We start from the raw sequence: 72,089 nt of genomic DNA on the forward strand, positions 1-72,089 counted from the left end.
TTCTATATCCCTTTCTGCATGATTGTTGCTTCCATCACTAAAAGAAAAAGCTATTTTTAAAAGAGTGAATGATCTTAAAGCTAGAAATATTTCAGCTCACTCAAATGACTCTTAAAAGAAAGAAAATGTAATTGCTTTTGAAAGAAATTGAGCTTCAAATGAATTATTTTCTGATTAATATTTTAGTACATTTTCTCAAAGATTAAGAGAAAGCATAACTTGTTCTTGAAAGATGAAAAAGAGTGATTGCTATAAATTTTGAAAAATTCTAGATCATTTTACATTCTTGATATCATAGAATTTCAGTTTTACTCACGCTTATCATTAAAATCTGAAATTCAACGAAAAGAAAAGAATGATTAAAGAAGAATACATATTTTGAGGGAAAGCTTTAGACATATCAATCTCTCTAAATTTTGCATTTTATTCAAAAGTCACCATCATATCATGCATACCTTGAATATTTTATGAATTGATTTTGATGAACCTCCTTGTGCTGCCATTACTTGTCTTAGTTATATATAGCATATACTTTGAGTTTAATTCTCTAGAGCGTTTATTATCTCAAATGAATATGATTTGATACTTACAAATATGCTCTCAATGGGTTAAGTTGAAAATATGCTGAAATTTGTAGAAAATATATTTTTAAGATTAATAATTTGAATATTTTATTGAAAATTATCTTCAATTCTAAACTCTTAAATGGAATGCTCAATTAAGGAGGAGAAAGTGAATTTCAGAGGAAGAGATCATATGGAACTTAATCGCATAAATCCATAACTAAAGGAGAGAGAAAGAATACTAAATAAGAAGTGATCCTAATACTCTCCAATATGTATCATCTAAAATTTAAATCTGAAAATCTTTATGATACACCTTGAGGCTTACTATTTGGTTAATATATTTTATGCATCAATCATGAACCAAATTGCAATTCAAACAATTGATCTTAAGAACCTCTAGTTTAATGAAAAAGGGGGAGAATAATGTGTTGAGTTTCCTTGAGTATCTCTTGTGAACACAAATTTAAAAATAGCTGCTACATATGTGTTGACCCCCTAATGGATTTTGATGAATACAAAACACTAGAGTATAATTTCATTTATCTTAACAATTTAATTGAGAAATTCATGTGTTTTATTAAGAATATTGTTAAGAAATGTCTAGGCAAGTTTCCATAATTTTTATGAATTTATTGAAGAATTTTTTGAGATGAAAGAAAAAGTTCAGGGACAGCCGAGACGTCTCCTGATAGTCTCAGAGACGTCTCTGGCACAAACAGGAAGAACTGGCACGTCTGGAGACGTCCCCGGCACCTGCCGAGTCGTCCCCGCGATAGCGGAGTCGACTCTCTCAGTGGCGGCAGAAAGGCAGTTTTCAAGAGATATGCGCGAGACGTCCCCACCATACGCGGAGTCGTCCCCGCAAGTAAAAAGCAGATCTCCGGAGTCGTCTCCTAGATAGCGGAGACGGCTCTCTCAGGGTTTTCCAGAGAATTATTTTTTTCGGTGATAAGGCAGCGGAGACGTCCCCTGAAAGAGCGGAGTCGACTCTCTCAGGAAATTCCAGAAGACATGTTTTTCGAAGTTATAACGGCGGAGTCGTCCCCGAAGCAGCGGAGTCGTCCCCATGCAAAAAGCACAGACAAGCCGAGACGTCCCCGTAAAGTGCAGAGACGACTCTCTCAAAAAAATAGAAAAACAAGGATTCAAACCATTCATCATCGGAGTCGCCCCCGTAAAGCGCCGAGTCGACCCCAAACAACGTCAAAAGTAAAATCTTGTAGCCGAGACGTCTCGCGTTGAAGCGGAGACGTCTCCGGAGCACCTGGGACGCGACTGACAACTTTTTCAGGTTTGGTTTGAATTTTAAATCTCCTTTACTTTATCTCTAATGGCTATATTTGCTTTTTGGGCTATAAAAGGGAGCTCTTAAGTGCTTCTCTACAACTCTTCACCAACCCAAAGCAAAATCATTCAAGAGAGAAGAAAGAAAAAGAGGTTCAAGGGAGTTAGTGCATTCAAGTGAAGAAATCAAGTGCTTTCAAGCTTCTCAAGTGATTTCAAGCTCAACTACTCTCTTCCGCTCGTGCATTCAAAGCTCACACTCAAACCTACGCGATCCACATCGGAAGAATCACCATTTCCCACGCTTCCAACGGCAAAAGGATTCTTCCGGGTTATATTGTTTATCATTGTCATATTTGCTTATTTAGAGCTTTCCAATTGTTTGTAAAACTCTTCTAACATTGTGCTTGTTCCAGTCAAGGGACTTGGAACAAGGGAAAGGCGTCCCAAGCCTAGGTTAAATTGGGGGTTTTAGGGTTTGTTGTGAGCCCGGTGTAAAACAACGAGTTGGGTAGTGAACTCGCAAAACTACCGTACTGTAATCGTGGATTATAGTGAAAATTTCCAAAGGTGCTTTGGGGAGTGGATGTAGGAGCAGTGGAGGCTCCGAACCACTATAAAAGCCTGTGTTTGCGATTGGTTGTCTTCATAGCTTTATTCTTGCTTTAGCTCTTATATTTGTGTGTTTTACTTTTAAATAGTCAAAAAGTTTTTAAGACACCCAATTCACCCCCCTCTTGGGTGACCATCTCTGGGCAACAAGTGGTATCAGAGCAGGTGCTCTGTGTATTTCTTGAAAGACCTAACCGTCTTAGCCAAAGATCTAGATGGCAACATCCTTTAACAATGTTCCTGCCGAGGGGCAAGCAACCAATAGACCTCCACTCTTCAATGGGACAAATTATACCTATTGGAAGACTAGAATGAGAATCTTCATTCAAGCACAAGACTATGCCTTGTGGAGGGTTATAGTCAAGGGACCACAAGAACCATCACACATGGTTAATGGCATTCGAGTTCCCAAACCTGAGGAGGATTGGGATGAGAATGATGATAGGATGGTTCAACTCAATTCTAGAGCCATGAACTCATTATTTTGTTCTTTAGATGCAAATGAGTTTAATAGAGTCTCCACATGTAGTTCCGCTAAGAAAATATGGGATAGGCTTGAAGTTACCCACGAGGGTATAAATCAAGTCAAGGAGTCCAAAGTGAACATTCTAGTTCACAAATATGAGTTGTTTAAGATGGAACCCAATGAAACCATCACATGCATGTTTACACGCTTTACCGATATAATTAATGGTCTAAAAAGTTTGGGTAAATCTTATACTAACCCGGAACTTGTGAGTAAAATTCTCAGGTCTTTGCCAAAAGCATGGGAAGCAAAGGTCACGGCGATCGTAGAAGCCAAAGACCTCAACACCTTGGGGCTAGAACAACTTTTGGGCTCATTAATGACGCATGAGCTCACGATGAAGCAACATGAAGATGATTTGCCAAAGAAGAAGACAATTGCACTCAAGGCTACTTCGAGTGTGTGTGAAGAAGAAAGTAGTGAGAGTGAGGAAGAAAGTGAGGACGAGGACTTGGGTTTGATAGTTAGGAAGTTTAAAAAATTCATGAGGAAAAAGAAACCCTTCCCTAGGAAAAAGTTTGGAGGGAGAAATGATTGGGAAAAGGAAAAAGAAAAAGAAAGAGACCCAATCATATGCTATGATTGCAAGAGACCGGGACACATTCGTTCCGAATGCCCTCAACAAAAGAGGTACTTTGGAAAGAAGAAGAAGAAGGCATTGAAGGCAACATGGGATGATAGTGACACATCATCCTCCGAGGAAGAGAAGGAAAAGACCGCCAATTTATGCTTCATGGCGTTCGAAGACGACGAGGTATGTCAAAATCCAACTATAAATTTTACTTTAGAAGAATTGTATGAAGCTTTTCAAGAACTTATGGGTGATTGTAGTATGTTAGGAGCAAAGAATAAAGAATTAAAAGTCTCCAATCAAAAACTGAAGGAAGATATTGAGAACCTATTGATTGAAAAAGAGAGCATTAAAAATATTAACACTATTGACCTAGAAATCAAAAATTCAAAACTTAGCATTGAAAATGAAAAGGCAAAAACACTAAATAAGGAATTAAATCTAAAAATAAAATCCCTACTCAATAATAATACCTCACTTGCACAAAATGTTGAATCTCTTAAACAGGATAAGGAAGAACTAGTTAAAGAAAATTTGAATCTTAAGAACGAGGTACATAAGTACAAACCAATTGTTAAAAAATTTACACAAAGCTCTGAAAAACTAAATCTTATTCTTTCAAATCAAAGAGTTGTTTTCAATAAAGCCGGATTAGGATATAAAACTAACAAACAACAAAAGTATCTAAAGAATTTCTTCATAAAAGCACAAGATGTAAAAACTGAAAAACCTACATGCTTTCATTGTGGAAAGAATGGACATAAAGCCTACTCTTGTATTCAAAGAAAGATCCAAACTAACAAGAGTACATTTGTGAAAGCCAAAAACATAACTAAAGTATGGGTGCCTAAGGGAACCAACCACACTAACCACGAAGGACCCAAGAAAACTTGGGTACCTAAGAGCTTCACATGATCATTTTGCAGGTATGCCTTGCAGCCGAAAATAAAAAGAGAATGTGGTATCTTGATAGCGGTTGCTCAAGGCATATGACCAGTGACAAGAGTCTCTTCGTCACCTTGCAATCAAAAGAAGGAGGAGTAGTCACATTTGGAGACAATGCTAAAGGCCGAATCATTGGTGTTGGTAAAATCTCCATATCACCCTCCTCATTTATTGATAATGTATTGTTAGTTAATGGACTAAAACATAATTTATTAAGTATAAGTCAATTTTGTGACAAGGGATTTAAAGTATCATTTGAATCATCACTATGCATAATTAGTAGTCCAATTGATAATGAGATCATACTCACAGGACATAGGCATGGAAATGTTTACATGGTAGATCTTGATGATCTCACCATGAAGGATGGCCAATGTCTTGTAGCCATGAATCCCAAAGTCAATGAGACTAGTTGGTTATGGCATCGTAGGTTAGGGCATGCTAGCATGGATTTAATCTCTAAATTAATTACAAAGGATCTAGTCAAAGGACTACCAAAAATAGACTTTGAAAAGAATAAAATTTGTGCTGCATGTCAATTAGGAAAATAAACAAGAAGTTCTTTCAAGTCTAAGAATATAGTCTCAACATCAAAATCCTTAGAACTAATTCAAATGGATTTGTTTGGACCCACTAGAACTCTAGTCTAGGGGGTAAGAAATTTGGTCTTGTAATCGTTGATGATTTTTCACGTTTTACATGGGTTTCATTTCTTGCACACAAAGATGAGTCCTTTCCCGCTTTTATCAAGTTTCATAATAGGGTTTCAAATGAACTCAATCTTAAACTAAAAGCAATTAGGAGTGATCATGGTACCGAGTTTGAAAATCAGTATTTTGAAAAATTTTGTGAAGAAAATGGTATCAATCACAACTTCTCGGCACCTAGGACACCCCAACAAAATGGGGTGGTAGAAAGGAAGAATCGCACACTAGCAGATATGGCTCGTACCATGTTGTGAGAATCGGATCTACCAAAGTATTTTTGGGCTGAAGCAATAAATACTTCATGTCATATTTTGAATCGTGCTTTAGTTAGATCCATCTTGAAGAAAACACCTTATGAGCTAATAAAAGGTAAGAAACCAAATATAAGCTATTTTCATGTTTTCGGTTGTCGATGCTTTATTTTAAATAATGGAAAGGACAATCTAAGCAAATTTAGTGCTAAATCAGATGAGGAGATCTTCTTAGGTTATTCCTCATCTAGTAGAGCATACAGGGTCTTCAACAAGAGAACTCTCGTTGTTGAAGAATCCATTCATGTTGTTTTTGATGAAGCTAATGGAGATTCTTCTAGAAAAGAAGAAGATGGTGATGCAGGTATACTTGAAAACCGAATGAAGAAATTCTCCATTCAAGACAAACAACATGAGGATGAGATCAAAGAAGATACAAATCAGCAAGGTGAAGAAGATCAACCTCCATCAAGAAATCAAGATCTTCCTAAGGAATGGAGGTATGCACATAGTCATCCAAAGGATCTAATCCTTGGTGATCCTTCACAAGGTATAAGAACTAGATCCTCTCTAAGAAATACTAGTAATTATCTTGCTTTCGTTTCTCAAATAGAGCCTAAATCACTAGAAGAAGCTGAAAAAGATGACAATTGGATGAATGCTATGCAAGAGGAATTAAATCAATTTGAAAGAAATGAAGTTTGGACTCTAATGAAAAGACCCCCTAATGTTTCAATTATAGGCACCAAATGGGTATATAGAAATAAACTAGATGAAGATGGGATAGTAATAAGAAACAAAGCTAGGCTAGTGGCCAAAGGATATAATCAGGAGGAAGGAATAGATTTTGATGAAACTTTTGCTCCTGTTGCTAGATTAGAAGCTATTAGATTACTTTTGGCATATGCATGCTTCATGGATTTTAAACTTTATCAAATGGATGTAAAATGTGCATTTCTAAATGGTTATATAATGGAGGAAGTTTATGTAGGACAACCTCCAGGTTTTGAAAATCACTTACATCCAGATTATGTGTATAAATTGCATAAAGCATTATATGGACTTAAGCAAGCTCCTAGGGCATGGTATGAAAGGTTAAGTTATTTTCTAATTGAAAACAAATTTAAGAGAGGAAATGTAGACAAAACCCTCTTTATCAAAAGAAAAGGAAATGACTTATTGCTTGTGCAAATTTATGTGGATGATATAATTTTTGGTGCTACTAATGATAATCTTTGTCAAGAGTTTGCCAAGCTTATGCAGGGAGAATTTGAAATGAGCATGATGGGTGAGCTCAACTTCTTCCTTGGGCTACAAATAAAACAATCAGAGGAAGGCATCTTCATCAGTCAATCCAAATACATCAAGGAAATGTTGGAAAAATTCAAGATGAAGGATGCAAAGGAAATCAGCACACCCATGGGGTCAAGTTGCAAGCTTGACAAAGATGAAAAAGGTAAAAGTATAGACTGCAAATTGTACAGAGGTATGATAGGCTCCTTACTTTACCTTACTGCTAGTAGACCAGATATATTATTCAGTGTTTGTATGTGTGCTAGATACCAAGCATGTCCTAAGGAATCACACTTGCAAGCTGTTAAGAGAATTTTTAGATATCTAGTAGGGACATCTAATGTAGGCTTATGGTATTCTAAACAATCTGACATAAATTTAATTGCTTATTCCGATGCTGATTTTGCCGGGTGCAAACTCGACAGAAAAAGCACAAGTGGCACATGTCAATTCTTGGGTGCTAATTTGGTTTCTTGGTTTAGCAAGAAACAAAATTCAGTTGCCTTGTCCACAGCTGAGGCTGAGTACATAGCAGCTGGAAGCTGTTGTGCCCAAGTTCTTTGGATTAAGCAACAACTTGAAGACTTCGGTATCAAAATGGATAATATACCAATTAAGTGTGATAATACAAGTGCAATTAATTTAACAAAAAATCCTGTTCAACACTCTAAGTCAAAGCATATAGAGATTAGGCATCATTTTATTAGGGATCATGTGCTGAAAAATGATGTGATGATTGAATATGTATGCACTGAAAATCAATTGGCCGATATCTTTACAAAGCCCCCTTTGTAAAGATAGATTCAACTTCTTAAGGAATGCTTTGAGCTTGTATGATCCTAGTAAATGAATTGAACTTGTATTGCATTGCTTTGCTTCTCAAACTAGTAATCCACCTCAAAGTAAACATAAGTGAAAACATGAATTCATCTAAGCTAAATGACGAACTGTTTGACTTTCCGGAGGATGGTTACCCTCCCTTGGACTCTTCATGGAGATATTTTCAGAGCCTATTTCATAGGTATTCGAAATTTGGTCAAACATTCCTCATTTCAATATTAATAATTCAAAAATCATTATCAAATTATTATAGGATGTATTATTAAGGGGGAGGATCACAAACAAATTCACTCTGAGTTTATCAAAAGAGATCATGTTGATTAGGGTGATTAAACAAAAATTGAGAAAAGATAGAGTTCAGTCTGAAATTTTTTCAGTGCCGGAGACGTCTCTGGCAAATCGCAGAGACGTCCCCCCCAGGCGAGACGTCTCGTCTTAGTCGCGGAGACGTCTCGGGGACCGAACTAGGTTTTTTTTTAATAAGTGAAACAGCTCGAGCCGACCCGAGCTATCTTCTCTCATTCCCGACCAAAACCAAAAACCCTAGCCTTCGCTTGTTCTCCATCACAAACCCTAGCCTCCTTCTCCACATTTCCTTAGGATTTCCACTCAATGGCACCCAAAAGAGCTAGGACGACCCGTGGAAGGCGACCTAGGGCAGCGGCCGACGGTGAGGAACGGAGGGAAGAACCTTCCGCGCCGTCTCCTCCGGTTGCTCCGCCAACCACAACCATCTCCTGTGCAAATCGCACAGTCACGACCGGTAGGTATATAGATTTTTCATTTTTAGATAATGAGGGGTTCTCTATTGGAGAGAGACTCCGAGCCCAAGGGTGGGAGCACCTTTGTACCCTTAATACCTCGACCTACCCCGGCCTAGTTAGAGAACTTTTTAGCAATATGGCCTTAGGGGACCTAGGGTACACTGCATATGTCCGGGGGACATTAGTAGAAGTCAATGAAGATGTCCTATCCACTGTCTTGCAAATCCCTAAGGACGGTGAGGCTCCAACCTCACATCCCCAAAGGGAGTCAGCCCTAAATTTACTTTTAGGATGAGAGGACTGCGGCCCTCTTGATGTTGTCAACTCCCAAGACCTAAACGCCGAAATGAGATTACTTTTAGTATTGTCAACCGGGTCTTGTTTCCCAAAACCGGTCGCTTCGATTTTGTTTCGGAGCGAGATTTAGTTATAATGCACCATATCCTACTAGGGATTCCTCTAAACCTCCCTAGACTCATGCTAAACTACATTGCCCTATGTCATAGGTATTCTAGGTTTAGTTTACCCTATGGCATGATCTTTACCTTAGTTTTCAAACACTTTAAGGTTCACATTCCCGAAAATGAACCTGCAAAGCCCTTGAGAAACACCGACTACTATAATGAGGGCACAATGAGAAGAATGGAGTTTCATAAGATAGATGGATCTTGGGTCAAGGTTCCAAAAAGAAAAGCACAAACCCTAGAGCCTGAGATCCCACATCACGAGTCTGACCATCACTCTCCTCCACCTAGCCACACGGATATCCCTGATATACCCTCCAGCTCAGCTGGACCTTCCACATCCATGCCACCACCTCCTCCAGTCAGTGGGCCTTCCTTCCTATCAGAGGATCAGATGCGCACCTTAGCATCTGTCATTTGCCAGCAGATGAGGGAGGAGATGAGATCCATGATCTCCACTGAGTTGGCCCCCATCAGAGCTTCACATGAAGGGCTTCTACAAGAGCTGAAGGAAGTTAGAGCTCAAATTGAAGCTATAACGCAAGAAATGATTGGTGTGGGTGCCACCCAAACCTGCAGGTCAATTGAGCTCAAAGACAGCTTGAAGACCATTTCCAAGAGTCTCAAAGAATTGACAAGCCCAGGAGGAAATGTGGGCACTTTAGTTGCCCAACTTAGAGGGAGGATTGAAATGGCAACTGAAGAATTTGAAGCACTTGTGGCAGCCTTCCACAAGTCACAGGGAGATCAATTTAAGACCCTAATGGATTCAATCAATGCTTTTATAGATGCAGCTTGTAGGGTTTATGAGCAACGTCGCCGATAAGGGACGTTTTGTAAACATCTAGGGATCTTCTTTTTGTAAATCCTAGGCTATTTTGAAACACTTTTTGTATTAGAAATCAATACTTGTAATGATTTCTTCTTTTGACTATGTACTGACTTCAAAGGTTTACAATGACATATGAATGACATACAATTTCTTTTGAAACCCTGTGTACATTTCTAACTCTGTGTATGTGATTGTGTATGTGATTTTGTGATGTGCCATAAAAATCTTATCACATACCTTGAGTGTTCAAATTTGATACAAAGAAACAATGCATATAAAACAGAGGGAGCACATCTTGTGATAACTATACTAAACAAAAAGATGAGTCTCAAATGAATTCCAAAACAAAGGGGGAGTGATATGAATGATTGAATTCATTAATAGAAATGACTTGGACAGGGGGAGCACAACTTGAATATTCTTGAGTGGTTCATGGAAATATACTGAATCTTACTAGGAAGTATGCTTTAAGCACCTACAGATAATTTGTCCCCTTCATTGTTGATGACAAAAAGGGGGAGTAGAACCATAGAACCAATATGGATAAGGGGAGTAGAACCAATATGGATACATTGGAATGCAAAATACAAAATTCATGCTTAAAAGTTGAATTAGAAGAGATAAAATTGAAGGATATTGGCTTTAAGATAATTGCCCTTCTGGAAAAGAAAGGGGGAGTCAAAAAGAACTTAGCTTTCAATTATCTTTAGCATCAATATTTCATTTCACATTGTATCTAGTTCTAATCAAAACATTATACCTGTACATCTGAGCAAATACTGTGTATATGTTTAAATTTCGAATTTTGCATATACTCAGTGTTTTGTCATCATCAAAAAGGGGGAGATTGTTGACCCCCTAATGGATTTTGATGAATACAAAACACTAGAGTATAATTCCATTTATCTTAACAATTTAATTGAGAAATTCATGTGTTTTATTAAGAATATTGTTAAGAAATGTCTAGGCAAGTTTCCATAATTTTTATGAATTTATTGAAGAATTTTTTGAGATGAAAGAAAAAGTTTAGGGACAGCCGAGACGTCTCCTGATAGTCTCAGAGACGTCTCTGGCACAAACAGGAAGAACTGGCACGTCTGGAGACGTCCCCGGCACCTGCCGAGTCGTCCCCGCGATAGCGGAGTCGACTCTCTCAGTAGCGGAGTCGACTCTCTCAGTGGCGGCAGAAAGGCAGTTTTCAAGAGATATGCGCGAGACGTCCCCACCATACGCGGAGTCGTTCCCGCAAGTAAAAAGCAGATCTCCGGAGTCGTCCCCTAGATAGCGGAGACGGCTCTCTCAGGGTTTTCCAGAGAATGATTTTTTTCGGTGATAAGGCAGCGGAGACGTCCCATGAAAGAGCGGAGTCGACTCTCTCAGGAAATTCCAGAAGACATGTTTTTCGGAGTTATAACGGCGGAGTCGTCCCCGAAGCAGCGGAGTCGTCCCCATGCAAAAAGCGCAGACAAGCCGAGACGTCCCCGTAAAGTGCAGAGACGACTCTCTCAAAAAAACAGAAAAACAAGGATTCAAACCATTCATCATCGGAGTCGCCCCCGTAAAGCGTCGAGTCGACCCCAAACAACGTCAAAAGTAAAATCTTGTAGCCGAGACGTCTCGTGTTGAAGCGGAGACGTCTCCAGAGCACCTGGGACGCGACTGACAACTTTTCCAGGTTTGGTTTGAATTTCAAATCTCCTTTACTTTATCTCTAACGGCTATATTTGCTTTTTGGGCTATAAAATGGAGCTCTTAAGTGCTTCTCTACAACTCTTCACCAACCCAAAGCAAAATCATTCAAGAGAGAAGAAAGAAAAAGAGGTTCAAGGGAGTTAGTGCATTCAAGTGAAGAAATCAAGTGCTTTCAAGCTTCTCAAGTGATTTCAAGCTCAACTACTCTCTTCCGCTCGTGCATTCAAAGCTCACACTCAAACCTACGCGATCCACATCGGAAGAATCACCATTTCCCACGCTTCCAACGGCAAAAGGATTCTTCCGGGTTCTATTGTTTATCATTGTCATATTTGCTTATTTAGAGCTTTCCAATTGTTTGTAAAACTCTTCTAACATTGTGCTTGTTCCAGTCAAGGGACTTGGAACAAGGGAAAGGCGTCCCAAGCCTAGGTTAAATTGGGGATTTTAGAGTTTGTTGTGAGCCCGGTGTAAAACAACGAGTTGGGTAGTGAACTCGCAAAACTACCGTACTGTAATCGTGGATTATAGTGGAAATTCCCAAAGGTGCTTTGGGGAGTGGATGTAGGAGCAGTGGAGGCTCCGAACCACTATAAAAGCCTGTGTTTGCGATTGGTTGTCTTCATAGCTTTATTCTTGCTTTAGCTCTTATATTTGTGTGTTTTACTTTTAAATAATCAAAAAGTTTTTAAGACACCCAATTCACCCCCCTCTTGGGTGACCATCTCTGGGCAACAACATGGAAGAGCAGAATAAAGAAATAATCTTATGTATCATATAGATGTATATCATGCAAACAACATTTTCATTATGCTCAAGGATTCATAGCTTCTCACAAGTTATTTTAAATCAAAATTTTAAGCATAAACTTGTGTATTTCATGATTATGACATAAGCAAAGATATATTTTAGTTTGGGCAAACCATGAAATAATTTTTAAAAGCATAAGTCAATCAATACATATATAGACATCATATCAAGAAATTAATAATTAAAGACTTTAATCATGCCACAATAAGATTTAAGTTATTGACTTTGCTCAGCTAATTTATGAGAGAGCTATCTAAAATTACCGATTCATTCTGTATTCTTCAAGTCAAATACCTACTAGATTTCTTATGTGTAAACTTTTGGCTGAAGAAGATTTCCTTTCTTGTTTGCATGTGAATATTTATTGTATCTTACATGGAGGTGTCCTTCAAGTTGAAATCTCTCATTTTCTTGCTTAAGGATCCTGCATTATTAACAAAATCTTTTTCTCTCTTAAGGATTCATACAACATATTTCTTAACTAGATGACTCAACATAAGATATGACAATAATTGAATATTGAGTCACTTTACTCAAGAGATTACCTAAATATAAGCAAGCACATGTCACTTGAACTAAAGAGATAGTTTCATTAACCAAGATGGTTCAAGGACAAGCATGTGAGATAGTAGGAAGATTCATCAAGGTCAAATCAATTTCTTATTTTCAAAATCAATTTAGCTTAGATTCTATTTGCTTAAGATAATTATCAATAAGACATGCTAGCTAAGTTTTAATCAAATTATCTTAAACAGTTGTTCTATCAAAATTCAGATTATGATTCATTTGTTATCAATAAAATATGATTCGTTAGAGTTAGATTGAAGTCTTGCACAAGGGCACATAATAAGCATACAATCTGGTCTACTAGCTGTATGATAAAATAATTATTCTATCATGCTTCAATACAGCTTTAAGCCATAGATCTACCTTGCTCATCCTTTTCAAATTCTACAAGATGAGGTCATAGACATACCCTCTTCATGCCAATCTTCTATAAGAGTTTTCTTGTGAACTAACTTTGGTCAATGAAGATTCCTTTCTTGTTTGTCTTAATTTGGAGTTCAAGAAAAAATGTTAATTCATTCATCATACATATTTCAAACTCATCTTGCATGAGCTTAGTAAAATCTTCATATAAATTTTTATTAGTAGAACCAAAAATGATGTCATCAATGTATACTTTGAGCAAATAAGATATCACAAATTCTTCTTTTTGATGCATAGTTTTATCATTATTACTTTCTATGAAAAAGTTACTCAAGCTTTTATATCATGCTTTTGGTACTTGTTCCAAATCACATATTGCTTTATCATATTTGTAATGAGTAATTTCAAATAAGATGGTTATTTTACATAGATCTTCTTTAATGAAATAACCACAGGAGTGCATTCTACTCATTCATTTGACAAAATATAAAGCTCATAAAGCAGGCAAATGATAATGGTGATCTTTACTTCTAATCATGCAAGAATTTTATCAAGATCTATTTCATCTTTTCTTGATTGAATCTTTTAGTAGTTACCAATTTTTCTTCATTAAGTGCATTTCTGAAAAACTCAATTTGGTTCTAATTATTAACAAGTTTTCAGATTTTATTGGCAAGATTTCAAATTTTATCTCTTTCAAAAATAATTTAGTTTAACTTGACCAATTATAATCTTGTTCATTCTTCTTAAGGTATTTTAGTTTCAGATTGTTATATGTAAGAAAAAAGATTAACCATATACATATATAATTTGATTTTAGTGTCTTGATGAAAGATCATTAGTCTCAGAGGGAATAAAATGAATTGATATTTCTACAACTAGGATCTTTTCATTGAATATTCTATATGCATTGCTTGATGAATGATATCCAAAAATAGGAATATCTTTATCAGATTTAGCATTATTTTCATAAGAACATATCAAGCATAACATGTATGACTAAAAAATATGAAAGATATACAATAGTTTATTTTCTATTTTTCACAAAAATAGATCTAATAGAAACCATATGTATGACAAGCAGTGATGATAGCTTTTAACAAAGATCATTTAAGTAGATGACTATCATATCACATTGTCTTTTTTATTTCTTCAAGGATTCTATTAATCCTATTTTACTTATGGTGTTCTTGGTGCAGGAACAATTGTATTCAATATTATTTTCTGTGTAAAACTTAATAAAAAATTGGTTTTCAAAACTGTGCCATGATACTTCTTTATTTTCACAGTTTGCAAACCTTTTTCATTTGAACCCTTTTGTGAGTTTGTGCCAATGCAGAAAATATTTCAATTTAAGTATCAAGAACAAAACCAACGTTAGCTTTGACAAATCATCCACAATTACAAAATCAAGAAACTTATCTCCTAGGTTCACAATTCTAGAGATCCAAATAAGTTCTTGTGGAGAATTTCAAGGACTATGAGGTGGAAACGATGTTTTCAGATTTAGAAATGATTCTAGTTTGTTTTCCTAGATGACATGCATAGAAAATTTTGACCTTGCAGAAATTAATCTAAGTAAACCAATGACAAGGTCTTTTGAGATTAAGTCCATACTAGTATGAGTTGATTTTATATGCCAAAACTAGTTTCTTTAATCTTGGTATTCATAATGCATATATCTAAAAATATACCAAGTACATATTCTTATGCCTAAGATCAATAAAAGATAATGCCATGGTTATAAAAACTTTCAATCAAGCATATAGAGAATTCATAGATTTATTCTTAATAAATTAATTAATCATTTAGCAACTTATCCAACAGTAAGTAAAGCATACTATAAAATAAAGTGATTTGATTATATTTTTAAAAAATATTACCTATATTACAAAATTGATTAATACCTGCAATTCATGTTTTAATTAGATACTAAGGCAAAGAAAATGATGAGATGCAAGGATTACTAATTTCATTATTCTGTTCATTTCAATTACTTTTCTTAAGTATATTTTAAGTTTCATTCTTTAATATATGTCTAGAGCACCCAATGTCCAAATTAACATCTTTTGTTGGAAACTTGAGTGCTAGACATACCTGCCGAAAAATAATTAGATTTTCAATTTAGGAACCCAAGCTCTTTTGGGTTTTTGCAGGTTAGCTATAATTGTTCCTTTTGGAATCCATATTTGTTTAATAGTAATAGCTTTACCATTTAATTTATGTGTGTTGGAATTATAGGTAAAGTAATTATGCCCATTCTTTTCATATTTGAAATAAGTTATCTTATTTGATGGTTTGCTTGGTGAATTGATAATCTTTTTCTCTAGGAAATTATTGTTAAGCAAGGGAGTCAAGCCAAATTTTGATTTATCAAAAACAGCATGTTGGTTTTCAAACATCATTTTTAATCTTTCTGAACTTACAGTGAATTTATTAATAAGAGATTTCAGTTGGTCAAGTTCTTCACTTAAGTTTTGATTTTTTTTTTAATTAAGCTATGATTTTTCTGAATCAATTCTTCTGAATTTAATCTTAAGCTTTCATTTTCAGAATTTAGTTTGTCTTGTATTTCAGCAATAGAATTTCTTTCTTTTGAAATTTCTAGATTTAGCTTTTTAAAATTTTTATTTTTCATAGCTAATTTTCTACATTCACCATACAAATCATGAAAAGCATTTAATAGTTCATCATAAGAATATTCTTCATGAAATTCATTTGGTGTAAAATTAGATTCAGATTCTACTTTATCTTCTTGTGCCATAAAACACAAGTTAGTTACCTCTTGTAGTTCATTGTTGCTCCTAGCTTTCAATTTCTTGCTTGACTCTCTCTTGGTCAAGGCTTTCTTGCTTTTAATTTCTTTCTTTCTTTCTTCTTGCTTCCTCTTCTTCTTTGTCTTTAGGAAGCTTTTGAATTTCTTAGGGATTGATGATAGGTCTTTGTCTTCATCCTCAATATTTTCTTTTTCTGAACTTTCTTCCTGATTTAGAGTATTTCCTACATGCTCAATGTTAGTCTTGCAATTATCCTCAAGTAATCTAACATGGGGTTCCTCGGAAATATCATAAGTTGCTTCAAGAGAATCCCATATTTGTTTGGCAGATGAACATATACAAATTTGGTTGAAAATATTTTCATTAAATGCACAGTAGAGAAGGTTCATGGCCTTAGCATTTAGTTCAGCCAAATTTTTATCGAACATACTTTCAATCAATTTTGTGGGTGTGTGTAGGCCATTTGTTATGACATTCCATAACTCATAGTTTTGTGATTGAGTAAAGATTTTCATTCTAGCTTTCCATTAAATATAGTTAGATCCATCAAATAGTGGAGGTCTGTTTGTGGAAAGTCCCTCAGCAAATAATATGTTATGTGGGATTGTCATAATCTTTGGCTCTAGTCGGTTAAGACTACAAATAATATGAAAGCACCTGCTCTGATACCACTTGTTGCCTAAGGTGACAACCCAAAGGGGGGTGAATTGGGTTTTCTAAAAAATTATGTTCCCTAATTTACTTTGAATTGAATGCAGCGGAATGATAAGATGTTATTTACTTAAGCTCTAGGCAATTACGAGTAAAGTAGTGGAAGATTAAGCTAGAGCAATTATAATCTATGTGAATGGTAAGGATTGAGTGGAAGCTAAGCAAGTTCTAAACAATCACTTATAAATCAATAGGAAACAAAGCTAGCGATATTACACAATCAAGTATGAATGTAAGGTATGAACCACAAGAGATAAGGCATCACAAACACAAAGATGTATAGTGGTTCGGTGCACCCCAGCATCTACATCCACTCCCCAAGACCTCTTGGAAATTTTACTATAATCTCTCAGATTACAGCCGGTTGTTTTACAAGCTCACAACCTAACTTGTTGTTTTCACGAGATCACAATGAACTCAGTCGATTTTCACAGGCTCATCGACTAGAACCAACCAATTATTTTTTCGAGTTCACAATAAAATCCAGTTGGTTTTTCTCGGTTCACCAACCACAACCTTACACCGCTGGTTTTCCCTTTGGCTCACCAACAAACCTTAACCCCTTGATTCAATCCCTTGATTGAATCAAGTTACAAGATATTAGAACAAGAATTTAAAGCAAATACAAGCTTCTTAAACAAGCAGATATAGCAAATATAAACAAGTAGAGTAAAGAGAAGAAGCCCTCAAACAAATTTTGTAGATGAAGAAACTCAGCTTCTTCTTTACTTGATCCTCTTCTGATTTCACACGAGGTAGAGGATCACTGAGGCAGCACACAGTTGGAGAAGAAGTTTTGAGATTCATTCGGATGCTCTTCTTCTCTCTCTCTTTTGCTTTGAATGGTGCTTTTGTGCTTTTAGGAGGTTTCTCTTGAAATCTCTTTGAAATCTCTTTCCTATGTATTCTCTCCCACTTTCTTAACTTCTTCCCTAGCTCTTCTCTTGATTTTATAGCTTTGGATGGTGTGGAAATAAAGATCTAACCATTAGAGACAAAAATAGAGCCGTTGGAGTTGAGAAAAAACTAGCCATTATGCCTCCCAGCATGCTCAAGTCGACTCGGCTGAAGCAGGAGTCGACTCGTGAATAGAAGTCTGCCGGCACTGTAGCTGGGAGTCGACTCGGCTGTAGCTGGAGTCGACTCGAGCACTGTAGCGCTGAAAATCAACTCTCTGTCTTTTTGTCTGTTCTCAATCGGAGTCGACTCGTAGAGTTCCGGAGTCGACTCGAGCACTGTTCCTTGAAACTCCAGAGTGCCAGAGTCGACTCTGAACTTCCAAAAGTCGACTCGAGGACTATTCTTTTAAATCTTTCTTTGAATTTGCTCCTCCAATTTGAATTCTTTGAACTTGAAACTTGGGCCAATGAAGTATAGCTTTCTTTCAACTTTTTGAGAGCTTTTGAGGTCTTCTTCTATTCTTCCAACTTATTATGTTCCTTGCAAAATAAATATCTTTCATCTTGCAACACAAATATTAGTAATTATACTTCAAGATTTTGTAATTATCAAAATCAATCTTTGGGTCAGCAAGCTTCAGGTGCACTCCCCAAATGAAGTTCCTCTTCTAGACCCATAACTTTCATCACCATGGTTCTATCTTGCTCACCATGTTCATAACCAACATCTATTGATCTGGATGCTTCTGCTGCACTTGTACTTACAGGAGGTATTTCCCCAAGTAACTCCCCATGTGCAAACCATGTTGAATACCCCAGTGTAAACCCCTTTCTCAATAGATGAACATTGATCGTATCACAGTCAAGGAATTTTTGGTTGTCACATCTTATACAAGGGCATCTAATCTTATCCCCACTACAATACTCTAACTGAGTAAATGCAAACTCAAGGAACCCTTTAACTCCATCACAGAACTCAGCTCTTATGTAACCATTTTCACAAAGTCGGTGGTACATCCAATTACGATCAAATGGCATAGTTCCTCTAAAAATCAAATGACAATCAAGAAGAAAGTGAACCTAACAAAGATAGACAATAAGCCTCTTCAACAAAGATGATATAAAATGATATTAAAATAGAGTACACTATTTCAGCAAAGATGTGCATGAACCTAACAAAGATAGACAATAAACCTCTTCAGTTTAATATAATTCTTGAATGAAAGCATAGAAAAGTAATCACTCTAAAAAAAGGGCCCATAAAACTGATTAGATAACTGAGATAATGCGGCAATACTGTTTACCATGTCAAGCAAGAGCACAATAGGAAAAGGTTATCCCATGGCACCTCATGGTAAAGCTAAAGAAAAGAATTTGTCCAGAAAGGGACCTCTCTATGAGAGAAAGTAGGGGCATTATGAGAATTTCACACCATCTAATTAATAAAAGTCCCATCACACCATTTCCCCTTCGAGCGAGTACCCAAGCAGCAACTGCAACATCACAGCACAGCAGCCATTGAACCCCCTCCCTCCTTTTCTCTCACAGCCAACCAAATTCCTCCTCTCTCTTTCTCCCCCAAAACAAAACTACTGTTCCCATCTTCCCAAATTGCCTCTCGGCAGGTCAGGAAACTCTCCACCTCCCTTCCATCAAGGGGGAAGACTCGTAGCCAGCTCCTGTTCCCGTTTTATATGGGGCCTTTGCTTCCCTTTGGTCACAGACAGAAAAGAGGCAAGGAACCTCTCTCCCTCCCTTCTCTCCTTCGCCTCTCTCTCCCTCTCTCTCTCTCCCCTCTCTCTCTCCCTCTCCCCCTCTCTCTCCCTCCCTCTCTCCCTTGTTGGATTACCTTGTCGCCTGCTCGGATCAAAGCATCCAAGAAAACCAGAAAAGAAAGGAACGATGCTCAGATCTAGGGCATTAAAAGAAATCTCCTATTGTGCTGGACGAAGCAAAAACCGATGAAGAAACGAAATAGGAATAGATTTAAACCTATACGGAGATATCAAACAGATAAAAAAAAAACTTACAGGGATTAGGAGACGAGAAGAGGAGATCTTTGCTTCGGACGACAGCGGGGAGGAAGAGCGGGGAATATCAAGAAGCGGTGATCTTTCTTTTCTTGGATCGGGGAATATTAGAAAGCGGTGATCTTTCCCTGGAGCAGGAAATATTAGGGCATGGGCTGGGTTTTTTTTTTTTTGCTGGAGGCAAAGGGTTTTTCCGACTGGGATTTGGGCTATTGAAAGGATTTGGGCGGGGCAATGGGTTTGATTTTGGATTCCATCTTTTTATTTTTTTAATTTATAATTATTCAAAAATAATATTTTTTAATATTTTTAGAATTAAAAATTAAATTTGGTGATGGAAATTTCTGTCAATAATCCGTCACTGTCAAAAATAATTTTTTAAAAATTTATAAACACTTGGGTTACGATTTTTGTGACGGTTAAATTTGTCACTGTTTGGTTGCAATTTTGGTTATCAGTTTTGTGACAGATACCCCGTCACTACGGTGATCACTAAATTTTGGCACCCACCCTACCTGCGTATTATATAACCGGTCTGTCACTAATCTATCACTAAGTTCATATCACGATGACCAAATTTTTGTCTGTCACTAATCCGTCACAAATAGTGACTGATAACGGGCCGTCACTAGTTTTCCGTCACTATACGCTTGTTTTCTGGTAGTGTTAGAGCCTAGGATTTAGGATCCTTAGGATTTGTCGAAAAGTTTGAGAGTTGTTGAAATCAGAATGCAAACTAATTATGCCCATACCTAAAGTGTGAATAAGCTATTTTGATAGTTTTCTTGGAGCAGTATGTATTTTAAGCTATGATTAATTGAGTTTGACTAAATTAAGTGAAAGAGTATTAGTCATGGAGTATTATCATGCAATGTAATTATTTTGAAAGTTTAACTTAATATAAAGTATTGTGGATATTGCTTCTAGTTTGAAGTTAATTATTTTGATGATAAGTTAAGGTTCGTTCATGAGAAGTTGTTTAATGTTTGAACTAGAAAATATCTTATGATATTTATTAAAATATTCTTCGAGGTTAAAATCTGTATGTGGATCATTCATGAAATTATTATATGTAAGAAAAATATATTTGGGGATGAAACTCAAGAGTTCTTCTTTGGCTCTACTTGAAACTTGAAATTTTAAATCTTTTCAATTTACAATGAAGATTGAAATTTTAATAGGAGGTCAATTAGTAAATCTTGATAATGTTGGTGAGTAAAAATATTTTTGGGCTGGTCAGAAATAGTATCTCTTTGATTTGGAAAATTTTTTGATGGTTTTTCTTGTTAAAAAAACAAAGAAAAAAAATTCTTGTCAAAGGAAAAGATAATATTTTTGATTCTTGCTTAATATGGATATCATTATGTTATTTTTATTAGTAAGTTCACTTATCTTCTGTAAAAAAAAAAAAGAAGAAGAGAAATTTGGCATTAGTGAAGGATTAATAGAATGCTGGAACCTGCATTAGCTGATCTTGGATTTGGAATGTTTTAGTATAGATCTCTTTTCTATTAGATTTGTAGCTTATACTTTTAAAAGAATTTGAAAATAATTATCAATCTTGACGAATATTTTACGCGCAAATGTTCTACTATAGATAAAGTAGAGTAGCTTATGATCATGTGATAGATCAACATTAGTTGATGTTTTTACAAAAAAAGGATATATATATATATATATATAATATTGCAAATTATGGATGTGATTTAGAATTGGAGAAATTGGATCAATTTAGTTGTATTGAGAATGAAAAAAAATAGCTAAAAAGAAAAGAGAGGCTATTATTAAAAGGTTGAAATAGTTAATAAAATTATAATATTTTGAGTAGATCTTCTAAGTTAAGGTTGATTGGTTTCTTTGTTTCAGATAGTCTAGTGGACTTACAAAATCATTAATGTTTGCAATATTGCAAATAAAAATATTTTTCTTATTGGTGGAATTGATCTCAATATAAAATCATAGAGGTTATATCTTAGTGAAATTTTCTTTAAATCTTTGAACCATATTATTAGATTTTTGTAAAAAAAATATTATAAATTAAGGCCATGAGTTGATCATGGATTTTGTATCACCATAGAAGAAATGCAAGTGAAATTTCATTGGAGGCCCCAATGAGTTTAATCTTGAAGAAAAGATTCAAGGTGGTTGAATATGCTAATAAGTAAGTTAATCAGGAATTTTTCAATAGAGCATAAAATTAATATTCCTAACAGAGAGAGATCAATATCAAATTGAATAAAAGAATTGTCAAAGAAATCCATAGTTGGCTTATTTTAAATTGAATCTAGAATATGATTACTTGATCATACAATAGTACAAATATAGCAATTATCTTGAGGGTTAATTGTGATATAGTGTACTAGGAAAGTAAGGATAAAATTTTGCTTGGATTTTATTAAGAAAAAAAAATGATGATGATCTGGGATTGTTAATAAATTTTGAAGAATATTGATCAGAGTTGCACAGCAAAAGTATGGTGGACCGAGTCATTTTAAATTGGTCAAAAATATTGGCTATATTTTGTAATATGTTATGATGGAAGACCAGATTTTTTTCAATAAAGAAGGTTTTTGTTAATAAGAAAAGGTGAATACTATTGATTCTCAGGTTAATCATGATATGACTATGTTATCTCTCTAATAGATTTTCTATGGTTGATATGCTATAGAAAATTTTAAGCATTTCATGACTGGGGTGAGTTGATCATTGATATATGATTTATTTTTTTTTTAAGAAACCAAATAAGTCATGTGTTAATTGTCCCCTCTTTATGATTTATAAAATTAAGCTAAATTTAAAGCCTTATGACATATCGAATCATGGTATCAATATTTTGCTTTCTCGAACTTGCTCTGTGATTTGATGCCAATTATTTTCGAGATAGACTGTTGTTGTCTAATGACCATCATTACATGTTCATTTTGTGAATCACATTCTTTATGATATGATGAATTGACTCTAATTAAGGTTGGTCATTATTTATGGATCAACACCCTACCATAATGTATGTATTGAATCAATTTTATTTCAAGTTCAATCTCAAATACAATTAATTTTAATCGGTCTTGTTGTGAATTGATCCCAATCCGATCTAAAGTTGTCATGCCCCAGCCTGCACAGGGCACATGACGCACCCAGTGCCCATGTGGGGGCCACATGAGGGGGCAACACAGGGCTCTCCTGCTAAATATTATCTGGTTCTGGAGCCCGCATGTGCACGCACGCCCCGCTCAGACCTCTTTTCAGTTTTATTTTTCACCCAAAATGTGTCTGTAGGATTTGGAGACATCTGCCTCATATGCCCAGGCTTTCAAACGAGTTTAGCCGATGTGGGATCTTTCAAAAGTAAACTTACATCACGATGATAATTTCAATCTTAGATCTTTGTTAGTTACTTCTCTAGTGCTAATCATGCTAGTTTATAATTGATCCAAAGTTATCTATCACACTGATTTTGATTGAGGAGAATGAGATCTTGGATATATGTTACTCAATAGAATGAGCACCTCTAAATTTGGAAGGCCTAGATTCTTCAAATTTCGAGGACAAAATTTTTTTAGGGGGAGAATGTGAGAATAGGGCCTAAATGGGCTTAAGTCAGCAGAACCAGCCGACTTCAACCCTTGGCCCAAAAGAGAAGCAGAACATGGGATTGTGATCGCGATCCCCTGCTCCACCTTCCTCAAGCGAGATGGGGCGGAGGCATCACGGCCGTTTCACGGCCGGTAGGAACGGTCGCCAGTCATGCTCAACCGCCGCAGGAATCGCAGCGGTGAACGAGCTACAACCCCATTCGGAAACCACTATAAATCTTCCTTTTCCCTTGCATCGGACCACCACCGAGTCTCTCCTCCCTCTCCTCCTTCCTTATCCTCTTTCTTTGGTGGCCGGCATGCTGCCCCGGCCAAGCTTCATCCGAAGTTCTTCTCGTGGCTCCATTTGTTCTCTATTCTGATATCGGTTTCGAGCCGCCGCCGCCATGAGATCCACCGCCACAGTCGTTTGCCGGAGAGTTCCCCCACCTTGACTTCTTCTTCATTGGCTGAGGAAACCACCTCTAAGGCAGCTAGGGTGGCGTAGCCCCCTTTCTTTACCCTCCTTTGTTTCTTCTGTGTTAAAGGTCGCTCCTCTATTCCGAGCCAAGTAGTTGGTCCCTTTCTCGCCGGCCGCACCACCTCGCCGCCGACCGTGCCTCCGCAAGCTGCTAGCCAAGCCACCGCCAGGCCATCGGCCACCCCTTCCACTCCTCTCCTCTCCTTCCTCTCTTCCTTCGTCCTCCATGTTCAACGAGATGAAGAAATTTATATTGGACCGTGTTCATGTACTTGGGCCAACTTCATCCATTTGGGTCGTGTTGGGCCGTGTTGGGTCATGTTCATCTACTTGGGCCAAGTTCATCCATTTGGGCCGTGTTGGGTCGTATTCATGTTGGGCCTGGTTCATTCATTTTGGGCTCTATTGGGACGTGCCTATTGTGGGCCAAATTTAGGCCCAGTTTAGTCATTTTGGGCCATGTTGGGCCATGCCCATTGTGGGCCAAATTTGGGCCCAGTTCAGTGATTTTGGGCCCTGTTGGGGCATGCCCATGGTGGGCCAAATTTGGGCCTAGTTCAGCCATCTTATACCCTATTGGGTCATGCCCATTGTGGGCCAAATTTGGACCCAATTCAGTCATTTTGGGCCTTGTTGGCCTGTGCCTATTATGGGCCAAATTTAGGCCCAATTCGGTCCTTTTGGGCCCATTAGGCCATATCCATCATGGGCTAAGTTTGAGCCCTGTTCATCCTGTTGGGTGGTGTCTATTGTGGGTCGTATCTTGCTGATTCAAAGATTGATTTTGATGATCATAAAATCTTGAAGTATAATTACTAATGTTTGTGTTGCAAGAAGAAAGATAATTTATTTTGCAAGGAACATAGCAAGTTAAAAAAATACAAGAAGGCCTCAAAAGCTCTCAAAAAAAGTTGGAAGAAAGCCACACTGCATTGACCTAAGGTTCAAGTTCAAAGGATTCAAGTTGGAGAAGCAAATTCTAAGAAAAATTCAAAAGAACAGTCCTCGAATCGACTCCTGAAAGTTCAGAGTCGATTCTGGCACTCTGGAGCTTCAAGAAACAGTGCTCGAGTCGACTCCTACTATTCACGAGCCGACTCCTGTAGAAAAAGATAGAGAACTGATTTTCAATGAACAGTGCTTGAGCCGACTCCTACTATTCATGAGCCGACTCCAGCTACAGTGCCGAGTCGACTCCTACTTCATTCGAGCCGTCTCTCTCAGTCAGGACAGAAAGTAGTTTTCAGCGCTATATTTCTCGAGCTGACTCCAGCTACAGTGCGAGCCGACTCTAGCTACAGTGCTGAGCAGACTCCTAATCACGAGCCGACTCCTGCTTCAGCCGAGTCGACTCAAGGTCTGCACGAGTCGAATCGAGCATGCTGGAAGGCATAACGGCTAGTTTTTTTTCTCGACTTCAACGGCTTTATTTTTGTCTCTAATGGCTAGATCTTTGTTCCCATGCCATCCAAAGCTATAAAATCAAGGGAGAGTAAGGGAAGAAGTCAAGAAAGTGGGAGAGAACACATAGGAAAGAGATTTCAAAGGAATTTTAAGAGAAACTTTTCAAAAGCACAAAAGGGCCATTAAAAGCAAAAGTGAGAGAAGAAGAGCATCTAAGTGAATCCCAAAGCTTTCTCTCCAACTGTGTGCTGCCTTAGTGATCCTCTACCTCGCGCGAAATCAGAAGAATGTCAAGTAAAGAAGAAGCCAAGTTCTTTCATCTGCAAAACTTATTTGAGGGCTTCTTCTCTTTACTCTATTTGTTTATATTGTTATATCTGCTTGTTTGAGAAGTTTGTATCTATTTAAACTCCTATTTTGACATCTTGTAACTTGATTCAATCAAAGAATTAAATCAAAGGGTTAAGGGTTGTTGGTGAGCCAGTGAAAACCAACGTTGTAGGTTGTAGTTGGTAATCCGGAGAAAACCAACTGGGTTGGATTGTGAGCCCGTGAAAATAGTCGGATTGGTTCTAGTCGGTGAGCCTGTGAAAACCGACTGAGTTCGTTGTAATCTCGTGAAAATAACAAGTTAGGTTGTGAGCTTGTAAAGCAACCTGCTGTAATCTGAGGGATTATAGTGAAATTTTCAAGAAGTCTTGGGGAGTGGATGTAGGTGCTGGGGTGCACCGAACCACTATACATCTTTGTGTTTGTGATGCCTTATCTCTTGTGCTGCATGCCTTACATTCATACTTGATTGTGTAATATCTCCAGCTTTGATTCCTATTGATTTATATGTGATTGATTAGAGCTTGCTTAGCTTCCACTCCATTCATATCATTTACATAGATTAAAATTGATGTTACAACTATAAATTAATTTTAGATCAATTGCACCTTAAAGCCATAGTGTAGTTGCTCTAGCTTAATTTTCACTGCCTTACTTGTAATTGCCTAGAGCTTAAGTAAGATAACATCTAATCATTCTGCTACATTCAATTCAAGTTAATTAGGGAACATAATTTTTAGAAAACCCAATTCACCCTTCCTCTTGGGTTGTCACCTTGGACAACAAGTGGTATCAGAGCAGGTGCTCTAAGGTTAATTGTTTATCTCACGATTAAGAGCCAAAGATCATGACAACTCAAATAGATAGTTTTCTAGGAGAGGGACAATTAATTGATAGACCTTCACTATTTAATGGCATAAACTACACACATTGAAAATACGCATGCGCATTTTCATTCAAGCATATGACTACGATCTATGAAATATTATAGTCAATGGGACACACACAAACACTAATCATAATAAGAAAATGGCTCAACAAAATTCAAAAGCTATGAACCTATTATATTGTGCATTAGATGGGAATGAGTTTAATTGCATATCTTCTTGCATAACTGCTAAAGACATATGGAATATGCTAGAAGCTAAATATAAAAGCAATAACATTTTTAGTGAATCTGAAATTAGCTCTGAAGAAGAAGAGAGGCAAGGTGATATTGAAAACCTATGCTTTATGGGACACAAGGACGAGGTATGTATTGAAACACAAAGTGTCTCCTCTTCTGAATATGAAGTATATGATAAACTTGAAAATGATTCTGTAATACCCCAGAAAAGGAAAAAAAAAGGAAGGATGGATGGGTCGGCCTGAAAAGATCGGGCCCATCCATCTATTACAATCGTGCCCTAGGCACGATCGTGGAGGAGGAACATAGCGGGGGCGGCGGCATGAGAGGAGGCTGGTCGTTGGGGGAGCTTGACCGTCGGAGAAGAGGGCGATCGTGGGGGAAGGCGGCGGATTTTACAAGCCGGCGGGTCAAGGAGGAGGATCCCCACCAAACGCACGAAGAGGCCTTGGATCCATGGGTTTACTCATGGATTTCTCCATCGATTTCTCGCCGGAAGGAGCGCCGGAGCATCCCGCCGGACCGAGGTAAGCCCTTGTGCTTCATTGATTGGTTTTTGGGTAGTGTTGGTGGAGTTTTGGCCGATGAAGCCATCGGAGAGGGATCCGAAATAGGGTACCCCTGTTTCGGCCCCTTTCTTTCGGATTTCGCCGCCGTCGGCCGCCGGTTGGCCGGGATCCATGGCATATCGGAGGGTTGGACGGGACTGTGTTGGTTTGTGAGAGATTTTTAGGGCTTTGTTGTGGATGGGGATTGTTGGACCGAGGGCTTCTCCTTGTGTCTTCATCTCCCTCTCCGCTTCCTCTCGCATCGGTGGGCCGCCGACCGGCGATGGCGGTGAGATCGAGAACACCGTGGCTGCCGTCGAGTGGGGGAAGCAGAACCACCGTGATGATGGCCGTCCGTTGATGATGGAGGAGGGGGGAAGGCAGGAAAAGTGTCTGCCGGTTCTTGGAGAAGAAGAGGAAAGACCTCTTCTTCTCTTCTTCCCTTGGCCGGCCACCATCACCGGCAGCTGCAACAGTGGCGGCCGGCGATAGTTCGGCAGTGGTGTTGTCAGGTTGGGGGAGGAGAGGGCACAGCCACCATGGCTGTTGCCCTTGGATCAAAAAGATTTGAGGGAGGAAGAGGTATTCCCAACCATGAAGAGAAAGGGATCATCCCTTTCTTTTGGTCTTTTCACCATGACCGGCCACCGTCGCCGGCATGGCGGCAGCCATGGCTGGCGACGACATAGGCCGATGGTACAAGGTGGAAGTCGGGCCACCCCGACTGCCCTAGATCTGGAGGGATTGAGATGTTTGGGGATCTGATGATGGACCCCATAGTAGATATGAATTATGGTTTAGAATATTTAAATATTAAATAATTTAGTTGTGATTTATAATTGATGTTGTAGAGAAAGAGTCGGCGGTGCCAGGAGATTTTCATCAGGGGACTCAGCACCCCAGCACATAGGTTGTGATTCGGATCCGTGTTTGAGTCAGTCTACAATCTCTGTAAGAATCCCTACATCTGAGCACTTTTATTTATGCATATATTGGATTTATCGTTGGATATATTTTATCAGTATGTTGCTATTAATTTTTGAGCTTGTATGACACTATGAGGTGTGCATTTTGTTTATTATGAAAGTTTAGGAATAATTAAATTGGGAAGGAATAACATATTTTTGAGAAATTATGAAAATATGTGACGTGATTGAAATGTGATTAAACATGTAAAACTAGACATGTAAAATGGGTTGGACTAACCTTGTCATGAGATAGCCTCTACGAGCTTATGCGTAGGATAGCTGCCACGAGCTTATGCGTGGGATAGCCTCTACGAGCTTATGCGTAGGATAGCCTCCACGGGCTTACGCGTGGGATAGCATCTACGAGCTTATGCGTAGGATAGTCTCCATGGGCTTACGCGTGGGATAGCATCTACGAGCTTATGCGTAGGATAGCCTCCATGGGCTTACGCGTGGGATAGCTGCCACGAGCTTATGCGTGGGATTTGTGCAGTCTTGGACTGGGTCATGAACTTGGTTAGTCCAAAGCCAGAAGTGAAAAGTCTGAAAACCTGGAAATCAGAGTAATACGGGAATTGATCACATAATGTGAAAAAGGATTTATGTGTATGAAATGGTTACATATATTTGCTGTTTGTTGAGCCTTTGAAATGATGAAATGATATTATTTTGATGTTTTGATCATTTTATTATTATTACTGTATGTGGCTGTTGGGATTCTTACTGGACTGGAAAAGCTCATACTACTCTTACTTTCTTTTTCAGAGGCACTGAATTTGTAGAGTTCATCGGGTGGGATAAGAAATGAGATCAGTATGGAGTCTGACTGCTAGATAGATAGAAATTAATTTATCTTTTGCTTATGGACATTTGAATTTATGTAATCATTCAGTACATTTTAGTTGGTTTGGTTTAAATACATTAATTATGTGAATATTGTACCTTATCTCTAGGGCACTGCTCTAGGGCTCATGCGGCCGGTCACGTACCGGACCCGGGTGCTGGATTCGGGGCGTGACAGATTTGGTATCAGAGCTTAAGGTTAAGGTATCCTAGGGTTTAGGTTCAGGTGAGTGTGAGTGGGGAGTTATGATAGGAAAACTATCAGAACCTTGGTTTATAGTCACCTGAGATTGTAACAGGAATGATATTGGAATCTGAGCATATGTTTAAGACCACTAGAGACTGTGGGCTTAGTGGCATTAGAGTTTGAGGTTTAAGATCACTGGGGATAGTGACAAAATCGGAATATGAGCATATGTTTAAGATCGCTAGGTATTGTGACAGAAATATATCATAGCTTAAGGTTATGATCATTTGGAACATGACAATTAAATTCAGAGCTTAAGATGTAAGATCACTGGGTATTGTGATAAAATGTATGCATCGGGTTTGGTTTTCGATGAGTGTGGAAGGAAAGTATAAATTGTCTTTGATCATGATAAGAGAGGTTTGACCTAAGATGAGTGTAGGTCAGCAATGACATATCGGTTATACGATGTTTAGATATTATTTAAATGACCTGAAAAGTCAAACTTGATATGGATTTTGATGTGATTGTACTTTTGATTTTGCTACTAATTATTAGAGTGAGATTTATACGTAAATCTCCCATAGTATTGGAGTGAGCTAAGAAGATTTCATAATATTGAAAAGAATGTTTTTCGAGGTTAAATCTGTATGTGGATTATATTTGGAATTGACATGTTTGAATATTGAAATTTGCGTATTTCTATTAGTGGATTAAATTCTTAAGGCCATATAGTATGCAAATTGGTGGAGTATTCTAATTATTTGAATTTGTATATTTGGATTGGGCTCCTGAATTTTTCTTATAATTGTTGGAGATTATTGGATGTGTTAATTTAAAACTCGAGCCTAGATTTAAGATTTGAGCAAAGATCTTTTGTCATTGTTGATGAAGCCACTAATAAATGTCATATTGAGTAGAGACTTCGGTCATGAGATGCTTACATGAATTATCATATATAGCATTGTTGATGGATGTTAAGAATCTTGGTGAAGAAAGATCTGGAGATCGATAGAGTTATCCTACTCATAGTGGTATTGGCTCAACAGTTCTAACCTATTGAATTTGAAGTAAATTCTGTTGGAAGGAAAATCAATGTAGATTTTCTAATTAAATTGCGAAGGAAATACAAGAATTACCCTCTTTAAATTAAACTTAGATATTTTTGGATTCTAAGAAGGTTGTGGAGATCACGTATTGACCTTAAACTTGACTAAAGGATTGGGGGTTAGTTATGGTAAGTATACTCTATATAAATCGAGAACAAAAAGATCTAGAGGTTTTGCTCTAGTTCTACTTGAAAATTTAAAATTTGGATTTTCTTAGTCTCGATGCAAAGTGATACTTTGGTTAGAAATCATTTTGTGACTTTAGAGAATTTGATGAGTTAGATCAGAGTGCGCAGCGGAAGTGTAGTGGTTTGAGTTATTTTGAAACCGATTAGAAAAAAATAATAATAATAATGATAATACCTTGATCTGAAGGGTATTATTATGGAAGACTTGAGTTAGTTTTCTAGTAGAGGGGAATGTCGTTGATTCTTTGCCTACTGAAAGTAGTTATGGGCTCTCCTATTTTTGATAATTCTAAGAAGAATTTTGGGGCATCTCAAATTTAGCGTTAACGGATTGATAGCTCTGTGATTAAGCTTGGGCCTGGAATGATTTAACATAGTTCTTCGACTCCTAGCTCTGACATTGTTAATATACCTATTTGAACAGGTTTGTGGTTTTCCTAGGATAAAGATTGATCATTTAATCACAGGCAAAGTTAAGAAAAGAAAAATGATTATAGAATATTAAGAGCATTTGATACTAAAGATTTCTCCTATTTTTGTCAAGCCAATTATGATCTCTATGTAGAATCAAGAGAAATTAATTTCTTTAGGATATAATTATGGCATTTTAATCCAAGGTTGGGAGTTTGGAATTATTTTGAAAGAGATCAAAAGAACTTACTACGTGTGGTAAATAGAAAGGATCAAGTTTTGAGATGCTGTGATTTTTGTATGTCAAAATCTTGTTAGTAGGTACTCCAAGAGGGAGACTATTTGAGATCTTAGGGATGATATAACGGATGCATATTTTTTTTTATATATTTTGAGGCTTCAAGTAAGTTAATTTCGAGGATGAAATTCTTTTAAGGGGGAGAGTATGTAATACCCCAGAAAAGGAAAAAAAAGGGGGGGGAAGGATGGATGGGCCGGCCCGAAAAGATCGGGCCCATCCATCTATTACGATTGTGCCCTAGGCACGATCGTGGAGGAGGAACATAGCGGGGGCGGCGGCATGAGAGGAGGCCGGTCGTCGGGGGAGCTTGACCGCCGGAGAAGAGGGCGATCGTGGGGGAAGGCGGCGGATTTCGCAAGACGGCGGGTCAAGGAGGAGGATCCCCACCAAACGCACGAAGAGGCCTCGGATCCGTGGGTTTACTCACAGATTTCTCCATTGTTTCTCGCCGGAAGGGCCGCCGCATCCCGCCGGACCGAGATAAGCCCTTGTGCTTCATTGATTGGTTTTTGGGTAGTGTTGGTGGAGTTTTGGCCGGTGAAGCCATCGGAGAGGGATCCGAAACATGGTACCTCTGTTTCGGCCCCTTTCTTTCGGATTTCGCCGCCGCCGGCCGCCGGTTGGCCGGGATCCATGGCATATGGGGGGTTGGACGGGACTGTGTTGGTTTGTGAGAGATTTTTAGGGCTTTGTTGTGGATGGGGGTTGTTGGACCGAGGGCTTCTCCTCGTGGCTTCATCTCCCTATCCGCTTCCTCTCGCGTCGGTGGGCCGCCGGCCGGCGACGGCGGTGAGATCGGAACCACCGTGGCTGCCGTCAGGCGGGGGAAGCAGAACCACCGTGATGATGGCTGTCCGTTGATGATGGAGGAGGGGGGAAGGCAGGAAAAGTGTCTGTCGGTTCTTGGAGAAGAAGAGAAAAGACCTCTTCTTCTCTTCTTCCCTTGGCCTGCCACCATCACCGGCAGCTGCAACAGTGGCGGCCGGCGATGGTTCGACAGTGGTGTTGTCAGGTTGGGGGAGGAGAGGGCACAGCCACCATGGCTGTTGCCCTTGGATCAAAAAGATTTGAGGGAGGAAGAGGTATTCCCAACCATGAAGAGAGAGAGATCATCCCTTTCTTTTGGTCTTTTCACCGAGACCGGCCACCGTCGCCGGCATGGCGGCGGCTATGGCCGGCGACGACATAGGCCGATGGTACAAGGTGGAAGTTGGGCCACCCCGACTGTCCTAGATCTGGAGGGATTGAGATGTTCGGAGATCTGGTGATGGACCCCATAGTAGATGTGAATTATGGTTTAGAATATTTAAATATTAATAATTTAGTTGTGATTTATAATTGATGTTGTAGAGGAAGAGTCGGCGGTGTCAGGAGATTTTCATCAGGGGATTCAGCACCCCAGCGCATAGGTTGTGATTCGGATCCGTGTTTGAGTCAGTCTACAATCTCTGTAAAAATTCCTACATCTGAGCACTTTTATTTATGCATATATTGGATTTATCGTTGGATATATTTTATCAGTATGTTCTATTAATTTTTGAGCTTGTATGACACTATGAGGTGTGCATTTTGTTTATTATGAAAGTATAGAAATAATTAAATTGGGAAGGAATAACATATTTTTGAGAAATTATGAAAATATGTGACGTGATTGAAATGTAATTAAACATGTAAAACTAGACATGTAAAATGGGTTGGACTAACCTTGTCATGAGATAGCCTCTACGAGCTTATACGTAGGATAGCTGCCACAAGCTTATGCGTGGGATAGCCTCTACGAGCTTATGCGTAGGATAGCCTCCACGGGCTTACGCGTGGGATAGCCTCTACGAGCTTATGCGTAGGATAGCCTCCACGGGCTTACGCGTGGGATAGCTGCCACGAGCTTATGCGTGGAATTTGTGCAGTCTTGGACTGGGTCATGAACTTGGTTAGTCCAAAGCCAGAAGTGAAAAGTCTGAAAACTTGGGAATCAGAGTAATACGGGAATTGATCACATAATGTGAAAAAGGATTTATGTGTATGAAATGGTTACATATATTTGCTGTTTGTTGAGCTTTTGAAATGATGAAATGATATTATTTTGATGTTTTGATCATTTTATTATTATTACTGTGTGTGGCTGTTGGGATTCTTACTGGGTTGGAAAAGCTCATACTACTCTTACTTTCTTTGTCAGAGGCACTGGATTTGTAGAGTCCATCGAGTGGGACGAGAAATGAGATCAGCATGGAGTCTGACTGCTAGATGGATAGAAATTAATTTATCTTTTGCTTATGGATATTTGAATTTATGTAATCATTCAGTACATTTTAGTTGGTTTGGTTTAAATACATTAATTATGTGAATATTGTACCTTATCTCTAGGGCACTGCTGTAGGGCTCATGCGGCCGGTCACGTACCGGACCCGGGTGCTGGATTCGGGGCGTGACAGATTCTACACTTGATGAGTTACATGATGCATATCTTGATCTAATGAAAGAACATAAAAAACTCAATTGTAAAAACAAGAATCTGAAGAATGAAAAGAAAGCCCTAGTAAATGAAAAACTGAAACTGTCTAATAATTATGAAATCCTAATTAAGAAACATATATACTAATGAAACTGAAATCTTAATTGAGGAAAATAAAGAACTAAATCAGAAAAACCAACTTCTCACTGAAAGCCATGATAAACTTAAGAAAAACAATGAATTGCTTTCAGAAGATAATAGAAGATTAACTTAAGAAGTTGACAAATTAAAATCTATTGTTGAAAGATTTACTTTCATCTCTAAATAGTTGAACCTAATGATAAATAATAAAAGAGCTGAATTTGATAAAGTTGGATTAGGATATCAACATTAGTATATCCAAAAATCTTTCAAGAATATGTTTGTTAAATCCTCTTCTGTCCATCCTAAAACAGTTTTTCACAAATCTGGTAAAATTAATAAACAGAAACAGAAAACTAAAAATTCATTATCTGTTAAATCTGTGTTGTTTAAATTTAACAAGAGTATGCAGAAGTATATTACTTGTAATCCTAAAACCTGCAAACTAATAAACAAAATGGCAATTAAGACAATATGGATTCCAAAAGGAACAATTATTGCTAATCTGCAAGGACCTAAAAAGGCTTAGGTCCCCAAGTTGAAAACCTGATTATTTTTCAGTAGGCGTGTCTAGCTACCCAAGGCTCCAATAAAAGATGTTACTTGGACAATATGTTAGAAGTATGCCCTAGAAGCCAACGTGGCTGACGCATATTTGTAATCTAGGGTATAAATTTGTAATTTGACATTTATTAATAAATAAGATTGGGCAATTTATTTTTCATTCATGTTTGTATGTGTCCATGAATCGTCCAAGAAATTAATAGATGATGACACATAATTTCAAGGAGTTGAGAATTTGAGGCATGTGTCATCAGGGATTAATTTCTAAATGCTCCTGATCGATGGATCCATCACGAGGGATGGTGATCGATCCGCTGAGATTAGTGCACAGATCACTTAGTCAGATGGACGAGTCTCGAGTCCATGGTGTAAAGACACTGAAGTGATTATGCAAGTACTTGTTAGAGAACAAGATACTGAGCGTGACCAAAGATAGTAGTCACATGGATGTCTATCCACTCGTCAGTGATTACTTATGCTGCAGTTGTATGACTGGTCCTTTGACCTGCGATGCCTCAGTTATTCATTGTGAGGTTGTTGTAGTTTGACGAGCATGTGAACTTGGGCCCTAGTCATTCGGGTCCTTGTAGTGCGAATTGGCTGCAGTAGGTTCATTTTGGAATAGGGTTGCATCTAGATGGGATCTATCGACCTTGATAGATTAGGAGTGATCCAATATGATTTATGAGACCGAGTTCAATAAATTTCTAGTCAGGTATTTTGGAAAAAGAGTTTTTCATATCTCGAACTGGAAGTCGTATAAATTTGACATATGACAGACGATGGGGTTTGACGAGATATCCATAACCTCCATCACGTCGGGATCCATGATAGAGGGACTGTATCATACGCTAACTGCACCAAAAGATTCAGATATTCCATTCTGCTGGGTTGCCACCACATACTGCTAGGTGTCACTAGTGGATTGTGAGACTCGAAGGCATTTACTTGGTGATCAGCGAACCCTAAGAGTAGAACTGAAATCGTTTCAGTCCACTGAAAGGAGTTTTAGTGATTTTGAGATGAAGATCTCAATATTTCTCCCTACCAGTCAGAATAGAACCTACGGGGTCACACACATAGAGGATTTAATTAGTCAGACTATCATAATTATGATTTGGAATCATAATAGAAATCAATCATCAATATGATTGGTGATTGAATTAACCCACTAAGTGTTCGTGAGTTAATGGAAGAAGAATTATGTGGAATTGATTACAATTGGATTGCAATTGGGCTGATTTAATGATCCAAATCAAATTGGGTTCGACCCAAATTGATTTGGGTTCATGATTGGGTCAATTTGATTAAACCAAAGTTTGTGCGGATTTTAAAGCCACATGTCGTTGTAGGATGAATATGACTTAAGTCATGTTCACACTATGCGGACTTTAAAGTCCACATGGCGTCGTAGGATGCATGCTCCCAAATCAATTAATTCTCCTAATGAGATTAGAAATTCTAATATAATTAGAAAATTAATCAATTGATTAAATAGACACATGTCATGCATATATGAGCACAAGGATTGGACACTTGGCATTAATCCAAGGGTGGGTTATAGTCCCATACTCCTAATAAGATTAGGAGGAGCCCTAAACCCAATCTATAAAAGGGTAGCAAGGGAGAAGTTATGAATGAATTCTCTCCTCTTCCTCTCCACACCTCCTCTTCTTTCTTCCTCCTTCTCCACGGAAGCAAGGGGTCTTTATCCTCCTCTTCTTCCACGGTAGCAAGCCAAGGAAGATCTACGTGCAAGGTTCCTCCTTCCTCTTCCTCCATCGTGAGCAAGGTTGAAGAAGAAAGGGTTCTTTTTTCAGGAAGTATGTTGCAGATTTTTATCTTCTAATCTATATGATAGTCATGAGAGGTCTTTGCAAGGAGCTAGCACTCCAGTAAGACCCTATCTCAGATGATTAGATCCTCGTGTGGATACCTGTAGAGGCCGGACAATTGTGTGGCTCAAACAGGAACCTAGATAGATCATCAGGCTGCGGTGTTCTTCACCTGCAGAATTTTTGAAGATGAGATCTTCAAATTAATTTCTTCTGATTTTAGTTTCAGTTTTATGAATCTTAATCAACCTTCCTCAGATCCTAATCTCCCCTTCCTAATAAATTCAAAGATCTTCTAGATTTGGATCCAGAAAAATTTTTGAATTCTACGATCCGAGGTGCGTTCATGCGATGAACGACGTCCCGTTCGAATTCCGCTGCAAACGTCGCATCGAACGGGGCGTAACTCAACAGTGGTATCAGAGCCATGGTTCTAGGGAGCATGATTAGAACTTAAAGATTGATTACCACTTTTTTAATCTAATTTTTTAAAAAATTATGCTTGTTGGATTTTCTGCGTGCTGAAATTTCAGGTTGCTGAAATTTTCAGCATGCAGATTTTTATTTGCTATGATCTTGCAAATTATTTTAGAATTGCAATTAGATTACAATGGTTTAAATCATGTAATGCATGATCTGAAATCCAGAGAATAGTATAATATGTTTAAAATTTCATATCTGAAAATATACATGAGATGCATATGGTAATCATAATGTTCATACTTGTTTAAGGTTATGTTTAAAATAATGTATGCATGAGATGTATGTATTAGTTAAACAAAAATTTATTTGCATGAGATGTAAATAAAACTCTTAAACAATAGTACATTTACATAAGATGTAAACTGAAACAATTATGTCATTTACATAAGATGTAATCACATAATATATGAAAGGGTTTCATAATTACATAGGATGTAAACCTGAACCAATGTGACATTTACATAAGATGTAAATCGAATGACATATGGTATGGGGTAGATGGTTACATTAGATGTAAATCCCAAGAGACCTAAAACCTCCCTAAATTAATCGAGAGTGAACGATACATTGAGCTAGCTATATTTGATTAATTAATCTAATTGGTGTCTAGGCAAGCTCAAAGGTGGTTACTTAATTAGGACCTTACTCTTTGAGTAAGGGGAGCCTCCAACCTGCTTACTTGGCCAATTGATCGATTACCTCCTATGAAAAGCTCAAAGTTGGAATCACTAAGATCTGATTACCCAATATTAAGTCGATTGGTCTTCCACCGTAATAGAGTTGCTAAGATTTTTCCGGCGTTGATTAGTCTCGGCTGGATACAGTGGGCTAGTTGCATCGGAGGATTGGACCTCTCTATTAACATGAGATGTTGTGGGGTAAAGGTGGGGTTGGGCTCCAATAACTGTTAGGTGAGGACCCAATCATAGCTTTATTTTCGCAGGATATACGGTGGGTCTGACTTAACCAAGAAACGTGTCCAATAACTGTTAGGTGAGATCCTTATGACTTGGAGACCAGGTTAGCTCAATATGCTTACGAAGCATTGTACAAGAGTTGTACACTCATCGTCTATGTGTCTCCAATAACTGTTAGGTGAGGTGACATGTAGATTGGTGGGACCGCAGCACCCCACTCAAAATCCTAAGTCGCAGGTTTCCGTATCTTTACCAGGGGAGTGTGAGAGATCCGAGAAATAGTGGGAGCATTTGATCCAATTTTGTTTTAAAAGTTCCTAAAACAAATTAATGTCAAATACAAATTTCTAATTAGAATCTTTACTCTCTGCAGATGTCAATGGCTTCCAACCCGATAGTTCGAATTCTAGATAACAATAGGTTGACCAGACCAAACTATAAAGATTGGCTCCGCAACTTGAAGATTGTCTTGAGTTGCGAAAAGATAGCTTATGTTCTTGACCATGAACTCCCGGTGTTACCAACCCATGCAACCAATGAGCAGCGTGAGATGCATGCAAAATGGTTGGATGACGACAATAAGGTTAGGTGCTACATTTTGGCATCCATGTCCAACGAATTACAATGCCAGCATGAGGGCATGAAGACTGCTAAGGACATACTTGATCACCTACAAGAGTTGTATGGTGAACAGAGTCGCGCAGCAAGGTTTGAAGTGTCCAAGCGGCTCTTCAAAGCCAAGATGCATGATGGGCAATCCGTCCATGGTTTGACCATGATCAAGGATCTTGAGGAGCTTGAGAAGCTTGGCATGACCATGCACAAGGATTTGCAAATGGATTTGATCCTACAATCGTTGCCATCTTCATATGGGCAGTTTATTGTATACTACCATATGAATAAAATTGAATGCACCAAACTTGAATTGTTGAATATGTTGGTAACAACTGAGGGAGCCTTGAAAGGTTCAAGGGGCACAGTTCTCACTACTGAGCTAGCTTCTACTTCCAACAAAAAGTCTACTGGGAAGAAGAAGAAGCCTACGAAGAAGCAGAAGACCGAGAAAAAGCCGAAGAAGGAAGTTCCTAAGAAGAAGGCCGAACCCAATGGAAAATGTTTCCATTGCAATGAAGACGGCCATTGGAAGAGGAACTGTCCTATCTACATGGAAAACATAAAGAGCAAAAAGGGTGACATGCCTTCTGAAGGTATGTCTAATATGCTCATTATTGAAACTAATCTAACAGTTTCTTCTATTTTCAGTTGGGTTATAGACTCTGATTCTAGTGTTCACTTGTGCACTACCATGCAAGGTCTAAAGAAAAGTAGAAGGCTTACGGAAGGTGCGGTAACCCTAAGGGTTGGCAATGGAGCAAGAGTTGCTGCTGTTGCTATGGGCACATTTTCTTTGCATTTACCGTCAGGATTTAGTTTGATACTTAGAGATTGTTATTTTGTATCTAGTGCTAGCAGAAATCTGATTTCTGTATCTTGTCTAGCACAGGAACATTATGAATTCAATTTTAATAAAGACTACGTTTCTATTTATTTACGAAATAAACTGTTTGGACGTGGTTTTATGATTGACAGTCTCTATCACTTACATATGGATGCATGTGTGAACGTATCTAAGCATACAGTGAGTACCATAGGATCAAAAAGATCTAGAGATGAGATAAATCAAAAGTATTTATGGCACCTCAGACTTGGTCATATAGGAGAAGACAGAATTAACAAATTGGAGAAACATGGGCTTTTGAGTTCATTGACTTCTGAGTCATATCCGATTTGTGAATCCTGCCTTCAAGAAAAAATGGCCAAATTACCCTTTGTAGGACATGGGGAGAGGTCCAATGAAATACTTGCCCTAGTACACACTGATGTGTGTGGCCCATTCGATGTGCAGGCTAAAGGTCAATTTTTCTACTTTATTACTTTTACCGATGATTTCTCACAGTATGGTTATGTCTATCTTATGAGACATAAATTTGAAGCATTTGAAAGGTTCAAAGAATTCAGATTTGAAGCAGAAAAACATATAGGAAAACTCATTAAGGTTCTTCGATCAGATCGAGGAGGAGAATATCTTAGTGGAGAGTTTCGCGATTATCTCAAACAAAATGGTATAGTTTCACAATGGACACCTCTTGGAACACCTCAACTCAACGGAGTGTCAGAAAGGAGGAATCAGACCCTATTGGATATGGTCAGGTCCATGATGAGCTTCACTGACTTACCCTTATTCTTGTAGGGAGATGCCCTACTTACAGCTATCTATATATTGAATAGAGTTTTCTCTAAGTCCGTTCCTACCACACTGTATGAGATATGGCATGGTAAGAAACCAAGTCTTGGTTATCTCAAGATTTGGGGATGTCCAGCCCAAGTCAAGCAACAACAGGCGGACAAGTTAGAGTCTAGGACAATTCGTGCTCGTTTCATTGGATATCCTAAAAAGTCGTTAGGATACAATTTTTACATCCCAGAAGATCACAAAGTGTTTATGAGCCGACATGCCATCTTCTTGGAAAAATAGTTTATCCTTGATAAAGGCAGTGAAGAAAAATTAAGATCGAAGAGAAAGTCTCTGAAGAGCAACGAGCAATTGAGCCTAGTGAACCTATTCACATTGAGCCAATACATGAAGAACCTCGTCCACTTCGTAGATCCAGTAGGATCTCACATCCTCCTGAAAGATACTTAGGTGTGCTTACAGAGAAAATATAGAAAGAGTTCCTCATAGGAGAAAGAGATCATAGTAATGATTCCAAGACCTACAACGAAGCGATGTTAGACATCGACTTCGAAAAATGGATTGATGCGATGAAGTCAGAAATAGACTCCATGCATTCCAACTAAGTATGGACCTTAGTAGATCCGCCTGAAGGTATAGTACCTATTGGGTGTAAATGGATCTACAAAAGAAAAATGGATTCGGATGGCAAGGTAGAGACCTATAAGGCAAGATTGGTGGCAAAAGGTTATAGTCAGCATGAAGGCATTGACTATCAAGATACCTTTTCACCGGCAGCCATATTGAAGTCCATTCGAACGTTGCTTGCCATTGCAGCTTATCATGATTATGAGATATGGCAGATGGATGTGAAAACTGCTTTTCTTAATGGATATCTTGAGGAAGATATCTATATGAAACAGCCTCAGGGTTTTACTTTCAGTGATGGTGATCACAAGGTATGCAAGCTGCAAAGATCCATTTATAGACTAAAGCAAGCATCTCGGAGTTGGAACGCTCGTCTCGATGATGTGATTAAATCGTTTGATTTCATCAAGAACGAAGAGGAACCATGTGTGTACAAAAAGGTCAGTGGGAGGGCTATAGTATTCCTTGTATTGTACGTGGATGATATACTCCTAATTGGGAATGATATTCCCATGCTCACATCGGTCAAGTTATGGCTGTCTAAGAAGTTCTCCATGAAAGATCTAGGTGAAGCATCTTATATTTTGGAGATTAAGGTCTATAGAGATAGATCTAAGAGGATGCTTGGCCTATCACAGAAAATGTACATAGAGAAAGTGCTGAGAGGTTCAGCATGGAAAACTCTAAGAGGGGATTGTTACCCCTAAGGCATGGGATAAATCTCTCCAAAAAGATGTGCCCCAAAACATCTGAAGAGATTCAGCACATGAGTAGGATCTCTTATGCATCGGCAATAGGGAGCCTCATGTATGCCATGCTATGTACTCGACCTGATATAGCACATGCTGTGAGTGTCACGAGCAGATATCAGTCAAATTCAGGCGAGGAGTACTGGATAGCTGTGAAAAATATTCTTAAGTACTTGAGAAGGACTAAGGATCTATTTTTGGTCTTTGGGGAAGGCACAGAGTTAAAGGTAGAAGGATATACTGATGCAGACTTCATGACTGACTCTGATGATAAAAAGTTTACATCAGGATATGTATTCTTATGCAATGGAGGATCGGTAAATTGGAAGACTTCCAAGCAACCAATTATTGCAGATTCTACCATGGAAACAGAGTACATTGCTGCATCGGATGCTGCGAAGGAAGCGTTCTGGTACAAGAAGTTTGTCGAAGAGCTAGGAGTCATATCATCAGATGCCATAACCCTTTCTGCGACAACAACGGCGCCATAGCACTGGCTAAGGAGCCGAGGTCTCACCAGAAGTCCAAGCACATAGAGCGGCGATTTCATCTAATTCGCGACTACCTCGAAAATAAATATGTAGAGGTGCAGAGAGTAGACTCCACTGATAATGTGGCGGACCCATTTACTAAGCAGCTAAGTCAGAAGAAATTAGAAGTCCATCTTGAAAAATTGAGACTTAAATATATGTCTGATTGGCTTTAGTGCAAGTGGGAGATTGTTAGAAGTATGCCCTAGAAGCCAACGTGGCTGACATATATTTGTAATCTGAGGTATAAATTTATAATTTGACACTTATTAATAAATAAGATTGGGCAATTTATTTTTCATTCATGTTTGTATGTGTCCATGAATCGTCCAAGAAATTAATAGATGATGACACATAATTTCAAGGAGTTGAGAATTTGAGGCATGTGTCATTAGGGATTAATTTCTAAATGCTCTTGATCGATGGATCCATCACGAGGGACGGTGATCGATCCGCTGAGATTAGTGCACAAATCATTTAGTCAGATGGATGAGTCTCGAGTCCACGGTGTAGAGATACTGAAGTGATTATGCAAGTACTTGTTAGAGAACAAGATACTGAGCGTGACCAAAGATAGTAGTTACATGAATGTCTATCCACTCATCAGTGACTACTTATGCAATTGTATAACTGGTCCTTTGACCTGCGATGCCTCAGCTATTCACTGTGAGGTTGCTGTAGTTTGACGAGCATTTGAACTTGGGCCCTAGTCATTCGGGTCCTTGTAGTGCGAATTGGCTGCAGTAGGTTCATTTTGGAATAGGGTTGCATCTAGATGGGATCTATCGATCTTGATAGATTAGAAGTGATCCTATGTGATTTATGAGACTAAGTTCGATAAATTCCTAGCCAGGTATTTTGGAAAAAGAGTTTTCCATATCTCGAACTGGAAGTCGTGTAAATTTGACATATGACAGATGATGGGGTTTGACGAGATATCTATAACCTCCGTCACGTCGGGATCCATGATAGAGGGACTGAAAGATCATACGCTAACTGCACCAAGAGGTTCAGATATTTCATTCTGCTGGATTGCCACCACATATTGCTAGGTGTCACTAGTGGATTGTGAGACTCGAAGGCATTCACTTGGTGATCAGTGAACCCTAAGAGTAGAACTGAAATCGTTTCAGTCCACTGAAAGGAGTTTCAGTGATTTTGAGATGGAGATCTCAATATTTCTCACTACCAATCAGAATAGAACCTACGGGGTCACACACATAGAGAATTTAATTAGTCAGACTATCATAATTGTGATTTGGAATCATAATAGAAATCAATCATCAATATGATTGGTGATTGAATTAACCCACTAAGTGTTAGTGAGTTAATGGAAGAAGAATTAAGTGAATTGATTGCAATTGGGCTGATTTAATGAGCCAAATCAAATTGGGTTCGACCCAAATTGATTTGGATTCATGATTGGGTCAATTTGATTAAACTAAGGTTTGTGCGGATTTTAAAGACCACATGTCGTTGTAGGATGAATATGACTTAAGTCATGTTCACACTATGCGGACTTTAAAGTCCACATGGCGTCGTAGGATGCATGCTCCCAAATCAATTAATTCTCCTAATGAGATTAGGAATCCTAATATGATTAGGAAATTAATCAATTGATTAAATAGACACATGTCATGCATCTATGAGCACAAGGATTGGACACTTGGCATTAATCCAAGGGTGTGTTATAGTCCCATACTCCTAATAAGATTAGGAGGAGCCCTAAACCCAATCTATAAAAGGGTAGCAAGGAAGAAGTTATGAATGAATTCTCTCCTCTTCCTCTCCACGCCTCCTCTTCTTTCTTCCTCCTTCTCCACGGCAGCAAGGGATCTTCATCCTCCTCTTCTTCCACGGTAGCAAGCCAAGGAAGATCCACCTGCAAGGTTCCTCCTTCCTCTTCCTCCATCGCGAGCAAGGTTAAAAAAGAAAGGGTTCTTCTTTAAGGAGGTATGTTGCAGATTTTTATCTTCTAATCTATATGATAGTCATGAGAGGTCTTTGCAAGGAGCTAGCACTTCAGTAAGACCCTATCTCAGATGATTAGATCCTCGTGTGGATACCTGTAGAGGCCGGACAATTATGTGGCTCAAACAGGAACCTAGATAGATCATCAGGCTGCGGTGTTCTTCACCTGCAAAATTTTTTGAAGATGAGATCTTCAAATTAATTTCTTCTAATTTTAGTTTCAGTTTTATGAATCTTAATCAACCTTCCTCAGATCCTAATCTCCCCTCCCTAATGAATTCAAAGATCTTCTGGATTTGGATCCAGAAAAATTTTTGAATTCTACGATCCGAGGCGCGTTCATGCGATGAACGACGTTCCGTTCGAATTCCGCTGTGAACGTCGCATCGAACGGGGCGTAACTGTTGGGGTATGTGGAGACCATTGGTGATGAAGAGAATTGAAGGAGAATCAATTCTGCATAATTCTGTCTGGCGGACTGTCGGAGTCGACTCGAGCTACAGTCGAGTCGACTCGGGAACAGTCGAGTCGACTCGAGGCCTGTCGAGTCGACCCGGGAGGAGAAAAGCCGAAAAACCATGTTTCTGTCTGGACTGTCAGAGTCGACTCGAGCTACAGTCGAGTCGACTCGAAGCATCGTCGAGTCGACTCGAACCACAGTCGAGTCGACCCGAGATCGTGCCAGTTATACTGGAAGTTGTCCAGACGTGCCCGAGTCGACTCGAACTAAAGTCGAGTCGACTCGAGCTCGCAGGAAATCATACGGACGAGTTTCCTTTGGTGTTTTTGGTGGCACTTCGACGGCTATGATCATCTGAAGGTCTTGAGACTATATATAGGACTCATGAGAGCCCTAGGGGATTGAGATTGCCGTATACTTGAGAGAGACTCTTGTTTTTTGTGCGGCTAGGGTTCTAGAGAAGAAGAGGATTGGGATCCTACTTCTTGTGCAAAGGAAATTCTATGTGAATCTCTTGTAGAGCGATCGCGTGTGATCGTTCGGGTGTGTGCTATCTCTGTAATCTGTTCATCCTAATTGAGATTTGGAGCGGTGGAGGACGTAGGCTACTTGTAGCCGAACCTCGTTACATCTTTGTGTTTGCTTTGCTATTTTCTTCCTATTTCTTCTTCTTTTGGTTTGATAATCCGCTGCGGTGCTCAAGTGTTTTACCCTATTGATACCACGGGGTAATCTTTTGCCCTTCGTAGCGGAAGCGAAGCAGTGATCCTTGAGTCCGGTGTCGAGGGAGCGAGAGAGTGCTTATCCGTTTGCTTCTCTCTTTGCTTGTCCGACGTTGGTGGTTGTACCGGTGTGAGTGGGTTCCGGTGCGGGTCGCTGCCAACAAGTGGTATCAGAGCTATTGGTATTCTGCAATGGCGGATGAAGGGAAGTTGCGAATTGAGAAGTTCAATGGCACGAACTTCGGATTTTGGAAGATGCAAATAGAGGATTATCTTTACCAGAAGGATCTCTATTTACCTCTTGGAGGTAGAGCGAAGAAACCAGAGAAGATGTCCGATGAAGACTGGGAGGTCCTCGATCGGAAGACGCTCGGCACCATTAGATTGTCACTTGCATCCCAAGTGGCATTCAACATCAAAAATGAGAAGACGATGATGGAGTTGATGGCAACATTGTCGCGGATGTACGAGAAACCCTCAGCATCAAACAAGGTATTTCTCATGAAGAGGTTGTTTAATCTTCGTATGAAAAATGGCGGCAGCGTAGCAGAATACTTCAACGAGTTCAACGGACTCACGGCCCAGTTGGAGTCAGTGGAGATTAGTTTTGACGATGAGATTCGGGCATTGCTAATCCTCTCCGGACTGCCTGATAGCTGGGAGGGCCTGGTGATGGCGGTGAGCAACTCTTCGGCGACGGGGAAGTTGATCTTTGATGACGTTGTGGGAGTGCTTCTGAGTGAAGAAACAAGAAGAAAATCTTCTGGAGCTACGGAGTCGTCTGGAAGTGCACTAAACATCTCTAACCGGGGAAGACAAAAGAAGGACGGTCGATTTCGAAGCGACTCGAAGTCGAGATCCAGCAGGTCTCGAGCACCTCAGAACAAGGGAGCGAAGTGCTGGAACTGCGGGAAGATGGGGCACTTTAGGAGGGACTGCAAATCTCCTAAAGGGAAGCAAGGCGACCACACCGAAGGAGTCAGCAAGGATCTGGCAAATCTTGCTGAAAACGGTGACATGGATGCCCTCGTTCTATCTTTATCTACCGGTGACGAGTCTTGGGTGATAGACTCAGGCGCGTCTTTCCATGCTACATCCCAACGGAAGCTTCTTGGAGGATATGAGAAGGGAGACTTCGGCAAAGTCTACTTAGGGGATGGAGAGCCTTGCACCATACAAGGAAGGGGAAGCGCGGAAGTGAAGTTGATTTCTGGATCTTCACTTGAGCTTGAGGACGTACGGCACGTGCCTCAACTGCAGAGGAATCTAATTTCTGTTGGACAGTTGGCGAGCCAGGGGTACAAGACTATTTTCACAGCTGATCAGTGGAAGATATCCAGGGGTTCGTTGATGGTGGCTAGTGGCAAGAAGGTTGGGACACTTTATATCGCCAACGGCACGGAAAACTCTATTGGAGTTGCTGCAGCAGATGTGGACGCCAAGTTATGGCATTGCAGACTTGGGCACATGAGTTATCAGGGACTGGAGGTGATGCACCAGTTGGAAAAGCTGCAGGGTCTCAGGAGTGTTGAGATGGACTTCTGTGAGGATTGTATTCTCGGAAAGCAGAAGCGTGTTTCATTCAACAAAGAAGGTAAACCTCGGAAGCAAGAAAAGTAGATCTCGTGCACACGGATGTGTGGGGGCCTGCACCGGTTTCTTCCATTGGTGGATCTCAGTACTATATTACTTTTATTGATGATGCTACCAGGAAGCTTTGGGTGTTCTTCTTGAAGCACAAGTCAGAGGTATTTGGGGTCTTCAGGAGATGGCAGGCAATGGTAGAACTCGAGACAGGAAGGAGGTTAAAATGCCTGAGATCAGACAACGGTGGTGAGTATTGTAGCAGAGAGTTTGAGGACTACTGTGCAGAAGCTGGGATCGTCAGGCAGAGGACAGTTCCAGGGACACCACAACAAAATGGAGTTGCTGAAAGGATGAACAGAACAATTAATGAGCGTGCCAGGAGTATGAGGATACATGCTGGATTGTCACAGCAGTTTTGGGCAGAAGCAGTTAACACTGCTGCCTACTTGATCAACAGAGGGCCATCAAAGAAACTTGAATTTGGAATTCCTGAGGAAGCATGGACAGCGAAGAAGATTGATTTGGCGCACTTACGAGTATTCGGTTGTACCAGTTATGTCCATGTTGATTCCAATCAAAGAAGCAAATTAGACGCCAAATCAAAGAAGTGCATTTTCGTTGGATACGGAGGTCAACAGTTTGGGTATCGTTTTTGGGATCCCGAACACAGGAAGATCATTCGTAGTAATGATGTGGTATTTAATGAGAAAATGCAGCAGAGCACTGAATCAGAAACAAAACCTGTTGAGCCGTGTTTTGTGGATCCTGAAGAGGAGTCTACAAATTCTGGTCAGAAGACTCAGTCAGAGCAAGAACCTGAAGTATTGGCACCCTCTCCACAACTAAGAAGGTCCACTCGTAGTACTCATGGGAAGCCTCCTCAAAGGTATGATGGGACTCTTAGTTATTTACTGCTTACAGATAATGGCGAACCTGAATGCTTCACGGAGGCATTGGAGGTTGATACCAGGAAGGAGTGGGAGTTGGCCATGGATGATGAGATGGAGTCATTGGAGCAGAATCAAACGTGGGATTTGGTGGATCTGCCCAAGGGAAAGAAAGCACTGTCAAACAAATGGGTTTACAGGCTGAAGGAAGAGCAGAATGGGAAGAAACGGTACAAGGCCAGGCTGGTTGTAAAAGGATTTCAGCAGAGAGCAGGTATCGACTTCACGAAGATCTTTTCTCCTGTAGTCAAGATGAGTTCTATTCGGGCGGTGCTGAGCATGGTGGCAGTAGAGAATCTTCACTTAGAGCAGCTTGATGTGAAGACAGCTTTTCTTCACGGAGATCTCGATGAGGAGATATATATGCAGCAGCCGGAGGGATACATTGCAGCTGGCACGGGTGACTTAGTTTGCAAATTGAAGAAAAGCCTCTATAGTTTGAAACAGGCGCCCAGGCAATGGTATCTCAAGTTCGATAGTTACATGCTTGAGATAGGATACAGGAGATGTCAGGAGGATCACTGTTGCTACTTCCGGGACTTCGGTACATCTTATATTATCTTGCTATTATATGTTGATGACATGTTAGTTGCAGGAGCTAGCATGCATGAGATTGCAAAATTGAAGCTGAAGCTGTCAAGAAAATTTGCAATGAAGGATCTAGGAGCAGCAAAACAGATCCTTGGGATGCGGATCAGCAGAGATAGGTCTAAACATATCCTCAGACTATCTCAGGTGGAGTACATCAGCCAAGTACTCAAGAGATTCTGCATGGAGGGTGCCAAACCTGTTGGCACACCACTAGGTGCCCACTTAAAGCTTTCAAAAGGACAAAGTCCGAAGATGCGGGTGGAGGAGCTCAATATGTCAAAAATCCCATATGCGTCGGCGGTGGGGAGCTTGATGTACGCTATGGTCTGTACGAGACCTGACATTGCTCAAGCAGTGGGAGTTGTGAGTCGCTTTATGAGCTGCCCAGGCTTGGAGCATTGGCGTGCGGTCAAATGGATACTGAGGTATCTGAGAGGCACGGAGCACATATCAATGTGCTATGGAGGTTCTGAGATCCGGTTACAGGGCTTTGTGGACTCAGACATGGCAGGGGACTTGGACGGCAGGAGGAGCACGACAGGGTACTTGTTCACCCTGGGCAGTGGAGCCGTCAGTTGGATTTCCAGGTTGCAACCAGTTGTTGCATTGTCGACTACGGAGGCGGAGTATGTGGCAGCCACAGAGGCGTGCAAGGAACTAATATGGCTTCAGGGCTTGATGAAGGAGCTTGGGAAGGAGCAGAAGGATTGCATGTTATATTCAGATAGTCAAAGTGCAATTCATCTGGCAAAGAATTCAGCTTTCCATTCAAGGACGAAGCATATTGACATACGGTACCACTTTGTGAGGTCATTGCTCGAGCAGGGACTCGTCAAGTTGGAGAAGATTCATACAAGTCAGAATCCTGCAGATATGTTGACGAAGGTCGTCACGGTGGAGAAGCTGAGGAGTTGTTCAGCTTCTGCTGGTCTTCATGCTTGAAGACGTTGAGGAGGCATCGTACCTATCTCACTAGGATGATTCAGTTTTAGTGGGAGCACAGAGGAGAGCCAAGTAACAAGAGGATATACCCAAGGTCTCCAAGTGGGAGATTGTTGGGGTATGTGGAGACCATTGGCGATGAAGAGAATTGAAGGAGAATCAATTCTGCATAATTCTGTCTGGCGAACTGTCGGAGTCGACTCGAGCTACAGTCGAGTCGACTCGGGAACAGTCGAGTCGACTCGAGGCCTGTCGAGTCGACCCGGGAGGAGAAAAGCCGAAAAACCATGTTTCTGTCTGGACTGTCAGAGTCGACTCGAGCTACAGTCGAGTCGACTCGAAGCATCGTCGAGTCGACTCGAACCACAGTCGAGTCGACCCGAGATCGTGCCAGTTATACTGGAAGTTGTCCAGACGTGCCCGAGTCGACTCGAACTAAAGTCGAGTCGACTCGAGCTCGCAGGAAATCATACGGACGAGTTTCCTTTGGTATTTTTGGTGGCACTTCGACGGCTATGATCATCTGAAGGTCTTGAGACTATATATAGGACTCATGAGAGCCCTAGGGGATTGAGATTGCCGTATACTTGAGAGAGACTCTTGTTTTTTGTGCGGCTAGGGTTCTAGAGAAGAAAAGGATTGGGATCCTACTTCTTGTGCAAAGGAAATTCTGTGTGAATCTCTTGTAGAGCGATCGCGTGTGATCGTTCGGGTGTGTGCTATCTCTGTAATCTGTTCATCCTAATTGAGATTTGGAGCGGTGGAGGACGTAGGCTACTTGTAGCCGAACCTCGTTACATCTTTGTGTTTGCTTTGCTATTTTCTTCCTATTTCTTCTTCTTTTGGTTTGATAATCCGCTGCGGTGCTCAAGTGTTTTACCCTATTGATACCATGGGGTAATCTTTTGCCCTTCGTAGCGGAAGCGAAGCGGTGATCCTTGAGTCCGGTGTCGAGGAAGCGAGAGAGTGCTTATCCGTTTGCTTCTCTCTTTGCTTGTCCGACGTTGGTGGTTGTACCAGTGTGAGTGGGTTCCGGTGCGGGTCGCTGCCAACAGTAACTCAGCACAATGGGTGTTCTAGACATATGTTAAAGAATGAAACTTAAAATGTGATTAAGAAAAGCAATTAAAATGAAAGAAATAAATTCAAATCCCTCCATCTTTCTATTTTTTTTTACTTTACTTGTCGATGGATAATTTGCTAATGCTTAATTTATTCTCTTAGAATAACTCCTTGAATTCTTTATATGCTTGATTGAGAGTTGTTTTAATATCCATAGCATCATCTTCTATTGAACATAGACATATGAACGTGTACTTGGTATACTCTTGAAAAATATAATTTATGAATACCAAGACTAAAGAAACTTATTTTGGCATATAAAATGAACTCATGCTAGTATGGACTTGATTTTGAAAGACATTGTCATTAGTATACTTAGATTAATTTCTGCAAAGTCAAAGTTTGCTATGCATGTCATTTAGAAAAACAAACTAGAATCATTTTTGAATCTAAAAACATTATTTTTACCTTTTAGTCTTTGAAAATTCTTCATAAAAACTTATTTGGATCCCTTGAATTGTGAACCTAGGAGATAAGCTTCTTGATTTTATAATTGTAAATGATTCTTCAAAGCTAACGTTGATTTTATTCTTGGTACTTAAATTAAAATAGTTTCTGCATTGGCACAAACTTACAAAAGGTTTCAAATGAAAAAGTTTGCAAACTGTGAAAATAAAGACGTATCATAGCACAATTTTGAAAACCAATATCTTGTTAAGTTTTGCACAAAAATGATATTGAATACAATTGTTTCTCCACCAAGAATATCATTGCACATTTGGTTTATAAAAAGTAAAAATAGAACTTTTGAAGAAATGTGATGGACAATACTATGAGATAGTAATTTGCATAATTGATTCTGATTATAGCTATCATCATAGCTTATCATGTTATAAGATTTCTATTAAAAAATTTTCTTTGAAAAATCTCTTATGAACTCATAAAAAAATAATAAAATGTTGCATACTTTCATGTTTTTCAGTTATACATATTATGTTCTCAATAATGAAAGGTATGCCAAATCTAATGAAACGAATATTTCTTTGGATATTACTCTTCCAACAATGCATATAGAGTACTCAATGAAAAGATACTAGTTGTAAAAATATCAATTCATACTATTCTTATCAAAACTAGATCTTTTATTGAGAATATAGTTTATCATTTTGCTTTTATGTCACAATCTGATTCATAATCAGAATTTTTAGTAGAAATAACTGTTTAAGATAATTTGAACAAAACTTAACTTGTATATCTTATTAATAATTATCTTTAGCAAATAGAATCTAAGCCAAATTTATTCTGAAAACAAAACAAAAAAAATTTGATATGACCTTGATGAATCTTCCTATTGCCTCACATGCGTGTCCTTGAACCATCTTGCTTAATGAAATTGTCTCTTTAGTTCAAGTGACTTGTGCATACTTATATTTAGGAAATCTCTTGAGTAGAGTGACTCAAAATTCAATTATAGTCATGTCTTATGTTAAGTCGTCTAGTTAAGAAATATGTTATATGAATGTTTTATATCTTGAAGAAACTAATGATTTTTCTTCGAGAAAGAAAAAGACTTTGCTAATAATGCAGGATCTATGAGCAAGAAATGAGAAATTTCAACTTGAAGAACACCTCCATGTAAGGTATAATAAAATTTCACATACAAACAAGAGAGAGGACCTTCTTCAGCCAAAAGTTTACACATAAGAAATCTAGTAGGTATTTGACTTGAAGAATGCAGAATGAATTGATAATTTTAAATACCTCTCTTGTAAATTAGCTGAGCAAAAGTCAATAACTTAAATCTTATTGTGGCTTGATTAAAGTCTTTAATTACTAATCTCTTGATATCATGTCTACATATGTATTGACTAACTTATGCTTTTGGAAACTATTTTATGGTTTACCAAATTTAAAATATACCTTTGCCTATGTGATGCATAACCGTGAAACACACAAGTGTATGCTTCAAAGTTTGAGTAAAAATAACTTATGATAAGATATGAACCCTTGAGCATAATAAAAATTTTGTTTGCATGATATACACTTATATGATATATAAGATTATTTCTTTATTCTGCTCCTTCATGTAAATTACTTGAAAATGACAAAAAGAAAGAGAGAGATTTAAAGAAAAAGGAGATAAACATTGTTCAGGGGAAGTAAAAGCTAAGTAAATACTCCAATCTTAAGTAAAAACAAAACAAGCATAATATATTCAGCACATTTGTGAGATTTATATGATGATTCTTTTGGAAAGGATAAAATCCATAATAAATTATATTCAAAAGAAACGGTTGGATATTTCTATATTGCTTATCATATGGATGGTACCAATGGAGAGGCTAATGGTGGTATCCGGCACTATTTGACCCAACTATTCGATGTAGGGTATATTAGGGACGGCACAAGAGGGAGGCTAGTGGTAGTACCTCGGGCCCCTTCCAACTCCACTGGATAGAGAATAAATAAAGTATAGAGCATAAGAAAATAAAAAATAAAATCAAAATGTTCATTGATTGGTTAAGGAAAGAAATTCAAAAGAAAATGATGAGAAAATAAATAAAAGTACATAAGAAGAATCAAATGAAGCTTCAATCACTTGAAAACACGCCTCAAGGATGAAATCAGTACATAATTATATCTTAAGTAGGGGGAGTTTATTATAAAAAAATAAATTTGATTTTGATCCTTGACATGATTATTTCTAATGCTTTAATACATTATGTTAGGACTTAATGCATATTATGTTTTGTATATAACGTGTGACATTCATAATTTGAAATGTGTTTTAACTCTACATACTAGTTTTTACTTCACCTTTGTGTTCGAAGTAACTTGTGTTCCAAACCTTAATGAAAATGGTTTTCACTTGCAAAATATACTCCTCAATGATATGTATTTTCTGGATTCATTGACTCTCCTTGTACTTTTCTGATTTTAATGAATATCTTCTTAAAAATAAAAGGAAGAATAGACTGAATTTGCAATTTAGGCAAAATGAATTGATTTAAATTATCTTCCATCTTGCCTAAACTTTGGTACATAATAAGTTGCTTCAATTTATACCAAAAAATTCAATGATAATTACAAAAATTCTGAATGGGCACTAATGTATTTGAAATATGTATTCTCTATCTTAATGATTTAAGATGAGCTACAATATAGAAAATACATATCTCAAATTATAATTTTGAAAGCTTTCTTGGAAATTCTTATGAAACTCAGAATCTGATTTTGTATAAAAGCTTAAACTTAATTTAAAAATACTTATATCATTACATCTTTGTAACTTTAGTTATATGCTTCAACGATCGCATCATTCAGAAGAATAACTCAATATGATTCCTAGATGAAAATTATAACTTAAGAAAAATAGAATCAATTTGTATGTCTTGATTGATTGCTCCGATACGCATATGAAACATATGATTTCTTATCTTTAAAGTGTACTAAAATTGATCTAAATGATGTATTTTTCAATGATCTTGATTGCAAACAAATACTTTTAAATATATGATTTTATTTTGATATTAAAAAGATTTATCGTTGTTTCTGGATACATTGTTGTAAGCCTATGACTAATAAATCAAATTTTATAAATATATACTTGAATGATCTATTTTTTTGCCCCGGCATAATTAAGTGTTTCTATCATTAAAAGGAAAAGCTATTTTTAAAAGATAATGAATGATCTTAAAGCTAGAAACATTTCAATTTACTCAAATGATTCTTAAAGGAAAGAAAATGTAATTGCTTTTGAAAGAAATTTGAGCTTCAAAAAAGTTATCTTCTAATTAATATTTCAGTGTATATTCTCTAAAATCAAGAAGAAGCTTGAAAGATTAAAAAGAGTGATTGATATAATTTTTAAAAAATTCTACATTCTTGATATCATAGAATTTCAGTTTTATTCACACTTATCATTAAATCTAAAATTCAACAAAAAGAAAAGAATGATTAAAGAAGAATGCATCTTGTGAGGGGGAGCTTTAGATATTCAATCTCTTTGCAATATGCATCTTATTCAAAAGTCACTTTCATTTGATGCATTTCTTGAATATTTTATGGATTAATTTTGATGAACCTCTTTGTGTTGCCATTGCTTGCCTTAGTTATATAAAAGCTTATACCTTGAGTTTAATTCTATAGAGCATTTATTATCTCAAATGAATATGATTTGATACTTGAAAATATGCTCTCAATGGGTTAAGTTGTGCTGAAACTTATGGCAAACACATTTTTGAGATTGACAATTTGAATGTTTTATTGAACATTATTTTCAAATTCTAAACTCTTAAATGGAATGTTCAATTAAGGGGGAGAAAGAAAATTTTTAGGAAGAGAGATCATATGGAACTTAATCGCATAAATCCATAACTAAAAAAAAAAGAAGAAAGAATACTAAATAAGAAGTGATCCTAATACTCTCCAATATATATTATCAATATCTGAAATTTAAATCTGAAAATCTCTATAATGCACCTTGAGGCTTACTATTTGGTTAATATATCTTATGCATCAATCATGAACCAAATTGCAATTCAAACAGTTTATCTTAAGAGCCTCTAGTTTAATGAAAAAGGGGAAGAATAATGTGTTGAATTTTCTTGAGTATCTCTTGTGAACACAAATTTAAAAGTAACTGCTACATGTGATAGATCTATAGATTTTAAAATGTACCTAATCGGCAAATCAGCTGTTTTGAAAATTATTTGAAAATGAATTTCATCTGTCTTAGTACAGAAATTTACATTGGAATCTACTAATAAGTTCTTATTGGCTTGTACTTTAGAGTTTCAATTCTGTGCTAATTCATTTTAATTGATTTTGATGCTATTCTCTTTAAAGGAGTAAAAGAAAGTCTTTAAAAGAAAAAAGAGGTTAGATTTCCATTCGTACTTTCTTTGAATATCATTCTTGACACTCCTTGAATTAACTTAAAAAAAAGTCCATCTGCACTTGATTTGAAAACTATCTTTGGAATCACATTCGATGTGCTCTCATTATAATTTATTCTGAAATCATCTTAATTAGCTCTGATCTTTGCTCATTAATCTTATCCTGACATTATTGCCTTGAATGACATGATTCATATTCTTGCAATAATTTGAATGAAAATTAGAAGTACAATAAGGGGGAGAAATATGTTTAATGTTTCATTATCTTGCAACCTTTTTGATGTTGTCAAAAAGGAGGAGAAATATTTGAGTATATGCTCATAATGCTTTATGTATGTTGAATGGAATATAAATATTTGAGAAATATTTCAATCGATTGAAATGTATTAATTGGGTTAAGCTGATTAAATCTAAAGCATTATCATGAAGTATGTTTTAAATATGCATGTTTTCTACTTCATGCAACTTAGCTTTGCATTAGTTCTACAACACAATCTATTTTATATTGCATATACTCCAAGTTTTGTCATCATTAAAAAGGAGGAGATTGCTTACCCAAAGATTGATTTTGATGATCATAAAATCTTGAAGTATAATTACTAATGTTTGTGTTGCAAGAAGAAAGATAATTTGTTTTGCAAGGAACATAGCAAGTTGGAAAAATACAAGAAGGCCTCAAAAGCTCTCAAGAAAAGTTGGAAGAAAGCCACACTACATTAGCATAAGGTTCAAGTTCAAAGGATTCAAGTTGGAGGAGCAAATTCCAACAAAAATTCGAAAGAACAGTTCTTGATTCGACTCTCGAAAGTTCAGAGTCGACTCTGGCACTCTGGAGCTTCAAGGAACAGTGCTCAAGTCAACTCCTACTGTTCACAAGCCGACTCCCGCAGAAAAAAATAGAGAACTGATTTTCAATGAACAGTGCTCGAGCCGACTCCAGCTACAGTGCCGAGTCGACTTCTTCATTCGAGTCGTTTCTCTCAGTCAGGATAGAAAGTAGTTTTCAGCGCTATAGTTCTCGAGCTGACTCCAGCTACAGTGCGAGATGACTCCAGCTACAGTGCCGAGCTGACTCCTGCTTCAGCCGAGTCGACTCAAGGTCTGTGCGAGTCGACTCGAACATGCTGGGAGGCATAACGGCTAGTTTTTTTCTCAACTCCAACGGCTCTATTTTTGTCTCTAATGGCTAGATCTTTGTTCCCACACCATCCAAAGCTATAAAATCAAGGGGACAGTAAGGGAAGAAGTCAAGAAAGTGGGAGAGAACACATAGAGAAGAGATTTTAAAGGGATTTTAAGAGAAACTTCCTAAAAGCACAAAAGGGCCATTAAAAGCAAAAGTGAGAAAAGAAGAGCATCTGAGTGAATTCCAAAGCTTCCTCTCCAACTGTGTGCTGCCTCAGTGATCCTCTACCTCGTGCGAAATCAGAAGAGGGTCAAGTAAAAAAGAAGCCGAGTTCTTTCATCTGCAAAACTTGTTTGAGGGCTTCTTCTCTTTACTCTATTTGTTTATATTATTATATCTGCTTATTTGAGAAGTTTGTATCTGTTTTAAACTCCTATTTTGACATCTTGTAACTTGATTCAATCAAGGGATTGAATTAAGGGGTTAAGGGTTGTTGGTGAGCCAATGAAAACCAACTTTATAGGTTGTAGTTGGTAATCCGGGGAAAACCAACTGGGTTGGATTGTGAGCCCATGAAAACAGTCGGATTGGTTCTAGTCGGTGAGCCTGTGAAAACCGACCGAGTTTGTTGTAATCTCGTGAAAACAACAAGTTTGGTTATGAGCTTGTAAAACAATCGGCTGTAATCTGAAAAATTATAGTGAAATTCTCAAGAAGTCTTGGAGAGTGGATGTAGGTGCTGGGGTGCACCGAACCACTATACATACTTGTGTTTGTGATGCCTTATCTCTTATGCTTCATGCCTTACATTCATACTTGATTATGTAATATCTCCAGCTTTGTTTCCTATTGATTTATATGTGATTGTTTAGAGCTTGCTTAGCTTCCACTCCATTCATATCATTCACATAGATTAAATTTGATCTTACAACTATAAGTTAATTTTAGATCAATTGCACCTTAAAGCCATAGTGTAGTTGCTCTAGCTTAATTTTCACTGCCTTACTTGTAATTGCCTAGAGCTTAAGTAAGATAACATATTATCATTCCGCTGCATTCAATTCAAGTTAATTAGGGAATATAATTTTTAGAAAATCCAATTCATCCCCCTCTTGGGTTGTCACCTTGGGCAACATATCTTTTTGGGCCCGGTTGGACTCTGTTCACCATGTTGGGTCGTGCCCATTGTGGGCCAAGTTCGGGCCTTATTTATCTTGTTGGATCGTGTCTATTATGGGTCGTCTACCTTTTGGGCCATGTTCACCCCATTGGGGTTATGTTCATTGTGGGCTGAGTTCGGGCCCTATTCACCCTATTGGGGTGGTGTCCATTGTGGATCGTATTCATTTTGGACCCTGTTCACCTATTGTGGGCTATGTTCATTATGGATCGTATTTATTTTGGGCCTTGTTCACCCATTGTGGGCCATATTCATTTTGGGTCGTGATCAGCATTTTGGGCCCTATTGATCTATTATGGGCCATATTCGTTTTGGGCCTTGTTGGGCCCTATTCATCTATTGTGGCTCGAGTCCGTTCATTTTGGACCAGATACATTAATTGATCCAAGTCAACCCAAGCCAAATATTTCTTTTCCGATTTTGGTCAAACCAGATAGAATAGGCCAAGCCTCTGATCGGACCTAACTAAGTGGAGCAAGCCCAAAAGCTCAACTAGCCTAGCTAAGATCGTATATCTATTTCTCTCTCTAGGCAAGTACATTTTGATATCTAGACATTTTCTCTAATGGTCGATCCGAATGACTCGAACCGAGCCCAAGACCAGGATCAAACCAAATCTAAACCCAAGCTAAGATTCTCTCTCCTCTTCTTTTTCTCCATGTAGACATGCTCGGGAATCCTATGTTGGGAACCCGCCCATGCCGCTGATATTTCAAAAATTTTTCAGATGGCAGCGGAATCGGCATGCACGGGTTCGACGTTCATCACATGAACGTTGTTTCGAGACCTTTCGTAATTAGGTAAGAATTAAAACTTTTAAAACTATTAGGAAGATCAAATCTTCACCTTGCGCGGGTAGATGATCACCGCAAATCTGAATTCGTGGTTTTGGAAGAAGGTTCGCTTGAAGCCGTTCAAACGTCCGGCCTCTACGGGTATCCACACGAAGCAGGATCCGATCCAAGCTCTCTATCTCACCGGGGTGCTAGCTCCCTTGCAGAGATAGCTTTGATGGCTGATGTCCTCTCTTTCAATCAACTCTTGATTGCACTTGAGAGGAGGAAGAAGAAGGATGAAGAAGAGGAAGAAGCAAAGCCCCTGCAGCCTACTTTCTTTTCCCTGCGTTGGAAGGAGGAAAGGAGGAAGAGGAGGGCGCCTTAGCTTCTTCTTTTCTTTCTTCTTGTTGGCGGCTGAACCAAAGGGAGGGAGAGGGTGGCCACGGCACCAAGGGAAGAGAGGAATAACTCATCTAGGGCGCCGGCCCTAGCTCCTTTGTTATAGACATGAAGGGCTCCTACAATTTAGGAGCCCTTGACATCTTTCCAAGAGGGGGCGCCGGCCCCCTCTCTTCATGTCGCCCTAGCCAAGTGGAGAGGGGCTGATGCCCCTCTTACTTGATTAGCCTAATCCTCTTCCAAAGAGGATTAGGTCCCTCTTTCATGGTTTAATCCTAATCTAATTAGGATTGGCCAAATTGGGTTCAATCTATGCTAGTCCTAATCTAATAAGGACTTGAATGAACCATGACTCAATTGAACTCTTCAATCCTAATCCAATTAGGAGTCATGTTGATTTATTAGATTATTAATTAATTTAGACTTAAGGAATCCTAATCCAATTAGGATTTGTTTAATTTTAGTCCTAATCTAATTAGGACTCTATTTGAATTCGAAGTCCTAATCCAATTAGGATTTCTAGGAATCCTACTCCAAGTAGGAATCCAATTTTAAAATTCCTAATCTCATTAGGATTGTAGGAATCCTATTCCAAATAGGAATCCCAGTCCTACTCCAACTAGGATTCCCAGTCCTAATCCAATTAGGACTCTAGGAATCCTACTCGAAGTAGGATTTGTGTTTAAGTCCAATTAATTAATTCCCTTTGTTCCTTCTTCAACTTCTTATCAATCAAATTGATTTCTTGTGATTCCTAATCACGATTTCAACCATCGGATCGGTCAATACTTCTAGTGTGTGTGACCCCATAGGTTCTATTCTGACTGGTAGTGAGATATATTGTGATCTCTATCACTATATCATTGAAAACTCCTTTCAATGGGTTGGAACGATTCCAACTCAACTCATTAGGGTTTATCGATCATCAAGATAATCCCTATGAGTCCCACCATCCACCAGTGACACCTAGCAGCATGTAGTGGCTACCCAGCAGAATGGAATGATGAACCTCTAGGTGCAGTTAACGTGTGATACAGTCCTACTATCGTGGATCCCTACAGGACGGAGGTCATGGACAACTCGTCAAACCCCATCGTCTGTCATATGTCAAGATTTATTCGACTTGAGTTCGATAGTGGAAAACTCTTTCTCCACTTTACTGCCCTGGCCAAGGTCTTAGAACTCAGTCTAACAAATCACATAGGATCACTCCTCTTCTATCAAGGTCGATAGATTCCTTGTAGGTGCATACCCTACTCCTACAGTGAACCTACTGCAGCCAATCTACACTGCATGGACCCATATGGCTAGAGACCATGATGTGTGCAGTCAAACTACAATAACCTCACTGTGAGTAGCCGAAGCACCGCAGGTCAAAGGACCAGTCACACTACTGCAACATCAAGTAAGTCACTGACGAGTGGATAGACATCCAAGTGACTTCTTGTCTTGGTCACGCTCAGTACCCTTGTTCTCTAACAAGCACCTGCACTATCACTTCAGTGTCCCTACACTGTGGACTCAAGTCTCGTCCATCCAGAAGGAAAGTAATCTGTGCACTGATCGGATCGATCACCGTCCTCGTGATGATCCATTGATCAGGAACATTTAGAAATTAATCACCAATGATACATGGCTCAAATTCTCAACTCTTGAGAATATGTATCATCATCTTATTAATTTCTTGGACGATTCATAGACACATAAACAATATGAATGAAAAGATGCCTTTTATTTATTCAATAATAAATAGTCAAGTACAAAATTATGTCCCTAGAAATAACAATGTGTCAGCCAGATTGGCTTCTAGGGCATACATCTAACAATCTCCCACTTGCACTAAAGCCAATCAGTCATATATCTAAGTCCCATCTTCTCAAGGTGGGCTTCAGTCTTTTGCTGACTTAGCTGCTTAGTGAACGGGTCTGCCACGTTATCCGCGGAGTCTACTCTCTGCACCTCTACATCATAGTCGCGTATGAAATGAAAGTGCCGCTTTATGTGCTTGGACTTCTGATGAGACCATGGCTCCATAGCTAGTGCTATGGTGCCAATGTTATCGCAGTAAAGTGTTATGGCATCTAATGACATTACACCTAACTCTGCAATTAACTTTTAATCAGAAGGTTTCCACTGCACCCTTAGATACGGCTTAACATTCAGCTTCTAAGGTAGAATCTATAATGATCGGTTGTTTGGAACTCTTCCAATTTACTGAACCACAATTGCACATATTCTGATGTAGACTTTCTATCATCAATATGTGTGCATCCTTCTACCTTCAACTCTGATCTTCTTCCAAAGACCAAGAACATGTCCTTAGTTCTTCTCAAGTACTTAAGACTGTTCTTCACAGCTATCCAGTGCTTCTTGCCTGGATCCGACTGATATCTACTTGTGACACTCACAGTAAGAGCTATATCAGGTCGTGTACACAGCATGGCATACATGAGGCTTCCTATTGCCGATGCATAGGGAATCTTGCTCATGCGTTGAATCTCTTCAGATGTGTTGGGGCACATCTTCTTGGAGAGATGAATTCCATGTCTTAGGGGTAAGAGACCCCTCTTGGAGTTTTCCATGCTGAACCTCTTCAGCACCTCCTCTATGTATATTTTCTGTGACAGGCCAAGCATCCTTTTAGATCTATCTCTATAGACCTTTATTCCCAAAATATAGGATGCTTCCCCAAGGTCTTTCATGGAGAATTCTTTTGACAACCAGACCTTGACCGAGGTTAGCATGGGAATATCATTCCCAATCAGGAGAATGTCATCTACGTACAGTACGAGAAAAACGACAGCACTCCCACTAACCCTTTTATAAACACATGGTTCCTCCTCGTTTTTGATGAAATCAAACGTTTTGATTGCATCATCGAAACGAGTGTTCCAACTCCGAGAGGCTTGCTTTAGTCCATAGATGGATCTTTGCAGCTTGCAGACCTTGTGATCTCCATCACTGGAAGTGAAACCCAAAGGCTGTTCCATATAGATATCTTCATCAAGATATCCATTCAGAAAAGCAGTTTTCACATCCATCTGCCAGATTTCATAATCATGAAATGCTGCAATGGCAAGCAATGTTCGGATGGATTTTAGCATGGCTACAGGTGAAAAGGTCCCTTGATAGTCAATGCCTTCGCGCTGACTATACCCTTTCGCCACAAGCCTTGCCTTATAGGTCTCTACCTTTCCATCCGAACCTATCTTCCTTTTGTAGATCCATTTGCATCCAATAGGTACAATACCTTCTGGTGGATCTACTAAGGTCCAGACTTGGTTGGAATGCATGGAGTCTATCTCTGACTTCATAGCTTCCAGCCATTTCTCGGAATCGATATCAGATATTGCCTCGTTGTAGGTTTTGGGATCCTGTATGTGATCCCTATCCCCCACTAGGAACATTTCCTCTGTATCCTCTTCTAGTATACCTAAGTATCTATCGGGAGGATGGGAGACCCTACTAGATCTACGAGGTGGTTGAGGGACATCGTGTACTGGCTCCTTATGAATAGGTTCTATAGGATCCATGACTCGTTGCTTTTCAGAGACTTTCTCTTCAAGCTCAATTTTCCTCCCACTGCCTCTATCAAGGATAAACTGATTTTCCAAGAAGATGGCATGACGGCTCACAAACACATTGTGATCCTCTGAGACGTAAAAATTGTATCCTAATGACTCTTTAGGATATCCTATAAAACGAGCACTTATGGTCCTAGCCTCTAACTTGTCCGCCTGTAGTCGCTTGACGTGGGCCGGACACCCCCAAATCTTGAGATGACCCAGACTTGGTTTCTTACCATGCCATATCTCATACGGTGTGGTAGGAACGGATTTAGAGGGAACTCTATTCAATAAATAAATCGCTGTGAGTAAGGCATCTCCCCAAAGAAACATAGGTAAATCAGTGAAGCTCATCATGGACCTGACCATATCCAATAGGGTCCGATTTCTCCTCTCTGACACCCCGTTGAGTTGAGGTGTACCCGAAGGTGTCCATTGTGAGACTATGCCGTTTTCTTTGAGATAGTCCCGGAATTCTCCACTAAGGTATTCTCCTCCCCGATCTGATCGAAGAGCCTTAAGAGGTTTTCCAGTTTGTTTTTCTACTTCATTTTTGAACTCTTTGAACTTTTCAAAGGATTCAGACTTGTGTCTCACAAGATACACATACCCATACCGTGAATAATCATCGGTAAAGGTAATGAAGTAAGAATAACGTCCCCTGGCTAGCACATCGAATGGGCCACATACATCTGTATGTACTAGGGTAAGTATTTCAGTGGTCCTCTCCCCATGTCCTACAAAGGGTAGTCTGGCCATCTTTCCTTGAAGACAGGACTCGCAAACTGGATATGACTCGGAAGTCAATGAGCCTAAGAGCCCATCTTTATCCATTTTGTTCATTCTATCTTCTCCAATATGGCCAAGTCTGAGGTGCCACAAATATCTTTGGTTTATCTCATCTCTGGATCTTTTGGATCCTTTGGCACTCACATCTTGCTCGGTAACATTCACAGATACATCCATATGTAAATGGTAGAGACTGTCAATCATAAAACCACGTGCGACTATTTTATTTCTCAAATAAATAGAACAGCAGTCTTTGTCAAATGTAAAAACATGACCTTCCTGTGCTAGACATGAAACAGAAATCAAATTTCTGCTAGCAACAGGTACATAATAGCAGTCTCTAAGTATTAAACTAAATCCAGACGGTAGTCGCAGATGGTAGGTGCCCACAGCCACAGCAGCAACTTTTGCCCCGTTGCCAACCCGAAGGGTTACCGCACCTTCCGCCAGCCTTCTACTTTCCTTTAGACCCTGTATGGTAGTGCACAAATGAGCACTAGAACCAGAATCTATAACCCAACTAGAAGTAGAAGAAACCGTTAGATTAGTTTCAATAATGAGCAAGTCTATACCTTCTGAAGGTGTGTCACCTTTCTTGTTCTTTAGGCTCTCGAGGTATGAAGGACAGTTTCTTTTCCAGTGGCCTTCGACATTGCAGTGGAAACATTTTCCTTTGTCGTTAGCCCTTTTCTTTTGAACTTCCTTCTTTGGCTTCTTGTCTTTCTTCTGCTTCTTTGCAGGCTTCCTTTTCTTCCAAGTAGACTTTCTCTTGGAACCAGAAGTCAACTCAGCAGCGAGGACATTGCCCCTTGAACCTTTCAAGGCTCCCTCAGCAGTTACCAACATGTTGATTAGTTCAGTCTTAGTGCATTCAATCTTATTCATGTGGTAGTTTACTATAAACTGACCAAATGAATCAGGAAGTGACTGTAGGATCAAATCCACTTGCAATTCCTTGTGCATGTCCATACCGAGCTTCTCAAGCTCCTCTAGGTCCTTGATCATGGTCAGACCGTGATCATGAACAGACTGCCCTTCGCGCATCTTCGCTTTGAAAAGCCTCTTGGACACTTCAAAACGAGCTGTGCGACTCTGCTCACCATACAACTCTTGTAGGTGTGCCAGTATGTCCCTAGCAGTCTTTATATTTTCATGCTGGCATTGGAGTTCATTAGACATAGATGCCATCATATAGCATTTTACTCTAATGTCATCGTCCAACCACTTTTTATGCATCTCACGCTGAACATCAGTGGGACGTGCTGGTAATGTGGGGATATCTGAATCGAGTATATAACCTATCTTCTCACAGTCCAAAACTATTTTGAGATTTCTAAGCCAGTCCTTGTAATTGGTTCCGGTCAGTCGGTTGGTCTCAAGAATACGGGTCAAAGGGTTTGAAGCCGACATTGTATCTGCAGAGAGTAAAGATTCTAGTTAGACTTTTGTACTTGATCCTAATCTGTCCTAAGGTCTTTCAGAACAAATGTGACTCCCACTATTTTCTCGAATTCCTCACACTCCCCTGGTAGGAAAACGGAAATCCCACACGACTAGGATTTCTAGTGGGTACTGCGGTCCCACCAATTTACATGCCACCTCACCTAACAGTTATTGGTGACACATAGATGGATGAGTGTACAACTCTTGTACAATGCTTCTCAAGCATGTTGCAGTGCAACTTGGTCTCTAAGCCATGAAGACCTCACCTAACAGTTATTGGTCTCATTTCTTAGTTAAGTCAGACCCACTGTATAACCGTAGGAATAAAGTCGTCATTGGGTCCTCACCTAACAGTTATTGGTGCCCAACCCCACCTTTACCCTACAACATCTCATGTCTATAGAGAGGTCCAGCCCCCCGATGCAACTTGACCACTGTATCCAGCCGAGACAAGTCAACATCAGAAAGGCCTTAGCAGCTCTACTACAGTGGAAGACCTATTGACTTAATATTGGTTAATCAGGTCTTAGTGTTTGCAACTTGAGCCTTTCATAAGAGGTAATCGAACAATTGGCCAGGTAAGCAGGTGGGAGGCTCCCCTTACTCAGAGAGTAAGGTCCTAATTAAGTAACCACCTTTCATTGTTTCCTAGACACCAATTAGATCAATTAATCTAATATGACTTGCTCATGTCGGTTCACTCTCGACTTGATTGAGGAGGTTTTGATTTAGGTCTCAATTGGGTTTGCTACATCACATGTAGACCTATCTACCCGACTCTCATTCACATCACATGCAAACGGCGCATTGCAGGCAGTTATAATCGCGGCAATAATTAAAGCTAAACTTTAACTAGGTGATGATCATGGATTCTAATTAGGTCTTATTACAAGCACATGCACATCAATTGATCAAGTGGTCTTCAACTCTTGAATTGGTTCCAAGCCTCCTTGATTCGATCCTTGATCAACCCTTGATCCCATCGCCATCAACCGCTTGGATCACTTTTCATCTCATGCCTTTGCTTCAACTTGATCGTTGATGTACATCACATCACAGAAATACAACCAGATGTAAAATAAAAATAAAAATAATTTACATCTCCTTTTAGGAGGCACGCAGGCCTCTCAAAATATCAAATAAGATGCATGCAAGCATCTGAAAAATTACATGACATCGCAGATCACATCGCAGATCATTACATTTGATACCAAAAGGGGTTGAATCCTATGATCATCACCGTATGCTACAATTATAATTTTCAGATCTGAAACTTAACTGATTATATCATGACATAGGTCGCTGATCATGCTAATCATGATTCTAAACTTTGTAATCCCATTAACAATGCAATTAGAATCATCTTTTTATCACATAAAAATCAGCATGTAAAAATCAGCACCCCTGAAAAATCTGCATGCAGAATTTTTCAGCATGCATGATCATTTAATTTTCAGATCTAATATGCCTTTAGATATTTAATTCTTACCTTAATCTACGAAGCCTAGGCTCTGATACCACTGTTGGGAACCCGCCCATGCCGCTGATATTTCAAAAATTTTTCAGATGGCAGCGGAATCGGCATGCACGGGTTCGACGTTCATCACATGAACGTTGTTTCGAGACCTTTCGTAATTAGGTAAGAATTAAAACTTTTAAAACTATTAGGAAGATCAAATCTTCACCTTGCGCGGGTAGATGATCACCGCAAATCTGAATTCGTGGTTTTGGAAGAAGGTTCGCTTGAAGCCGTTCAAACGTCCGGCCTCTACGGGTATCCACACGAAGCAGGATCCGATCCAAGCTCTCTATCTCACCGGGGTGCTAGCTCCCTTGCAGAGATAGCTTTGATGGCTGATGTCCTCTCTTTCAATCAACTCTTGATTGCACTTGAGAGGAGGAAGAAGAAGGATGAAGAAGAGGAAGAAGCAAAGCCCCTGCAGCCTACTTTCTTTTCCCTGCGTTGGAAGGAGGAAAGGAGGAAGAGGAGGGCGCCTTAGCTTCTTCTTTTCTTTCTTCTTGTTGGCGGCTGAACCAAAGGGAGGGAGAGGGTGGCCACGGCACCAAGGGAAGAGAGGAATAACTCATCTAGGGCGCCGGCCCTAGCTCCTTTCTTATAGACATGAAGGGCTCCTACAATTTAGGAGCCCTTGACATCTTTCCAAGAGGGGGCGCCAGCCCCCTCTCTTCATGTCGCCCTAGCCAAGTGGAGAGGGGCTGATGCCCCTCTTACTTGATTAGCCTAATCCTCTTCCAAAGAGGATTAGGTCCCTCTTTCATGGTTTAATCCTAATCTAATTAGGATTGGCCAAATTGGGTTCAATCTATGCTAGTCCTAATCTAATAAGGACTTGAATGAACCATGACTCAATTGAACTCTTCAATCCTAATCCAATTAGGAGTCATGTTGATTTATTAGATTATTAATTAATTTAGACTTAAGGAATCCTAATCCAATTAGGATTTGTTTAATTTTAGTCCTAATCTAATTAGGACTCTATTTGAATTCGAAGTCCTAATCCAATTAGGATTTCTAGGAATCCTACTCCAAGTAGGAATCCAATTTTAAAATTCCTAATCTCATTAGGATTGTAGGAATCCTATTCCAAATAGGAATCCCAGTCCTACTCCAACTAGGATTCCCAGTCCTAATCCAATTAGGACTCTAGGAATCCTACTCGAAGTAGGATTTGTGTTTAAGTCCAATTAATTAATTCCCTTTGTTCCTTCTTCAACTTCTTATCAATCAAATTGATTTCTTGTGATTCCTAATCACGATTTCAACCATCGGATCGGTCAATACTTCTAGTGTGTGTGACCCCATAGGTTCTATTCTGACTGGTAGTGAGATATATTGTGATCTCTATCACTATATCATTGAAAACTCCTTTCAATGGGTTGGAACGATTCCAACTCAACTCATTAGGGTTTATCGATCATCAAGATAATCCCTATGAGTCCCACCATCCACCAGTGACACCTAGCAGCATGTAGTGGCTACCCAGCAGAATGGAATGATGAACCTCTAGGTGCAGTTAACGTGTGATACAGTCCTACTATCGTGGATCCCTACAGGACGGAGGTCATGGACAACTCGTCAAACCCCATCGTCTGTCATATGTCAAGATTTATTCGACTTGAGTTCGATAGTGGAAAACTCTTTCTCCACTTTACTGCCCTGGCCAAGGTCTTAGAACTCAGTCTAACAAATCACATAGGATCACTCCTCTTCTATCAAGGTCGATAGATTCCTTGTAGGTGCATACCCTACTCCTACAGTGAACCTACTGCAGCCAATCTACACTGCATGGACCCATATGGCTAGAGACCATGATGTGTGCAGTCAAACTACAATAACCTCACTGTGAGTAGCCGAAGCACCGCAGGTCAAAGGACCAGTCACACTACTGCAACATCAAGTAAGTCACTGACGAGTGGATAGACATCCAAGTGACTTCTTGTCTTGGTCACGCTCAGTACCCTTGTTCTCTAACAAGCACCTGCACTATCACTTCAGTGTCCCTACACTGTGGACTCAAGTCTCGTCCATCCAGAAGGAAAGTGATCTGTGCACTGATCGGATCGATCACCGTCCTCGTGATGATCCATTGATCAGGAACATTTAGAAATTAATCACCAATGATACATGGCTCAAATTCTCAACTCTTGAGAATATGTATCATCATCTTATTAATTTCTTGGACGATTCATAGACACATAAACAATATGAATGAAAAGATGCCTTTTATTTATTCAATAATAAATAGTCAAGTACAAAATTATGTCCCTAGAAATAACAATGTGTCAGCCAGATTGGCTTCTAGGGCATACATCTAACATCCTATTATAAGCCCTATTCTTCTTGTTGCTCGGATCCAAGTTGACCCAATTTAGAGACGCTGAACCACCCCAGTGTTGGGAACCCGCCCATGCCGCTGATATTTCAAAAATTTTTCAGATGGCAGCGGAATCGGCATGCACGGGTTCGACGTTCATCGCATGAACGCTTGTTTCGAGACCTTTCGTAATTAGGTAAGAATTAAAGCTTTTAAAATAATAGGAAGATCAAATCTTCACCTTGCGCGGGTAGACGATCACCGCGAATCTGAATTCGTGGTTATGGGAGAGGGTTCGCTTGAAGCCGTTCAAACGTCCGGCCTCTACGGGTATCCACACGAAGTAGAGAACCGATCAAAGCTTTCTTGTCTTCCCGGGGTGCTAGCTCCCTTGCAAAGACTCCTTTGATGGCTGATCTCTTCTCTTTCTTTCAACTCTTGAAAGTGCTTGAGAGGAGGAAGAAGAAGGTTGAAGAAGAGGAAGAAGAAGAATCCCCACGCAGCCTTCTTTCTTTTCCTTGCGTTGGAAGGAAGAAGGGAGGAAGAGGATGCCGCCAACCTTTGGCCTTGGTCTTCCTTGCTTGCGGCTGATCACAAGAAGAGAGGAGAGGGAGGCTCACGGCAAGGAGAAGGAGGAGTTCTTCTATGCTTAGGGCGCCGGCCTCACACCTCCTTTTATAGCCATCTAGGGTTCCTACTAAGTAGGAGCCCTAGACATCTTTCCAAAGAGGGGGCGCCGGCCCCCTCTCTTGTGCCGCACCAATGGATCAAGGGGGAGGGGCTTGCGCCCCTCCCTCTTGGTAAACCCTAGTCCACATTAGGGTTTGCATTGCCCTAATGTGGTCAAGCCCTAATCCTATTAGGTTTAGCCCAAGGGTGAACCAATGGATCCAATCTAGGTAAGTCCTAATCCAATTAGAACTTGAATCAATTTTGACTCAATTGAACTCTTCAATTCTAATCCAATTAGGAGTCTTATTGATTCATTAGATTAATAATTAATTGTGACTTAAGAAACCCTAATCCATATTAGGATGTATTTAGTCCTAATCCAATTAGGATTAGATTTGAATCCGAAGTCCTAATCCAATTAGGATTCCTAGGAATCCTACTCCAAGTAGGAATCCGATTTAGATTCAAAATTCCTAATCTCATTAGGATTGAGGAATCCTATTCCAAGTAGGAATCCCAGTCCTAATCCAATTAGAACTCTAGGTATCCTATCCGAAGTAGGATTCTTGTTTCAAGTCCAATTCATTAATTCCTTTTTCCTTCTTCAACCTTTTATCAATCAAATTGATTTCTTGTAATTCCTAATCACGATTTCAACCATCGGATCGGTCAATACTTCTAGTGTGTGTGACCCCATAGGTTCTATTCTGACTGGTAGTGAGATATATTGTGATCTCTATCTCTATATCATTGAAAACTCCTTTCAATGGGTTGGAACGATTCCAACTCAACTCATTGGGGTTTATCGATCATCAAGATAATCCCTATGAGTCCCACCATCCACCAGTGACACCTAGCAGCATGTAGTGGCTACCCAGCAGAATGGAATGATGAACCTCTAGGTGCAGTTAACATGTGATATAGTCCTACTATCGTGGATCCCTACAGGACGGAGGTCATGGACAACTCGTCAAACCCCATCGTCTGTCATATGTCAAGATTTATTCGACTCGAGTTCGATAGTGAAAAACTCTTTCTCCACTGTGCATACTGCCCCGGCCGAGGTCTTACGAACTCAGTCTTATAAATCACATAGGATCTCTCCTTATCTATCAAGGTCGATAGATTCCATATAGGTGCATACCCTACTCCTACAGTGAACTTACTGCAGCCAATCTACACTGCATGGACCCATATGGCTAGAGACCATGTATGTGTGCAGTCAAACTACAATAACCTCACTGTGAGTAGCCGAAGCACCGCAGGTCAAAGGACCAGTCACACTACTGCAACATTAAGCAAGTCACTGACGAGTGGATAGACATCCAAGTGACTTCTTGTATTGGTCACGCTCAGTACCCTTGTTCTCTAACAAGCACCTGTACTATCACTTCAGTATCCCTACACTGTGGACTCAAGTCTCGTCCATCCAGAAGGAGAGTGATCTGTGCACTGATCGGATCGATCACCATCCTCGTGATGATCCTTTGATCAGGAGCATTTAGAAATTAATCACCAATGATACATGGCTCAAATTCTCAACTCTTGAGAATATGTATCATCATCTTATTAATTTCTTGGACGATTCATAGACACGTAAACAATATGAATGAAAAAGATGCCTTTTATTTATTCAATAATAAATAGTCAAGTACAAAATTATGTCCCTAGAATCAACAATATGTCAGCCAAATTGGCTTCTAGGGCATACATCTAACAATCTCCCACTTGCACTAAAGCCAATTGGTCATATATCTTAGGCCCATCTTCTCAAGGTGGGCTTCAGTCTTTTGCTGACTCAGCTGCTTAGTGAAAGGGTCTGCCACGTTATCCGCGGAGTCTACTCTCTGTACCTCTACATATTTCTTCTCCACATAGTCGCGTATGAGGTGAAAGCGCCGCTCTATATGCTTAGACTTCTGATGAGACCTTGGCTCCTTAGCAAGGGCTATGGCGCCATTGTTATCGCAGTAGAGTGTTATGGCATCTGATGTCATCACATCCAGCTCTGCAATGAATTTCTTGAACCAGAAGCCTTCCTTAGCAGCTTCAGAGGCGGCGATGTATTCGGCTTCCATAGTCGAATCAGCAATGATCGGTTGTTTAGAACTCTTCCAATTCACCGTACCACCATTGCACAAGAACACGTATCCAGATGTTGACTTCCTGTCATCGACATCAGTCATGAAGTCTGAATCTGTGTACCCTTCTACCTTTAACTCTGATGATCCTCCAAAAACCAAGAATAAATCTTTAGTTCTTCTCAAGTACTTAAGAATATTCTTCACAGCTGTCCAGTGTTCTTCACCTGGATTCGACTGATATCTGCTTGTGACACTCACAGCAAGAGCTATATCAGGTCGTGTACATAGCATGGCATACATGAGGCTTCCTATTGCCGATGCATAAGGAATCTTGCTCATGCGTTGAATCTCCTCAGGTGTGTTGGGGCACATCTTCTTGGAGAGATGAATTCCATGCCTTAGGGGTACAAGACCCCTCTTGGAGTTTTCCATGCTGAACCTCTTCAGCACCTCCTCTATGTACATTTTCTGTGACAGGCCAAGCATCCTTTTAGATCTATCTCTATAGACCTTTATTCCCAAAATATAGGATGCTTCCCCAAGGTCTTTCATGGAGAATTCTTTTGACAACCAGACCTTGACCGAGGTTAGCATGGGAATATCATTCCCAATCAGGAGAATGTCATCTACGTACAGTACGAGAAAAATGACAGCACTCCCACTAACCTTTTTATAAACACATGGTTCCTCCTCGTTTTTGATGAAATCAAACATTTTGATTGTATCATCGAAACGAGTGTTCCAACTCCGAGATGCTTGCTTTAGTCCATAGATGGACCTTTGCAGCTTGCAGACCTTGTGATCTCCATCACTGGAAGTAAAACCCAAAGGCTGTTCCATATAGATATCTTCATCAAGATATCCATTCAGGAAAGCAGTTTTCACATCCATCTGCCAGATTTCATAATCATGAAATGCTGCAATGGCAAGCAATGTTCGGATGGATTTTAGCATGGCTACAGGTGAAAAGGTCTCCTGATAGTCAATGCCTTCGCGCTGACTATACCCTTTCGCCACAAGCCTTGCCTTATAGGTCTCTACCTCTCCATCCGAACCTATCTTCCTTTTGTAGATCCATTTGCATCCAATAGGTACAATACCTTCTGGTGGATCTACTAAGGTCCAGACTTGGTTGGAATGCATGGAGTCTATCTTTGACTTCATAGCTTCCAGCCATTTCTCGGAATCGATATCAGATATCGCCTTGTTGTAGGTTTTGGGATCCTGTATGTGATCCCTATCTCCCACTAGGAACATTTCCTCAGTATCCTCTTCAAGTATACCTAAGTTTCTATCGGGAGGATGGGAGACTCTACTAGATCTACGAGGTGGTTGAGGGACATCGTGTACTGGCTCCTTATGAATAGGTTCTTTAGGATCCATGACTCGTTGCTTTTCAGAGACTTTCTCTTCAAGCTCAATTTTCCTCCCACTGCCTCTATCAAGGATAAACTGATTTTTCAAGAAGATGGCATGACGGCTCACAAACACATTGTGATCCTCTGAGACGT

The sequence above is a fragment of the Phoenix dactylifera genome, chromosome 7 (genome assembly GCF_051530095.1).
Source record: "Phoenix dactylifera cultivar Ajwa chromosome 7, Ajwa_hap1_PhDact_Kaust_v1.1, whole genome shotgun sequence".
Lineage (NCBI taxonomy): Eukaryota > Viridiplantae > Streptophyta > Magnoliopsida > Arecales > Arecaceae > Phoenix > Phoenix dactylifera.